This window comes from Vicugna pacos, chromosome 17 (assembly GCF_048564905.1).
Source record: "Vicugna pacos chromosome 17, VicPac4, whole genome shotgun sequence".
Classification (NCBI taxonomy): Eukaryota; Metazoa; Chordata; class Mammalia; order Artiodactyla; family Camelidae; genus Vicugna; species Vicugna pacos.
The window spans coordinates 6629952-6696219 of record NC_133003.1 but is presented as its reverse complement, the minus strand read 5'-3'; the positions used below and the strand labels follow the sequence as shown (position 1 = coordinate 6696219).

Genomic DNA, 66268 nt, shown 5'->3' with positions numbered 1-66268 from the left:
CTGGGGTGTCCGTGTTTTTCTGAATTCTATTTTCCTCTAGATATATGCCCAGGAATGGGATTAATGCATCATATGGTAGGTCTATTTCTAGTGTTTTGAGGAATCTCCATACTGTTTTCCACAGTGGCTGCACCAAACCAAATTCCCACCCTCAGAGAAGGAGCATTCCCTTTTCTCCACACCCTCTCCAGCATTTGTCATTTGTGAACTTTTGAACGATGGCCATTCTGACCAGTCGAGGTGATACCTCATCTTTGTTTTGATTTGCATTTCTCTAACAATTGGTGATGCTGAGCATCTTTTCATGTGCTTGTCGGCCATCTGGATGTCTCCTCCAGTCGGTTTTGCCAGATGTTGGCAGTGTTCTTAATCACTTGCTTCCAGTTTCCTGCCTCCCCATCTGACTCTGTGTCCAGCTGCCTCAGCCTGTGCTCTCTGCAGGTGCCTCCTCACGATCTGTCTGCATTCACCCCACAGCCCCAGCCCCATTCAGACTGTTACATATATATTGCATCCAGAGTGATCCTTTTGAAACAGAATGTGGTCACGTCTCTCTCTCTCTCTCTCTCTGTCTCACACACACACATGCACACACACAGACACACACAAACACACACACACTGTTCATGGGTGTAAGTTTAAAATGCCAAAATTCTCACCACGATGTTCATGTCCTGTTTGGTCCAAGCCTGGACCCCTCTCCCCGCCCTCACCTTTTACCGCTCTCGCCCTTTGCTGTCTCTTCCCTGTCCACAGTGCCCACCTACCATGCTGCTTCCTCCCCAGCATGCACATGCTCTTTCCTCTGCCTGTGATGTTCTGCCCACTCCATCCTTTACTCACTCTTGCTCATTATTCTGTCTCTCATCAGAAGTATTATTTCAGGAAAGCCTTCCCTGTCTCAGTTAGGTCTATCTGTGACCTCCTAGAATCACTGGCCTGGCCTTCAGTGCATTCAGCTCATTTGCAATTTTACATATATCCAGGTGAGTATTTCACAGACACATTTTTCCCTAATTATGCAGTCATCTCCATGAATACGGTTTTTGGCCACCATTGGTTGTTTTTGTTGCTTGGATCTGTGCATGGAACACAAGAGTTGGTTTAAAAAATACTCCCTTAATGAATGAACAGCACTTGCCTTCCTCTCTTCAGCCTAAATCCCCATGCTTCTAGAACATTGGGTTAATGTCCTAGCCCTGTATCGCTCTGTCCCTAATGTGCAACCCCCATTCTCTGCCCTCGAAGTCCTCTTTCCTGGAACATCAACTTGGCTTCCTTGTGTCCAACCAATTCCAGCCTTTGAGGTTCAGCTCCAGTGTCCCCTCTGCCGAGCTTCTGAAATCCATGTTGGTAAAAAGGGGGTGAGAGGGGGTAAATTGGGAGTTGGAAATTTGCCCCTCTCAGGGAGTGATGGAAATCCCAGGTGGTGATGGTTTCCTCAGTGTATCCATCTACCAAATTCATCAAATTTTACATCTGAAATATGTGTAGTTTACTGTACAGTAATTATAACACAATAAAGTTATTTTAAAAAATAATTTAAAAAACCACGTTGGTCTTCATAACTTCAGCACCTTTCTGTATGCAATTTTAGATCTCAGCACCTCATTTCAAAATTCCTTATTTAATGAACAGAGGATATGAATCCAAGGTAACTACTGTGGCATAGTCTTCGTTGTTCCTTTTGCTTCTGGTTTGTTAATATAAATCAACATTTTTAAAGTATATTATATTACACAGGCACAAAACTTGGCCAGCCCAAGTGCTGCTTAAAATGAAATTTGGAAGGAAGTTGAAAATTTCATTAAAAATTTCAACTATATAGAGGGAAATTAAATGATTAGAACTTTAATAAGTTCTGGCTTTTAGTGAATTACTCTTTCCTTATCAGTATTGAGAATTAATGTGTGGAGATTAAAATTAATTAATGGTGATTGAGAAAGATGTATTAAAAAACTTGTTTGCCTTGGGCAGACAAGAAGGCATTTTCAAAGCAGATACATGGAAAAGTATAGATTTGGGCTATACATAATATTCTGTTGAATAATTGGAGTTTATCCCTCCCATGCCTGGTAAAATAACATTTTGGCATTCCACACCCCATGCCATTATTATTTTATCCATTTTAATTTTGTTCTCATAAGACTGTTAAGTATAGTATGTATGTGTGTGTGTGTGTGTGTGTGTGTGTGTGTGTGTGTTTCAACTGATCAGGGAGCTGTCTGCTTGCTTTCACTGTAATTTAATTTGCCTGTGTCTAATTTATAAGTCCTTTTTTTCTGGATGGTGGGGAGGGTGGTTGGGGGAGGTATTTCGGTTTATTTACTTACTTATTCTTAGAGGAGTTACTGGGGCTTGAACCCAGGATCTCATTCATGTTAAGCATGTGCTCTAAAATTTTAGCTACACCCTCCCCCATTATAAGTCCTTTTGAAAGGAAGAAGATGGGTCTTTATCTGTGTCATAGGGATTGACAGCCGAAAAGCCCCGGTCCCTCTTGCGGAGACACTCACTGAGGTCTCATGTCACTTGACTCTGAATGTGAAATAAGATGCAGTTTTACTTTTTCTGTTTCAGTTATCTCAGGGATCTCAGGAACCAATTGAGCCCAGCTTTTTCACAGCAGATTACCATTTATTGCATCATTCATCAGGGGAAAACATCTGTCCCCAAATAACTCAACAGATAATGGTCTTCAACACAGGAATCTGGCTTTCATGAAGAAACAGAGTGTTTGGTATTTTTCTTTCTCTTTCTGGCTTACTTCACTTAGAATGACATTCTCTAGTGACATCCATGTTGCTGCAAATGGCATTATGTTGTTTTATGGGTGAGTAGTATTCCATTTTATATAACACAGGGAAATACATTCAAGACCTTGTAGTAGCTTACAGTGAAAAAGAATATGAAAAGAAATAATATATGTATATTCATGTATGACTGAAGAATTGTGCTGCACACCAGAAACTGACACAACATTGTAAACTGACAATAACTCAATTAAAAAAAATGAAAGAAAATAAACAGTTTGGATCAACAGCTTTCCTCAAAAGATTATTTTCAGTTTAAATAAAAATAGATCTTATATTTATTATCTATGTTGGTAGTTGAGAGGGACCTGCAGTAGGAATCTGGCAATTCCCTGAGATTTACTTTACCCACTTGGGACAGCTTCCATGATCATTAATTAATACCAGAAGCAAACAGAATCCATGTGGTTAAATTGTATTTCCTTTTATTTCTTCTTATCTGGTGATGGCAAATCAAATGCCCAAAAGCATCCAGGCAGATAAAAAGCAGAAAGGGAAGAGTTTGAATAAAACAGAAAATTTGAAACATACCTTAAGAATCACATCAAACGTATTTAATGTTTTTTTCTTTTTTGGAGAAATTTCACATAGGGAGGCAATGTAACTTAGGGATTAAATGTGCACACTCTGTGAACCTAGAAGCCTAGGTTCAAATCTCAGCTCAGTCACATAGTAGCTGACCTTGAGAAAACCATTTGATCTCGCTGAACCCCAGTTTCCTTGCCTGTAACATGGAGATAAAAATGTTACGTGCATTTTAGGATTATTGCAATGGTAAGTGTAAATACATAACAAACGCTTAGCAAGTATGCCTACGGGCTGAGCATAGTATAACTCTCCTTGTTACGTGTGACTCTCAGAAGAGATCTTCAGGCTACTCTGAGGCTGTAGAATTCCTGCATAATTTTTGAATCCCTGTAAACTACAGTTAGGTCCCTCAGTGGAGCACAAACAGATGTGAACCTTTAGGGTTAAGTCAAACCCTGCCCTTTCCTCAGCCAAGAACATCGCTCATTGCTGGTGTGCTTTTGCTGGTGCCTACCTTAGGCAAATCATCTCATATAATAATTAACAGACTTTCCCCAAGACTTGGATTCCTGGGATAAAGCTAACCTGGGCAGGTAGAATTTCATTTAAAATAGCCCTTGAGAAATGAGTAAGATCAGATAAACTGTTGTCTAAAGTTATTTGCTTTCATTTATTTTTTAATTGGAGTATCATTGATTTGCAATATTGTGTTAGTTTCAGGTGTACAGCAAAGTGATCCAGATATATATATATATCTGAATATATATTTTATATTCCTTTTCAAATTCTTTTCCTTTTATAGGTTTACAAGATATTGACTATAGTTCCCGATGTTGTACGGTAAATCCTTGTTGTTTATTTTATATACAGCAGTGTGTATCTGTTAACCCCACACTCCTAATTTATCCCTCCCCCCAGGCTTTCCCCTTTGGTAACCATATGTTTGTTTTCTGAGTCTCTGAGTCTGTTTCTGTTTTGTAAATATTTGTATAATTTTTTAGATTCCACATATAAGTGGTATCATACAACATTCGTCTTTCTCTGACTGACTTCACTTAATTTAATGTGGCATATATACACAACAGAATACTACTCAGCTATAAAAATTTTTAAATAATGCCATTTGTCGCATCATTAATGGACCTAGAGATTGTCATAGTAAGTGAAGTAAGTCAGACAGAGAAAGACAAATATCCCATGACATCACTTGAATGTGGAATCTAAAAAGAAAATGAGACAGCTGAACTTATTTACAAAACAAAAACAGACTCAGAATGGAAAAAGTCACTTGCTTTTAAAGGTATCATCTAGGGCAGGTCAGTCAGTCACAGGCCAGACTTCTGACAGCAGCAGCTCCGATCAGGGAAGAGCTCTGGTTGAAATCTCTCAATGGTCAGAGAGGGACTTGACAGGCTTTCCCAGAAGCTGGATACCCCACCCCAGAGCAGACTGGGTGTGTCCCTTGTCACAGCAGGCTGGGCAAAAAGGAAGACAGCAGAACTATGAAGCACTGTGGGATTTAATCCAGGCTTAAAAAGCACACTGCCAGGATTCACATCCTCATGCTTCCCCTCAGCCTTCAACCCGTTCTCTTCTCTCTCCTGAGTGTCAGGGGAGCTCCTGGCCTCCACGTGTTGATTGATTTGAGTGGAAGATGGTCAACACTGCTTTGGGTGGCACCAGAGTAAGTTAAGTGCTGGCACTCAGACTAAACAACTAAAGAAATATTGTCTTCTAGTTTTAAATGCATTTTATTTCCCTCCTGGCAGCCAAGGGAAGGAGTCAGATCTTTGTTGTCGTTCACTGGCTATTACTTCCTCCACTAAGAATTTATCCTTGCTAGTACATTTCCACTCTTTTTGTCTTGTGGATGAGGGAGAGTTTCTTAATCTTTTCTTTGCCTTTCAGGTATTGTGTTTAGAGTCACTCCTATCCTCTTCATAAGACACACACACCCACACACACACACAGACACACAAACACACACACAAAACTTAATTGGCCAGTTTATCCGACGCCTTTAAATCTTGAGTATTATTTTTTGAAGGCCACCCCAAAAGAGGAAAGCTATTAAAGGAAGAGAAACAAAGCATCTGAGTATTCAAAGCCAAGATAATTTGGATGTGTTTCTAAGTACTCGTCTTCATCATTAAGAAATTGACCATTTTCACTGCCCGCTTATAATTGCCAATAAAACCCAACTAAAAAAACATGAACCAAGTGCCAGATGAAATAATTTGTCTATTTCAGATCTACCCTCCATCTTTGATCTGGAGGAGGGCATCACGTATGAACAGATGCAGGTGAGGTTTCTGCAGCGCCTCTGAATGATTCTATTTTGTTTCTTTTAATTCAGTACTAACCTGATTTGTTTTTCAATTTTAGACTGTGATTGAAGAAGTCCTAGAGGAAAGTTTACAATTACAATTTTACTTCTAACAGGTGAGATCCAGGGTTTGCTTTCAAATATTAAAGTTCAGTTTAGAACTTAGAATTCATCCCCACCAACCTTAAGAGAAAACTGACAGCCAGTGCTGGGCAGGGGACAGATGGACAGAATCCCCAGGATGAACATTTCCAACAACTGCTGGGACTTTCCTGAGAATCCCCTTCTGGCCAGCTTGCCATAGGTGGCTGGCTCTTCACACTCGATCCTGTGTGTTGCCACCACCAGAAGCTACAACCCAGAAAGCCCAGAGGACCCTGATCACCGAGAGAGTGCAGCCCCATGTTGGGCGTCAAAATGTGTTAACAAACTCAGGTACAGCACCTCGCTTCTCAAAAATTAATACTCAAGAGTGACAAATGGCTGGTAGAAAGGACAGTTGCCTTTTATCCGAATGCTGGCAGTCTGGGGCGATGGTGGACTTAGTGTCTATAAAAAACAACTCCAAAGAGTCTGCTCAATCATGAATGTTCTCAAGGGAGAAAGAAAGTGACCTCAGTTAAATCATTGAGATGGGGGTCAGAGTCATTTCTCTCCCCTCCCCCCCGAATATGCAGGCTTGTGGACCTCTTTTGATTTTTCTTTAGACACCATCTTGTTCACATAGTTTGTTCATAAGATGACTGAAGGGGAAGCTAGGAAAGAGGTCTTGTCATCTGTTGATTACTTAGTCTCCATTTCTACTTCTTTGATCTAGGAAGCAACCAACCTGTTAGACAAGGTATTGTGTGATCAAAAGATTTGAAAGGTGCTCTAGGGCAGGGGTTGAGCAGGGCATGGGGGTGCCTGATTTAAGGTTACTGACCAGACAAAGAGACCTCCTACAGAAAGCCCTTTCCTTCCAAAAGCTGCTTTTACATTAGTCTATTTGAGAGGCAATCCCAGAAAACTCTGGTAGGTATTGAAAAACTCAATGAAGATTTCATTTTCAAGCAAATAGCCATTGTGGTAATTGAACCACAATTGAACTTGATCCCACTGGGAATCTGGGTGCTCCAGGACTGAGGGAGCTGGGATCCTGATCTCTGATTCCCATCAGCCCTTGTTGGAGGCCTCTTTCCCCAGGGGACATTAGTTTCCTGGCATTTCTGGCCTTCTCTAAGAGTGGACAAAGCAGATTCTAGAGGCCAGAGAAATCCTCAGGAAAAGGAATGGAGATGCTGGCGGTTGGAAGTCAGGCCAGCATATTTTGAAGGGGTTGAATGAGGGGATATGCACCCTGCCAGTGTCTACTATAAATGAATTGTCTCTGGGCTTTGTCGAGGAGCCCACTGGTAACTGAGTCATCAGATTGACGGTGAGCCACCACTTACACATCCTGTATGGCTAAAGTTGCTTTTGGAGGCCTGTAGAGTCTGCTGTCCCAAAGTGGCCTTTTCTGCCTGGACATACAACCTTTCTGTCCAGCTGATGAAGCTATCTGGTGACCACTATTTAAATTATTCTCAAAGACTTTCCCGGAGAAAGTGGTCTTAAAAACAACCTGTTATGGTCATTATATGGAAATTAGATTCTCTTTTTGGACATTAGTTCAGTCTCCAGCCTTTTTTCCCTTATATTTCAACAAGTTATTCATATGAATCACACATAAGATTATTCAACTGCTTGCTCTTTTGGCTTGACAGTATATTTCCAAAATTCTACCTTTGTAAATTTAGTTCTGCTGTGATTTGTAACTTCAGAGATATGCAGGCATGTTTTTAAAAGAAATCACCCTCTCCGTCATCATTCTACTCCCACCATCCTGGAGGGATTTGGATCTTCCTTTTTCTATTCTCGATCTGAATACATCCAGCCTTCCACGGATGGTGTGAATGTCTCTGTTCTTGACGTTTGGCAACTTCTTATTTCAAGTGCCCTTGCTTGTGGAGGGGCGAAAATCATACTTACCACTGTTACATCTGCATTTTCTCAGAGATTCAGGATCATGGGCTATGACTGTCTTCAAATTTTTGCAGAGAATCAACTAAGTATCAGTGTAAGGAACTTAGGGAGGCTCTTACAAGAGGTCTCATTTTTCCTTTTTTAGAAATAATAATTTCAGTCTTTCTTTGAAATGTATGGTTATCCTTTTGAATTCTATGATTACTGAGATTTTAAAAAATCAAATACTACTACTACTTTCCAAAACATATTCCTGTATTAAAAGACATTTCAGGTTTTCTTATTATGGTAAATAGACAATAAGATGCTGAGTAATGAAGGTGAAATTATTTAGTTATATACAGAATTGTGAATACAATATGAAGACATGATTTATATGATCAAGTTAAAGCAATATATGATGTTTATGACATGAAATTTTCTTAAAATGCTCCAAGTTAAAATGAATAATCCATTTAAAGAGCCACATGGCCATGACATTCCCTCTTCAGTTTCTAATAGCAATGATAGAATATATGACTGGGAGTGAGTTTTCATGGTTCACTAGTAAAAATAACCCATGTTTGTGCTTAAAGCCATTACTTGTTCACTGGTGTTCCCAATTAATTTCCAAGAAGTAAATCAGGCTCCACATAGGCACCTAACACTTCCTAAGATGAAAACACACATAAATCCAAATATGAATCAGATCAGCTGTGACAGTTATCATTTATCCATAGTCAAAGGATACAGGATGCTAAACATCACAGGACATACAGAAGTATTTATAAATAGTACTTAGAATCAGTAGAGTGTATTTTCCCAAATTGGTTTTGTATATAGCCAATATCCTCAAAGATGTTAATAGATGCTCCCTGAAAAATAAAGTTCTGTAAGCAAATATATTTGGGAAACTCTTGAGTGTGTGTTATTCCATATTTGGAGAATGTTAACAGATATTAATATACTAAATACTTTGAGGTGCACTGTAGGAAAGTAATCTGCTGACCTTGTTCACCCCTGTAATTCTTCATCCTTTACTTGGAACACAAAATGAGAATACCTGCCAAGAAATAACGGTTAGAAATAGGAAGCATTGTTTAGCTCCTGCACCAGTATTTATTCAGATCTTCGACTTTTCCCATCATCCTCTTAATCATCATTGTCACCATTGCAAAATATTATACAATAAACTTGGTTCATCACCATGGCCAGAGAATTACATGCTAATTCCTGCATAACTCAAGTTTACAATTTAAGACTGTCCGTTCAAACTTAGACACATGTGTACAAAGCATTGAGGCAACAGCTAAAGCATTAAGCGAAGATATGGTGCATTTTCAGCTTAGATCGTGAAGTTTATGTTTAGTTAGGGATAGAGAGATGAGATTCTCAAACTGAGGCTCAAGACAAGGGCATTATCTAGCTATTAGCTGTCTTAGGGAAGTTACTGAGAACATTTAAATAATGGTAAGATGGCTTGAGCAGATGTAGGAGAATGTCTCAAGCACAAACTGCTGCATTTGTTAAAGAAAATGGTAGCAGAAACAGAAACAGCAGTGAGGGACCCTAGCCAGAATGAGGGCTTTGGGAAGAGGGGGTAGTATGGAGTTGAACTGAAGACAGCTGTGTAAGAAAATGAAACAGGGTTCAAACAAGCTGGGCCAGCCCAAGGAGGGCTCTATTCCTGATCATTTGCAGGCTTGTCTCATTAATTACATCTGTAACACACATAACAGTTCGCTTCCTTAGCGGAAGGTTACAGTCTGGCACGCCTGAATTCGATCAGCGTTGTTTGTGAGAGTAAAAGCGTTGTGTTTTGTAAGTGAAGAGATGACCAGCATATCATCCTTGTATACTTAGGAGTATGCATTAACATTTTATTTTGTGACAATGAAATATGTGTTGAGATTTTATAAAAAGTACATTGAATCATCTTGCATTGCTTTTCCTTCCAGTTAACTGTTGAACATGTGAAATAGGAATTTAAGATACAGGCTACTCTGGAGAGGTGATTTTTCCCCTGTAAAAGGTTATTAGTTCCCACTGAGTTTATAGTTTTAGAAACACAGTGTTAGCAGTGAAATTCAGCAAAAGGCAGCTTTCTGACAATCTCCCCATTCTGTCCTGTTAAGAATCACATTTTGTTTCCATGTGATTTGTTTGCTTATATACCTGAGCTGCTGCTTTTAAAATTGAATGTGTGAATTTAAACATTTGAGGCTGTAGCTAACTCTTTCCACTTCTGACTCTTCCAGGGATCACTCCGATCTCTGGGGCAATAAGAATCACCCAACCAACAGATGAAAATGCTGCATTTTGAAATGGATGTGGTTTTCCCAGTCAAGTTCATGTTCTGGAAGTGAGGCACTGCTGCAAGATGCCCAGGGATGGGGAGCTGCTAGAGGAGTGTGGAAGAGAGAAGACCAGCCTGCCTCGGTGGCAGTACAGTCCCATCCTAGAGGCTCATCCTGGGGGTTTGGTAGATGCAGAATGATGGAGCTGTCAGCGTGCTCCTGGGGGAAGATGCTGCAAAATTCATCTGTGAGAAGGAAACCCACTCCTTGCCGAACTGTTCTCCAACTTCAAAACAAAACAGAACAAAACTTGTCCTATTTTTCAAAGGAATATTTTATAGTTTTAGAATTGCTGAAACTATTTATGTAAAGGCATCTAGCATTCCATGTATAAAAAATAGTTTTAAATAAAATTATAGGACCCAGAACAGTTAATATATTGGGTGATTCACTGAGCCCTCAATTATTCTGCTCTTAAAAGAAATTCAGATTTTATGACTTTGTAGCTTTTTCTTTACTTTAATTAAACGATTGATTTTCTCTTAACCACTCGGGTGCTAGTGGTCTTGAACTCTAAGACAGCGTAGATGGTATATGCAACCTTGCACAGCCTCTGAGAACAATTGTCAAATTTAAGTTGGACCGATAGAAGATACTGATCTACAGTATGTGTATACGTATATACATATTTAAGGGGAGGAGGGAGGTTTCCATTAGGCTAATGCTTTGCTGCTAATCAAGCTCATAGTGTTTTTAGAGCACTTTCAAGAGTCCCAGTCTATGAAAGAGATGTGATATTCTGTATTCTGAGTCCTTTGTAGCTAACATTGCCTACATTGGTGTTAAGTTTTTGTTGTATAAGAACTTGAAATGAAAATAAGTTATATAATAAAAATATAAATTTCTTCTTTATTCACTGAGACGTCTCTAGAAAAGAGAACTCAGAATGCCAAAACAGTGCACATTCCTGTGTAGGGTCAATTTAAGATGAAAATTCTCTAGATTCTTGTTGGGCTAAAATCTCTCTAATTGGCTTCTTATAACTAGGGTAATATCAAGAAATTACTGTGAAGTCAGAATACTTCTAGCTATTTTAAGAACATTTTAATTCTATGTAAGTCATCTGAAAGCTGAAATTATGCTTTTTATTTACTTCTCACTAAATTCTTTATTTACACAGTTGAACGATGATCATGTAGTATTTTTTTTTATTATGATCAAATAGAATTTAGTTCAATATAGTTACAGTGCTTGAAATACAACATTTTGTATAGGATGGGAAAATCTCAGTGTGAATTCATACTATTTTTACAATGAGTATGTCTAATACCTAAATTATATATCCAAATTCCCTTGGACTAATGCCTTTGAAAACTGCCAGTGAATCTTTGTCTTTAAACCAAATTAATAATTACAAATACACTGTAATTTAAAGTAACAGATGAGAATATAGAAATGAAAATTTCAGTTTGGGCCTTCAACCAAATACATTCTTGTAAAATTTACATGTGTAATGGTAAGTCTGTGATGCTGTTGATTAAAGCAAGGAAAAATTTGGTTTCTGTTCTGGCTTCATTTGAACCTGCAGAGTTATTTTTTTATCTCTTTTTCACGTGTGGAATGGCCACATATTTACTTGTACACAGGCCTAGGGTCACACATTTTCATTGTGCGGAACCAATACTTAAGAATAAATCAAAGTTTAGGTTGAAAAGCTTGAACCATCTCAAATGGTGTAGAAAAGAATAGTATTCAGAGGTCACACCTTGGTAAGAAAAGAGAAATTATTTATTTGAAGGTATTTTTAAATGTGTACAGTTAAACCTATTGACCAAAAAGGGATCAAAATTTTTTAACCCTTTTAGACCATACAAATGGCATTTATTATGCTAGAAGTTAGGAAGAACTAATAGAAATTAGCAAATGAATGTCTTTTTCAACAGCAACTGTAGGCCCAACAACTCTAAGCTGACAGATGGATTCTTTGACCAAAATTATATTTATTAAATTACCCAATCAGCAAAAACAAAAGGAAACTGCTTGTCAGTGAATCAGAACACTCCAAGTGTAAGAGCCAGCTGTTAAGATAAGACTGGGCATTGGGAAGGGAATCACTTTGTGCCTGGAGTAACGTCCTGACAGGCATGTTAACTTTTACAAAGCTCTCACTACTGAGCTTCCAGCAGGGAGCATGCCCCTCACAGTGAAGACAGAACCATCATTTTATACTCAATCTCTGAACTGTCTCAGGGCAAAGAAGTTGTTCCTTATACTCAGTCTTGTTTTGTGTTGTTTTGCTTTGTTTTGTTTTTTGGTGGTTTTATTTTTTTTGGTCTTTTCTTGACTGCATTTAAATTCTCTTTCTTTTGTATACTTTTTAAATTATTTTTTGAAAGAATATCTAGGCAAGATGAGAGAAAGGGAGACAGGTACATCAACAGCAAGATCTTCCATGTCACCTTGCAACCCCCATGCCAGCACCCCTGGTCTGACAGGCTCTCGGCAAAAACACTGCCTTCAGCTAGGCCTTGACCCGGGGTGATGTGACCTTTGCCGGTCCCCAGGTCCTTGCAAAATGAGGGGCAAAGTCAGGGCCACACTGGAAGCCTGGCTTCCATGAGAGATCCCTCGCCGACTGGCGAGAATGTCGGGACCCCTCCCAGGCTGTCCGGCACCTCCTTTGCCCCGTCCCCTTCAGGAAATGGATGCCTTCATGTCAGGCATCTGAGTGAATGCCTATGGGGAAACTTACCCACCCCATCCCTTTCCCCAAACCCCCAATGACCCACAAACACAGTGAAAACCATCTGAAGTGCCTACATATATCCAGCACAAGCGCGGGAGTAAAACGGCCCTCCCGCCTTGGGACAGACCGTCTTCCACCTGCTGAGACATTACCTAGATCCAAGGTTCGGGAAGTCCCGATTGACGAGCCAATTATCCCTGGTGGCAATGCCAGGAAAGCGGTCCCTCTCAAAGGCTTGCACGAGGATCCTTGTTTGAGAGGGTGAGATGAATGTGCACTTTGTCAGGGCCTCCTTTGGGCGGCGATCTAAAGGAGCGCAAAAAAGAAGAGAGGATATTGAAGCCCACTTCATATTCAGTGCACACAAAATCTGCCGTATGTAGCAAATGGCAAATCAGATAGATAGGTAGGTAGATAGAGAGACAGAGGGATAGATAGATAGATAGATACATAGATAGTTAGATAAATAGATGATAGGTATAGAGAGAGAGAGATAGATTGAGAGATAGGTAGGTATAGATTTACATAGATGATTGATCGATAGAATATAAATAGAGAGATAGATAGATTATCTATACACATATATTTTTATGTACATATAACTATCTAGATGTCTACAGTGTATTATCATGTGTATGTATAAGTATACACAGGCACAATGCATTCCCCCACCCACACAGACACATCCACACAGACACACCCACACAGGCACACCCACAAACACACTCACGGTTCCCATTTTTTATTTTAATTATTCACTTTTAAAAATTTATTTATTGCATGAATGTTTGTTTGCTTGTTTCTCTAGTTTGCTGTTTGGTTGCTTTCCCAGCATGTTTTCTGGAGTGTTCTGAAGCCCTGATGGGCCAATGCTGGAACAAAGCTTGTTAAAGGAGCAAAGGAGATGGAGGAACATTTTTGTGAGTTGATAAGAGAAGGGAATTCTGCACTTCGGACAGTTTCAGGACCAGAGGATTTAAAGCCTTCCTGGCCATGCAAGACCCCACCCTCCACACAGGGCCACGATGCTCATGGTCTGAGCACCAGCAGTGCAAGGGCCAGGAAGGCTCGTTTCCTCTCCTAAGGCTTCTCTGCTGACTCCTTGTCACCCACGTTCAGAGATGAATCTGTCTCCAGGAACCCTACTGGGAAAAGGCCTTTGGAAAACCAGGGACTCACCTTGAGTCAGAGCCTGAGGCTCGTGCTCATGATGCGATTGCCTGTCTGGTAAGATGTTCTCTGATGGCGGTCGGCTCTGACTTAGGCTACTTCTTCATTGGTTTTGGAACCAAACCTAAGTAGAAGGACAAAAACCCTTGTCACTCAAAAGCTTAGGGATAGATCTCAAGAGCTATCACAGTGATTCACAAGAGAACAAACAGACAAGCCAAGGAATGGACAAACTGTAGACTCCATGTGCCCCCAGGGGAAGGATTTAGCCCCCAAAGGGACTGAACTTGCCACAGATTATGGCTTTCACCTCGGAAGAACTGCACAGGATTCCAGAAAACACAATCCGCACGGAAGAAAATCAGCATTTCCCCTGCCATCCTCCCTCTGGAATCCAAAGACTAAAACCCTTGAGGCAGGAGACAATGTTTCCTTTCCCAAAGTCAGTCTGAAGGAGCTTGCTAATATTCTCACTCTCTCTCCTCCTCTCACTTTCCCTCATTTCCTCCCCCGACCCACTCTCCCTGATCATCTCTCTCTCTCTCTCCGTTTCTTTCTCCCTCTGGTTAGCTCTCTGTCTCTCTTGACATTTTCCATTCTTGTCAAACCTGCCACGGTCCCTGTTGGCCTGGTAGTCTCACTTTCCTATTCTGTCCGTCTACCTGTTTCTGCCTGTTGCTCTTTTCCTTTCTCTCAGTCCCTGTCTCTGTCCCTGTGTCCATTTCTCTCTCTTGTTTCTCTCACTTGCTCCCTCTGAGTCTTTGTGCCTCCTTTTTGGTCATGCTCATTGCCTGAGGAATGTTCCTCTGTTCTCCCTTCTAGCCCCAAGGACAGCACCCTTTCCTAACACAGCACGGATAATTGAGAGCTTTTGTCCAAAATTCACTGAATGCGGGCGACCTCCTGAAAACCCCATGCTGCCCGGAAATGACTCCTTGACAGGGAGCTCTCAGGAATGTAAGTTCCTGCTGCTTCCATGTCTAGAGGTTCTTAGGTACCCGATCCCCACCTTTGAAATCGGTGTCACTGTCTTCAACTGTGAAGCCACATGTTGCCTTCCTCGTTCCCCAAGAAACAAATGCAGAGTTAGGTGTGGATGGAGTGGAGTGGAGTGCAGTGACGTGGAGAAGTGTAAGGCGCAGCAAAGTGAGGTCGGGTGTCGTCGGGTGAGGATTAGGGGAGGGCCGGGTGTTGGGGTGGTGGGGTTGGGGTTGGTAAAGGTGTGGCCATCGGGGTAGGTATGGGTGTCGGTGAGGGTGTGGGCATGTGTGTGTGCATTTGTAGGCATCTCTGATGGGGCTGGTTGGGCAGGATGTTGAACCTGCCAGTCAGTTGTGTAAGGGAAGCCTGCGCATTTTAGTGCCCCTTGAAAGTTCGCAGGCAATGTGATCCTACTCCTGCGGTTCTCCCCTTTCAGGACTCTTCTCCCAGCTGACCAGACAGGACGCCTTGGGCAGCGGTAGTGCCTCGGGGGTGAGGAACAAAGGACCGAACTCCTGGCACAAGCCGCCTCACGCACCCTCATTCCCTGGGCTTGGATTCCTGACCACCCGTTGGCATAGGACCCAGGGCCACTCAGCTCCCCCTGGCCCTGTTCTCCCAAGGGACAGCCATTCCTTCTCGGGAGTGGAGTCCTGGCTTGCCTCAAGCACTCAGGCCAGGAGCACCAAGGGGAGGAGACAGGTCCTCTCCCTAGTGTGACCTCCACCACCAAGTGTCTGTAGCCAATTGCATATTGATCTCGGAAGCCATGTACAAACCCTTTAGCACAGATGCTCTTTAGAGGACCCCCATTTCCCAGATGCTGGCTGGCTTATCTTCGGGTCCCTCCCAACGCACGAGAGACGAAGCCAGGCTAAGACTTGGCCGCCAGCTTCCCGACCTGGAATTGGGACTCCACACAGCTTTGACTTGGGGGCATCTGGACACGGACCTCAAGAGACGAGGATTCCAGAGATGGAGGTTTACCTGAATTCTGCTTTCGGGATTGCCCAGGTCTCGGGCAAGGCTTTCTCGGGCCTTGATATCAGGGTAGGGGTTCTGTTGAAAGAGGGCTTGCAGAGCTTCCATTTGACTGAGCTTCAGAACCAGCCTCCTTCTCCGCTGTCCACTTGGGCGTAGGCCTGCCAAAGACAAGAGGGGGAAACTTCTGAGAGGGAATCTGTTCAGCTGCACCAACGGCGGTGCCGGGTGGTGATGGGACGGGCTACGGCAGCCTGCCTTTTGTGTACGGGAGGCCGGGGGGGAGAAGACCCAAGTGCACAGATGAACATCCCTTTCTATCTAAAGGAAGCACACGCAAAGACCTGCTGAATGGGAGACCCTGGGCCTTCTATCTAGGCCAAGTAGCAAAGATGAAATGGTTCAAGCTCTTGGGATCTAACCCCACTCAGCGGCAGCCCACAGAGCTACGAAGCAACCAGCTGGGAAGGCCTAGGACAAAAGGCTCACGTTCCAAATAGGTGGAAGATGTTCCCACCCAGGGGACGCGGCCGCCAGCTGCCAGCCGTGGAATGTCTGGATGGCCCCTGGCAGGATGGACCTCGAACTTTAGGCCAGCTAGAAGAGCCCGCCTTGTGGCTCCTCACACATCCATGGCACACCTGCTTGAACTACCTGAAAATCAAGCCAAGCACGGCCACTTGTGGGTAGGTGGTGTCGGATACCCACATTGCGGCCCTCGTGCCCCGACCCTGATTCTGACGGTGCCCAGGCTGGGACACCACAGAGGAGGAGCACCCCATCCTGGACGTCAACGTGTCATGTGGACTGGCTGCGTACATGCAATTCTTTCTCTGTGGAAAGCTTGGAGTGATGGAGCCCTGTCCTAGTGGACACTTGTTCTTTGTGATGCAGAGGAATAGGACTGTGCTTGTTTCACACATTCTGTGGAAAGCCCGACGTGGTATCGGGCACGTCCCGGGCTTCGGGACGACTTGGACTTCCTGAAGTGGATTCAAACACTAGAACATCAGCCCTCCTGAGAAAGGAATTCCCCGCTAGCCACTGTCAGGTGCCAAACTAGGGTGTCAAGGCGTCTGCCTGGAAGGACGCAAGGCATGGCTTGTGCACCCCAAGTGACGCTTCCTTCACAAGCACCCTTTCTGCTTGCCAGCTCCAGTGAGATTTTTTCGGACAGAAGTCATGGAGCACACGGTAGCCTGGCCTTGGGGGTTTTCCCTTCAGAAAGCCCCACCCCCACATGTGCCCCCAGGCGCCCGTGCCCCCAGGCCCCACTCCCTACTTTGGAGTCGAGTGGGAGGCAATTCAAGGGCTTCTGGGATCAGTGCCTCCCGAGCCCTAGTGTGGAGTTTGGTGGCAAGGGAACCTATGCTCCTGCCGTGCTTCTTGGGAATTCTGCGTGTGGACTATTTCCTGGGACAGCAGGGAAATGGACCCTTTCCCATGGAACTCAAGCCAAGACAGAACTGCTTAACCACCATGAGAAAGAACCAACGACACCAACTCAAATGTCCAAACGTGGTCCACTAGAAATGCGCTTCCTGCAGTCGGAAGCCTTGGACAACGGATGCAGCTTTCTGTGCAGTTGCACATCAGGATTTCTGAGAGAGGAGCTGTGGGTGGGCCACAGGGCTACCGCTCCCATGTCCATTTCAACGGGGCCAAAGAAGTCAATGAAAGGAAAAACAAAACTACCCAAGCCACCCTCAATCATTTGGCCCAATGGCTTCCTTTAACACAGCCCAGCCAAAGCCTTCCCTGTAGTCTCAGGGGGCCATTTCTCCCCTCGTCCACACCCCTGAGAGGGTAGGAAAGCATTTCAGATGAGCTAGCAGGAGAGCCCAGGTGCTGATGTCTACTTACCGTTGGACGTGCGTGAGTCATCCATGGCCGGAGAGACACCCGTCCGGCACAGAGGCTGCTGGCCAAATGCTGAGTTCCTGGGAACACGGGCCTTATCAAGGGATCGGGCACACCCCGCCCCTATTTATGGAAAACGCTGCCTAGGGATCCCAGCCCCCCACTTCCACCTTGAGAACCTTGAAGTCTTCCCATTTCCCATGTTTCCATGTTAGGGGACTTGGACTAAAAGGCAAATCCAGAGGCCAGCAAGGACCTTTATTTGGAAGCCTGGCATCCTCCATTCCCCGGGCTGAATGGACTCCAGGGCTCTCTGGTTTTCACACGTTTTCCCGTTCCACAGAGTGTTTGCTCTCCCTGGCGTTCCCCGGCCCTGGGTTCGTGGTGACAAGGCTTGGCCCCACTGTTCTTTCCAGTGTGCAGGGCCTAGCTTCCTGGTATGTACTTCCCACTTCCCTCGGCATCTCCTGGACCTCATTGCATTCCAGGCCTGAGGCATTTCCTTAACTGGAGGCTGAGGTCCCGCTCATTCCAATAGAAAGGCTGAATGCGACGACGGACACAGGATTCGACACACGGGTCATGCTGTTTGGTCACAAACTTTGGAAACTTTTCCAGCTGTCATGTGAAGCCCGCCCCCTTCCTCACGGGCCAGGGAGTGCCAGAAGAAAGGGGCAGACCCCACTACCACACTAGGTGGGCCACATGAGGCTGCTTCGACGTGCGAGGCTTGTCCTGGGCGAATCCAACATGGCTAGTTGCCCCTCCTGTCTGCCAGCATCTTCAAAGCCTTTCCAGGGAGGCCTGATGAGGGTCCGGTCCCCTAATGTCCATCCAGGCCAAAACATGGCAGCTACACCCAGCTACGTCCAAGCAATTCTCTTGGCAAGCCTGTCTCCCAGGGAAGCCAGCCCCAGTGCAACTTCCAATGGTGGGTGGGTGAGGGGAGAAGAGGGAGAGTGGTTGGGGAAGAGCGGGAGGGGGAGGGGAGCGGGGAGCAGCCCTCAGTCGCCTGGGGCCATCTCCCAGGTCAACCCAGGTCAGAAGCTCTCCAGCAGCCCCAAAGACGCATGCCCAAAGGCATCGGGTGCTCCGCCATCGGGAATCCGGTCCACGGAAACGGACGGAATGCATTCCTAAGCGAACTTCCCAGCCAGCAAAGCCGCCAAAAGGGAAGCAAGGCAAAATCGTTTGATGGTGAAAAGACATGGAACCAAGCTATCTGTAGACAATTATTCCTTCTCTGGACAGCGCGAGTCCGGGAAAGTCAGGCAAGAAACCAGAGCTGAAAAGGAGGGCCCGGCACCAGCACTTGGGAGAAGAGACAAACAACTCAAATCACGTTGGGGAGTGCAATGGTAGCCCTGCCTCAGCCATGATGGACCCAGTAGAATAGAGATGGGAAGCGAGGGTGTGTTTTCAACAATCGAATACCTGGACAGGAGGAGAGGGAAGGGATGTGGATGGGGGAGGGGGATGAGAGGGGTGGGGGAATCAAGGACAAGCAGTAAGAGGAGGAAGAAGAGAAGGAGAAGGGGAATTCCAAAGCTTCCTAGGGAATGGTGGCAGAGCTGTGCTAGGAAGGAATTTTTGGCTGGAACATACAAACCCAACTGACATTTGAACTGAGTCTAAGCCCTAGACCCTTGAAACATGGAAACGCAAAACACATAATGGGCCGTCTTTAGTGTACTCTTTTGCCACCCTTGTTCATGAGACTCAGCCATGTGCACTGAGATGGAGACTGCGAGCTTCTTCAGCAACAATTGGGGATGAGTCTAATTTTACCAGCACTTGGTTCAAACGATGCTTGTGTGTTTGTGTGGGTATGTGCGCTGTAAGTGTTTGTGGCCAAGAGACCATAAGAAAGGGAGAGAGAGAGAGAGAGAACAAGTGAGAGGCAGAAGGAGACACATAATAGAGGGAGGTAGTGATGGAGGGTGTGAGAGAGGGAGAGAGATTGATTGCCTGCCTGATATCCCCAGCACCTTGGTTAATTGGAGCCCTGCTGAGAATAATCTGGCTATAATCTGGGAACCAAGAAAAGTGCTAGGAGTGTTGTGTAACGGTGCTCCCCTGTACTGGCCCTAATGGAAGCTCTCTTTCTCCTAGAATCCCAGTAATTGTGGTTCATTGTTGTAGGGATTCCAAGAGAATCTAGTTTGCAAGTAGAAGCTGGATTCTTATCAAGGGCCCCCGACCCCCTTCCCATTCATTCCCAGGCAACGGGGGACATGGTGAATCTCTGAGGAGTGGCATGCATGCTGGGGCCCAGACTACAAAGGGACCAAAACAGAGCCAAAGACTTTGCGTTGAGTTCAAAGCCAGGTTTATTGGATCAAGGAAATGTCAGAGAGAATCCGCAAATTGACCTCTAATGCAAGAGGACTTGGGCCATCCTCTTGATGTTTGGCATGCTAGCATCCCTTCTGACATCAGGGAGGATGCCCCTGCTAGTGCCCGTGCATCTCGAGAGTGCCCTGCGTACACGGCATGGCTGAGGGAGGTCACGCAGTGGTGCAGGCAGTCTGGGCGCCTTGCCCTTGCTGCCGAGCCCTAGGAGTGTGGCTGGTTCCTTGTCCTTTGTTCTCAGCCGTGGCTCGGCACCCCAGGGAAGGAGGGCTGAATTGGGCTCGACCAAAGGCTTTCCTGAGGCCCTGTTGAGCCTGGCAGCATGTCCAGGAGGGCTTGGAATTCGTCATCACTGAGGGGTTCTTCCAGGGTTGGCCGAAGTGCGTCTTCCCGTGTGCCGTCGCTCAGGATAGGTCGTGCCTTTTCCAGAAGGCTGGCGTCTGACAAGAGTTCATCTAAGAGGCTCCCTGAGCTTCTGGCGCCTGAGAGCTGGGCCTGCGGCTGGAGCGGAGGAGATGTGAGTTGATCTGTTTGTGCCTGCTGCTGCCATATTTGTGTCTTGGTCTGTTTGGGCTGCAAAATATCCGCGTGAGAGCTGCATGGCTGAGTCAGATGCTGCCCGGTCTGTGGAGGACTGCTGCAGGGGACAGGCTGAGGGAGTGCTGCCACGCCAAGTTTCAGGCTGTTGTGTGCGGGGAAGCCCCTCCGTGGGCAGAGGGCATGAGTGCTGCATGAATGGGTGCGAGACCCCCTTCTACACTCACCCTGCTTTGTTACTGCTGGGGTCTGTTCCCAGAGGTGGAGAGTTCTCAACTCCCTGGAAATCCAGGGTGGACTGGACCACCAAGAGCATCATTGTTTGCACACCTAGCCACCAGAGTGAGCACAAGGCACAAAGAAGCTGGGGGACAGAGGAGGGGCTACAGCAGCAAGGGACCGGAAGCTGTCCAGTGGATAACATGAAGGCAAGTTATCAGTGCTCTTGTGAATGTTGGGGAGGGCCCTTTTGTCTGATGGGACATTCAGGGCCGGTCTGGCATCGGGGTCTTCTGCCCAAGCCTTGGCAGATCCCTTCTGCTCTGCTCCGGGTGCTAAGCTGTATGGTTCTGAAACCATATCTAAGGAAGATGAGAGAAACGGAGACAGGTACATTAGAAGTGAGACATTCCAGGTCGATTTTTAACCCCCTTGCCACCACCCCTGCTGTGACAGGCTCCAGGCTAATCACTGCCTTTGGCTAGGCCTCGACCCAGGGTGATGTGACCTTTCCCGGTCCCCATGTCCTTACAAAATGAGGGGCAATGTCAGGGCCACACTGGAAGCCTGGCTTCCATGAAAGATCCCTCGCTGACTCGCTAGACTTTCGGGACACCTCACAGGCTGTCCGGCACCTCCTCTGCCCCGTTCCCTTCAGGAAATGGATACTTTCATGTCAGGCACCTGAGTGAAATCGTATAGTGAAATTTAAATACCCACATTCCTCACCCCGAACCCCTCAATGACCCACTCGCCCAACCGAAACCTTTATAAGTGCCTGGGAATCTGAACTCCGAAACTGGGAAATGCATAATGTCCAGGGGGGAAGCAGGGTTAACAGCCAAGCAATGTCCAAGAAAGATCAGAGTATGTGATTTGGGGAGAGATGGAAAGGTTGGAGAGGTGGGCAGCACATGCTATGATGAAGGCTAGGCAGATTGGTGGGGAAGGGGGTTTCTGGGACACAGCAGTGGTCTGCTTCCCTGCTGGGCTCCTGTCCCTCAATGATGGCTCATCTGAACTATATGAGCCGGTCAGTTCCCCTGCTCTGACACCGTGGGCTCTAGGCCAGCATCCAAGTTGGGAGACTGAAGCATCCACACCCATCAGCCTGGATACCGGCTCCTACCCACTCCAGGGGAACACAGACATCTCATCCAATGCTGTCGCTGCTGGGCGAGCTGTTCTTGTGAATACTGCTCAAGTTTGTCAGGAAGAACTCTTAGGGGAGAATGCAAATCAGAATGGATACCAGTTCACACAGGTGTCTTGCCCCTGAGAGTGCAGCCCCGCCCCCTGGCCGAAGGAGCCACTCCCCGTGCACGCAGCCCGGCCCCGCCCCCGTGCCCTCCTCGGCCACGACCCTGCCCCGGCCGCCGGCCCGCCCCTTCATCAGGCAGGCAGGCAGGAGGCAGTCGTTCCCAGCGGCCCGGGGCTCTTCTGAGCGCCGCTGTCCCTCCTCAGCCTGCCAGCGGCGGCGGCTGCACAGGCAGCGGCGCGGTCACTTTAGGAGGCGCAGCTTGAGCCGAGCGGCGGCCGCGGAGGGGCCAGCCCAGAGCGTTGGCGGCGCCGGTGGCGTCCGCGTCGGTTTCCATGGAGGCGGCAGCGGCGGTTGCGGTGGTGGCGGCAGCGGCGGCGGCGAAGGCGACGGAGATGGCGGCGGAGGGGTACACGGTCACCGACATGGTCCGCGGGCAGGCGTGCGACGTGGGGCCGCACTAAAGCAACCTCCGGTACATCGGGGAAGGATCCTGAGGCGTGATGTGGTGATTGTCCGCACCCCGTGTGCCGGCCTTGCACCCCCGCGCAGCTTCACACCCGACCTATGCGTTCGCAGCCGCGGCCTTGGCCTAGGACCCTCGACCCTGATTCCAGCGCAGACCCCGACCCCCGCCAAACCGCCCCGTCTTCTGCGTGCCAGGAACTGGGGCAGGGCCTGGCCGCTCTTGCTGGGGCTTTGTTCCCGCAGCTTCCAGGTCGGGCCTCGCTCAGCGCGGGGAGTCGGGTAGGGGCTCAGGGCGTGGGGGCCGTGCCCCGGTGGGGCCCTTCGTGACCCCCAGGCCGGGAACTTGAGCCCCGCCCAAGGGTGCACCCCTCGCAGCCTTCCCTTGACGACCCCATTGAAGCCGCCAATTCCTTCAGATATTCAAGGCGGTTGCGGCCATCGTCAGGAAATTGGTTGTCAGAGGCGTGTGTGCAGAAAGTCGGGATCATCGTCTCGTTTTGGCCCCTCGCTTGTGTTTTCCGCTTATGGCTTAGCTTCAGCACCTTCCGAGGTTCCAGTGGTGCTCTCCTGTGTAAGCTTTCTACAAAGCGTGGAGTGGCAGCAGTGTTGGTGTTTAAAGGTTCAAACCTGAAGTTCCTTAATGGATTCTGCTGTGGTAGTGTTCGAGGTTCAGGAAGGGTAAGTCAGCATCGCTGTCTTGATTTCTTCCAGAGTCATTTGGTTTTCGACCTCAGTTGACGCCCCCCCCCCCCGCCACCGCCCCACTTTGAGCCCTACTGAGCTTTCCTACTAGCAGATAGGCATCTAGATGTCTTAGCACAATGACTGCGGGGTTTTCCTTCTAAGGCTTGAGCGCCCAGTGTGTATGCAGCCCAGATGGACTTCTTGGAGAAGCAAGTGCAGGCTCCCGTGGCTAGCTTCAGATCTTTCAGAAGCATACTTGGAATCAGGGTGAGGGTGTTGTTATTGATTTGTTGTTTTAAGTAGAACCAAGCACCTGTCGTCCTTTGTGCTGACGGAGACTTGTGGACTTGGAGGCTCCCGTCCACCTCAGCCTTCATGGGAGTGTGTCTCTTGTGTTGAATGAAGGAAGCAAACCATTTGTGAACACTGCATGTCAGATACTGTGCTTGGTACGTTATCTCACGTTACCTGAACTGCCACTTGTAGAGAGGGAAGGGCCAGAGACAGTTGTCTTTCAGACGTGAAGCTGTTTGGAGGTGAAGCCAGTACTTAGAGTCGCCCAAATAGTCAGACATGAGATTGGAGCTTGAATCCTCTTTCGGTTGCAGTAGCCCTTTGATTGCTCCCTGTTTTCCTTAATTAGTGTTGGCAACAATTTTGGACTTTTAGCCTATTTTACCCTTACAAGCAAATTAATTTCAGGAATGTATTCAAATTTGAATGTTCAAAATTTTAGGAATGCATAGTGGTAATGTTTTACCATGTTTGCTAGATAAGTACGAAGAGAATATATAATGTGTAAGAAAAATGTTTTGAATATTTCCTTCCAGTTTGTGTAACCTTTGTTAATGAATATCTGGACTTGAAAACCATTCTAAGTGAAAGAAGACAAACATTGATAATCACATATTCTATGAATCCATTGAATTGGATGTCAAGAATATGCAAATCTCAATTTCATAGACATGAAATCCATCCCAGTTCACAGGTTAGTGGCTGTCCGTTTTCTCTCAGTCCTATTTTTGCGTACAAAATCTTCTTCATATGAATATGAACTTCATACTGGTCATATTGCTTAATATGCCATGCATTTATTCTTTATGTATGGCCTGTAATAGTGTATCAGAAACTATTTATCCCTTCTTATAATAATAGACATTTGGGTTAGTACATTTTCCGTTAGTATGAATTCACATTTTGAACATTTATACATGCATATTTTTTTGTAATAATCTGTTGTTTCAACATGTGTGAAGAATATTTTCGAGTAGTGATACTGGGTCATTGTGTCTTAAATACACCTTAACTGCCTTTTGAGTATTTCCTTTTTTATTACCTTGGCTTCTCTTTGGTTTTTGTGAGTCCATTGTATGCGTTTGGTCTGTGGTTCTCAAATACATTAACCCATTTCTCTCTCTGTTGTCTTTAAACGGATAATTATATAATCTCAAACACATCCTGAAAAGAATGGAAACAAATCTCTATATCCTGGCTTCCCTCTCCCATCTTTAATGATTTTGATGATGTGTTTTACAACTTTACGTTTATTCTTTCACAAATTCTTGCCGTTATTGCCTTTCCAATGATGGTTTTCTCATTTCTAGGTCATCACTTCTTTTCTCATTAGGGTCTTAAATTCTCAATCTTTCTTGCAGGGTAAGTTTCTTATTGCAAGTTTCTTTCCGTGTTTGCGTGTCTGTGAAACTTTTGATCTCTCCGGTTATTCTAAAGTACTGTCTTGTGGCATAGGTTATGCTAGATTGCACGTTCTTCTCATTCAGGGATTTGTCTCTCTCTGTGAACTCCCTTCTTGGCCTTCAACGTTTGTGTTGAGAATTCTGCTGAAAGCCTGATGGAGGTTCTCTTGTGATTGACTTGTTATTGTTTTGGTGAACTTAGAATCATTTCTTTGTCATGAAATGAGGTCCTTTTCATGACAACATATCTTGTTGTAGGTCATCCTCTTTTTAAGCTCTGCCCACTATGAAAGGGCTTTGTCCATGGTGGTCTTAGTCCATTTGTGCTGCCATACTAAAAATACAATAAGATGATGTGTTTAGAAACAGCTTAAACTTATTGCTAACGATTCTGGAAACTGGAAGCCCAAGATCACAGTGCCAGCATGGTCGGGTCTGGCATGGACACGCTTCTTGTTTGCAGACTGCTGACATTTTGTGTGTCCTTACATGGGAGGGGAGGCAAGGGAGCTCCCCTAGACCTCTTTTTATGAGTATTTTTAAAAATAGGAACACTTATATAAGGACTTTATCCTTCTGGCCCAATTTGCCTCCCAAAGTTCCAACCTCTGAAAACCGTCACCTCAGGGGTTAGGTTTCAGCATACATCTTCGAGGGGGACACAAAGATTCAGACTGTAGCATCGCTTGAGATAGTAAATCAAGGGTATGCCTTTGCCTCTAATTTTCTCACCTTCATTTCTGAAGCCATCAGTCTCAGAAGAGTAATAGAAATTTCTTTCAATATTATTGATGTTTTCCTAAAAAATGTTATTAAATATCTCTGTGTGTATCTATATATACATTTAATATATAATATATGTAATTTAATATCTCATACACACACACACACACAAACAACATATTAGACAGTTCTAGTCCAATCTTTATTAGGATATTCTTCAACAAACCCCTGAGTTGAGCTTTGCAACTTTGAACAAGTCAGCTAACATCTGAGGGCATGATTTTTCTCAGCTATGAGGTTGGAATGAACCATTTCTAAGGTTGTTTCCATAATCGATGTTCTGCAATCTCCTAGACTGTGGGTGCTGGTAGATATTTCTATTTTTAAATAAGGAAACTAACTCACTGGCATGTTAAATCAACCAGGAAGAAGGAAAATTGCTTATCTCTGGTTAGCACAACTTGGTGATAGAAGTCCCTTTGTCCTGTTTGACAGCTGTAGGGACACATGATTATCTTTGCTTTCAACCTGGCTGAGAGGCAGATTCAGTTACCCTCTGTAGGGTGCTCTGCCCCCTTGTCTGATAATTTAAGCTCATGGTGGTTCATGCCCTTATGAAACCCTACAATCAGGGAGGCAGGCCTTGCCTCCTGTGAGCTAAAGAAAGCTTCCACTTGGCGTATTTACCAGTTCCTCCACTGAAACTTTGTTTCCGCATCAAGAATTAATCTCCCCTTTCTCTATATGTTTTCACTCTTACTGTTGTTTTAAGTAGCTCACCATTCAGACTTGCATTACCATTTAGCCAAAGGCAGTGAATGTGTCTTCTTCATCTTTGATTTCCCAGGGTCGTACCCAGTGCCTGGTAGGTGCCTGATGGTTAATATTGTTGAGTATCAAATAGATTCTAGGTTGGTGCAATTGCATGCTCTCTAACATGGCCTATGCTGGTTCTATTCTTTATTGAGATGTAAGTATTGATACATTTGTATACTTCTCCATGAGCAGAAAGTAGCCACCTTTTCCCTAGTCTGAAACCTAAATAGGTGTTTTTGACCTGTTTTTCCCCTTTGTGATGTAATCTTTAGCAATGGGTTTTGTTCAGAAATGGCTTTTTCTTCCACTGTGCCATCACAGAGGAGGGGCCCTTTAGCCTTTGAATGCCACAACCATCCCACAACATAGATGTGAAGCAGTGGTGACAATACACGAAGTGCACTCAGTTTCCCCCTCCCCCTCTGAACTCCCCCTGAAATCCAGGGAATCTGCACCTGCATTTTGAAGGTGTTTTCATGGGATGAATGTGCCTTACTTATGAACTGCCTGAGACCAAGTGTATACAGATGAGCCAAAACATGGGCGAGCCCTTTTCTGAAAAATGAAGCTCTTTATTTTTTTACTCACCTGAGGTATCTTCCATCCAGCCTGCTCAACCTTGGCTAGAATTGCAAGACAAATAAAGCATCTGAGTAACTGGATAGGTGTCTCTGAAGACCAGGATTTTCAACAAAGGAGAGAAAAGCAACAGAGACAAAATAGAAGGTATTAATTCAAATTAGAATTAGAAAGATCAGTATGAATGAGTATGGATTCATGATAAATCTTATCTTTAAAAAAATTCATATTTCCAAAAATTTCACTAAGTTTGTTTAGAAACTAAGCAAGCAGCAGTGTGCTCCCTCTGCATCCACGGCTTTGGAAATACAGCCATTGGCATCTCTTGAGCAGAAACTGAACAAGACTAGGCTGGAATATCTTGACATCACAGGGTGCAGGGCGGGGATGCTGTCCAGGGCTCCCGAGGGTGTATCAGATGACTCAGGAGCCCACTGCTCTCTGTTGGATAATTAGAGAATTGAAGAGAATGATAACCACAGTGGATCAAGGGCACCAACTAATGTTTAACTCCAAGGCTTCATGATAGTGGAAAAAAAAGAATATCCCTTACTGGTTACCTTTGGAAGACAGTGAGTGACCAACAGCTTATTTCAAAAATTGTTTACAGAAGGAAAGAATTAAATATTTATTCTGCCTTTCCCTTGTGAATTCTGTCTCAGGGTAACTAAATCGATGAAAGTAAATTCTCTCATTACAGAACTCACTCAGATAATAAGTAACGAATGTGTAAAAGCACTGTCATCTTGCAGCCCCTTTAAAGAAATGATGGGTCTAGACATGACCATTCTTGGCCACTGACATCACGAAAGAGGGACAGCTGGACATTCCATGCTTCCTCATGGGCGTGCGTAGCACCATCTGTGAAGTTTACTGTGAAGTAAATCCTTGAACCTGCATCTAATCAGCCTCTAAGATTTAAGTATATGAAAATAGTCAGTGTAAATACTGATGTTTGTGTTAACAAAGTGGCCTCAAAAGCCTAATAAATCCTAATAGAAAAGAGCTATAGGTGAGAAGAAACGAAAAAAAACAAGGTAATACTTTGTGACTTAACATGTTACATGATTCAGTGAAAGAGGACAAGGAAAACCTAAAGGAAAACAGATCTGAGGCCTGGCGAGTGAAGTGTGATGAGAAAAGTGCTGAAACTTTTCTCACTTCTGATACCTAATCTCATTCATTTGGGCTTAATTTCCTTCTGAGTCCTTCCTCAGTTGATTAGCTTCGAAGTCATTTATGTAGTTGTCCCACAGCAAACATAAACTTATTTTATGATATGAAAAGAAGATACAGTTTGGGGAATTTAATGAGGATTACATTTGTAGTTTCTCTTTGTTTTCTTCTATTTAGTCTTTTGCCCAGAAAGTAACTGTGTTCTCAGTTAACCAATAAGGTGGTAAAATTGTTCAATATTTGCTCAACATCAGTGTGTTTGGGGAGGAGGAGAATAGTGGCAGTGATAGAGCCTTTTCTCTTTAATAGTGACTTGTTTAGTTCAATAGTACACACAACCATTTGACCTTTGGAATGGTAGGTGTTTGTTCAGAGCAGAAGAGCCCTTTTATATCAGTTCAGAAGGAGGATTGTACACGTTCTTCCAAGCAGAGCATAATGCTAAAGACGGGAGGTGCCCCTCAGCTCAATATTCACGAGCCAAGAGAGGGCCCCACGATGCTGGTCTGGGACTGCAGACCCACCTCGTGGCCTCAGCCGGCTAGAGAGGCCACTGCTTAGAAAGCTTCTGTGTATCAGACAGATTTCTACTTGCCGGTCGAACATTTACTTGCCATCTGGTATGTCCAGGCTTGAACTCACCATCTTCCTCCTTTCTTTGCATCAAATATCATTGGCAGCATCTGTTTTCCTTCTGCTCGATCTTCAAACCATGTGTTCACCTCCAGATGTTCCACTTTATCTCTTGCATCTCCTACCTCATTAACACCTGGGGGTCCTCATCGTGCAGGTGGTTTTGCTTGGCCTTTGATATTATAGCCCTGGTCCTGCCACTTAGGAGTGAATTACTCTATATCCCAGATTCCTCATCTGTAAAGTGGACATAATGCCTTCCTTACAGGGTAGTTGTAAGAACCAAATAGAACATCAAATCTATCTGGAATGCAGTAAGCACTAACTAGTGGCCATAGGTGCTACTGTTATTAATTAAGTATATTTGATCTTCAGTAGCCATCCTTCCTTCTGGTTATCAACTAGTCTGAGGTTTTTGCATCCTTCTCATGTTGATATCCTTTTATTTTAAAGCAATTTTTATTGTGGTATGGTTCCTATACAGTAAACTACACACATTTCACATGTACCCTTTGATGAATTTTGATAGAAGTCTACACCCATGAAACTACTGCCACACTCATGAAAGTTAACATTTCCAGCACTCCCCAAGGGCTGCAATTTTCAAAGTCCCAATTTATCCCTTCCCACTCCCTTTAATCCCTGGTAACTGTAAGTTTGTTCTCTATGTCTGTGACTCTGTTTCTGTTTTGTAGATAAGTTCATTCATGTGCTTTTTTTTTTTTAGATTCTACAAATAAGTGATATCATGTAGCATTTTTCTTTTTCTTTCTGGCCTCACTTAGAATGACATTCTCCAGGTCCATCTATGTTGCTGCAAATGGAATTATTTTTCTTTTTATGGCTGCATGGTATTTTGTTGTTGAAACATACCACGTCTTCTTTATCCAGTCATCTGTCGATGGATATTCATGTTTTTTCCATGTCTTGGCTATTGTAAATAATGGTGCTGTGAAAATTGGAGTGCACGTGTATTTTTGAATTCTATCTTCCTCCAGATATATGCCCAGGAGTGGCATTAATGCATTATATGGTAGGTCTACTCCTAGTCTTTTGAGGAATCTCCATACTGTTTTCCACAGTGGCTGCACCAAACCACATTCCCACCCTCAGTGAAGGAGCATTCCCTTTTCTCCTCACCCTCTCCAGCATTTATCATTTGTGAAATTTTCAACGATGGCCATTCTGACCCGTGTGAGGTGATACCTCATCTTTGTTTTGATTTGCATTTCTCTAACAATTGGTGATGCTGAGCATCTTTTCATGTGCTTGTCGGCCATCTGGATGTCTTCTCCAGTCTGTTTTGCCAGACTTTGGTAGTGTTCCTAATCACTTACTTACAGTTTCCTGCCTCCCCATCTGACTCCGTGTCCAGCTTCCTTGGCCTCTGCCCTCTGCAGGTGCCTACTCATGATCTGTCTGCATTCACCATATGACCCCAGCCCAAATCAGACTATTATGTGTATATTGCATCCAGAGTGATCCTTTTAAAACAGAATGTGGTAATGTCTTTCTCTGTCTCTGTCTCTCTCTCTCTCTCTTTCTCTATCTCACACACACACACACACACACACACACACACACTGTTCATGGGTCTGAGTATAAAATGCCAAAATTCTCACCACGATGTTCATGTCCTGTTTGGTCCAAGCCTGGACCCCTCTCCCCACCCTCACCTTGTACCGCTCTCGCCCTTTGCTGTCTCCTCACCGGCCACAGGGCCCACCTACCATGCTGCTTCCTCCCCAGCATGCACATGCTCTTTCCTCTGCCTGTGATGTTCTGCCCACTCCATCCTTTACTCACTCTTGCTCATTATCCTGTCTCTCAGCAGAAGCATTATTTCAGGAAAGCCTTCCCTGTCTCAGTTAGTTCTATCTGTGACCTCCTTGAACCACTGGCCTGGCCTTCAGTGCATTCAGCTCAGTTGCAATTTTACATATATCCAGGTGGGTATTTCACAGACACATTTTTCCCTAATTAGACAGTCAGCTCCAAGAATACGGTTTTTGGCCAACATTGGTTGTTTTTGTTGCTTGGAGCTGTGCATGGAACACAAAAGTTTGTTTAAAAAATACTCCCTGAGTGAATGAACAGCACTTGCCTTCCTCTCTTCAGCCTAAATCCCCATGCCTCTAGATCACTGGGTTAATGTCCTAGCCCTGTATCGCCATGCGCCTTTTGTGCAATGCTCAGCCTCTGCCCTCGATGTCCTCTCACCTGGAATGTCCACTTGGCTTCCTTCTGTCCACCCAAATCCAGCCTTTGAGGTTCAGCTCCAGTGTCCCCTCTGCAGAGCTTCTGAAAACCTTGTTGATAAAGGGGGTGAGAAGGGATAAATTGGGAGTTAGAAGTTTGCCCCTCTTAGGGAGTGATGGAAATGTTAGGTGGTGATGGTTTTCTCAGTGTATCCGTCTATCAAAATTCATCAAATTGTACAGCTGAAATATGTGTAGTTTACTGTACAGAAATTATACCACAATAAAGTTATTATAAAATTAATTTATAAAAACCACATTGGTCTTCATAGCTTTAGCATCCTTCTCTGTGCAAGTTTCGATCTCAGTACCTCATTTCAAAATTCCTAATTTAATGAACAGAGGATATGAATCCAAGGTAACTACTGTGGCATAGTCTACGTTGTTCCTTTTGTTTCTAGTTTATTAATATGAATCGACATTTTTAAAGCATATTGTATTACACAGGCACAAAACTTGCCCAAACCAAGTGCTGGTTAAAATGAAAGTTGAAAGGAAGTTGAAAATTTCATTTAAAAAATTCATCTTTATAGAAGGGAATTAAATGATTGGATCTTTAATAAATTCTGGCTTTTATTGAATTACTCTTTCCTTTGCAGTGTTGAGAATTAATGTGTGGAGATAAAAATTAATTAATGGTGATTGAGAAAGATGTATTAAAAAACTTGTTTGCCTTGGCCAAACAAGAAGGCATTTTCACAGCAGATACATGAAAAAGTATGGATTAGGGCTATACATAATGTTCTGTTGAATAATTGGAGTTTATTCCTCTCACACCTGGTAAAAATAACATTTTGGTATTCCAGACCCTACACCATTATTTTTCTGTCCATTTAAATTTTGTTCTCATAAGATTGTAAAGTATAGTGTGTGTGTGTGTGTGTGTGTTTCACCTGACCAGGGAACTGTTTGCTTGCTTTCACTGTAATTTGCCTGCCTCACTTTTTTTTCTCAGGGGTGTTGGTTGGGGGAGACAGTTCAGTTTATATACTTACTTATTCTTAGAGAAGGTACTGGGGATTGGAGGTACCGGGGCTTGAACCCAGGACCTCATGCATGCTAAGCATGTGCTCAACCACTTGAGCTACAGCCTCCCCTTGTATAAGTCCTTATGAAAGGACAAAGATGGGTCTTTCTCTGTGTCAGAGGGATTGACAGCCAAAGAGCTCCGGTCCCTCTTGCAAAGACACGCACGGAGGTCTCATGTCACTTGACTCTGAATGTGAAATAAGACACGGTTTTACTTTTTCTGCTTCAGTTATCTCAGGGGTCTCTAGAACCAATTGAACACAGCTTTTTCACAGCATATTACCATTTATTGCATCATTCATCAAGTGAAATCAGCCTGTCCACAAATAACTCAACAGGTAACGGTCTTCAACACAGGAGTCTGGCTTTCATGAAGAAACAGACTGGTATTTTTCTTTCTCTTTCTGGCTTACTTCACTTAGGATGACATTCTCTAGGGACATCCATGTTGCTGCAAATGGCATTATGTTGTCATTTTATGGCTGAGTAGTATTTCATTGTATATAACACAGGGAAATATATTTAAGATGTTGTACTAGCTTATGGTGAAAAACAATGTGAAAATTAATATATGTATATTCAATTATGACAAGAAGTGTGCTGTACACCAGAAACCGACACAACATTGTAAACTGACTGTAACTCAATTAAAAAAAGAAAAACAGAACAGATTGTTTGGATCAACAGCTATCCTCAAAAGATTATCTTCAATTTAAAAAGAAAATAGATCTTATATTTATTATCTGCGATAGTAGTTGAGAGGGACGTGCAGTAGGAATCTGGAAATTCCCTGAGGTTTACTTTACCCACTTGGGACAGCTTCCTTGATTATTAATTAATACCAGAAGCGAAGAGAATCCATGTGGTTAAATTGTATTTCCTTTTATTTCTTTTTATCTGATGATCAGAAACCAAATTCCAAAAAGCATCCGGGGAGATAAAAAGCAGAAAGGGAAGAGTTTGAATAAAGCAGAAAATTTGAAACTTACCTAAAGAATCACATCAAACATATTTAATTTGTTTTTTCTTTTCTGGAAAAGCTTCATATAGGGAGGCAAAGTAACTTAGGGATTAAAGGTGCACACTGAGTCACTGAGTAGCTGACCTTGAGCAAACTATTTGACCTTGCTGAACCCCAGTTTCCTTGCCTGTAACATGGGGATAATAATGTTATGTGCATTTTAGGATTATTGCAACGATCAGTGTAAATACATAACAAATGCTTAGCCAGTATGCCTGCAGGCTGAGTGTAATGTAACACTCCTTGTGACGTATGATTCTCAGAAGAGATCTTCAGGCAATTCTGAGGCTGTAGAATTACTGCAAAATTTTTGAATCCTTGTAAACTACAGTTACATCCCTCAGTGAGGCAGAAACATATGTGAACCTTTTAGGGTTAAATGAAAACCTGCCATTTCCTTAGCCAAGAACATCGCTGTTTGCTGGTGTGCTTTTGTTGTTGACTACTTTAGGCAAATCATTTCATGTAATAATTATCAGACTTTCCCTAAGACTTGGATTCCTGGGATAAAGCTAACCTGGGTAGGCAGAATTTCATTTAAAATAGCCCCTGAGAAATGTATAAGATCCAGATAAACTGTTCTCTAAAGTCATTAACTTTCTTTATTTTTTAAATGAAGTATCATTGATTTGCAATATTGTGTTAGTTTCAGGTACACAGGAAATTGATTCAGATAAATATATATATATATATTCCTTTTCTGATTTTTTTCCCTTTCCATTATAGGTTTACAAGATATTTACTATAGTTCCTGCTGTTGTACAGTAAATCCTTTTTGTTTATTTTATATACAGAATTGTGTATCTGTTAATCCAATAATCCTAAATTATCTCTCCTCCCAACCTTTCCCCTTTGGTAACCATAAGTTTGTTTTCTGTGTCTGTGAGTCTATTTCTCTTATGTAAATATTTGTATAAATTTTTAAATTCCACATATAAATGTTATACAACATTCATCTTTCTCTGAGTGACTTCACTGAATTTAATGTGGCATATATACACAATGGAATACTACTCAGCCATAAAAAAGATTTTAAAATAATGCCAGTTGTAGCATCATTGATGGACATAGAGATTGTCATAATAAGTGAAGTAAGTCAGAGAGAGAAAGACAAGTATCACATGACATCACTTGTATGTGGAATCTAAAAAGAAAACAAGACAGCTGAACTTATTTACAAAACAGAAACAGACTCAGAATTGAAAAAGCCACTTGCTTTTAAAAATATCTCCCAGGGCAGGTCAGTCAGTCACAGGACAGAATTTTGACAGCAGCAGCTCCGTTAAGGGAAGAGCTCTGACTGAATTCTCTCAGTGGTCAGAGAGGGACTTGACAGGATTTCCCAGAAGCTGGACACACCATCCCAGAGGAGACTGGGTGTGTCCCTTGTCACAGCAGGCTGGGCAATAGGGAAGACAGCAGAACCATAAAGCACTTTGGGCTTTAAGCCAGGATTCACATCCTCATGCCTCCCCTCAGCCTTCAACCCATTCTCTTCTCTCTCCTGAGTGTCAGGGGATCTCGTGACCTCTACGTGTTGATTGATTTGAGTGGAAGATGATCAACACTGCTTTGGGTGACACCGGAGTAGGTTAACTGCTGGCAATCAGACTAAACAGCAGAAGAAATATTGCCTTCAAGCTTTAAATATATTTTATTTTTCTCCTGGCAGCCAATGGAAGGGGTCACATCTTTGTTGGGGTTCACTGGCTATTACTTCCTCCACTAAGAATTTATCCTTCCACTCTTTTTGTCTTGTGGATGAGGGAGAGTTTCTTAACCTTTTCTTTACTTTCCAGGTAGTTTGTCTTTAGAGTCACTACTTTCCTGTTCATAAGACACACACACACGGACCCACATGCACACACAAACACACACACAACTTAATTGACCAGTTTATCTGATGCCTTTAAATCTTGAGTATTATTTTTTGATGGCCACTCCAAAAGTGGAAAGCTATTAAAGGAAGAGAAACGAAGCATGAGTTTTCAAAGCCAAGATAGTTTGGAATGTTCTTCTAAGTACTCATCTTCATCATTAAGAAATTGATCTTTTTCACTGCCCGCTTATAATTGCCAATAAAATCCAACTAAAAAAAACATGAACCAAGTGCCAGACACAATAATTTGTCTACTTCAGGTGTACCCACCAGCTTTGATCTGGAGAAGGGCATCACATATGAACAGATGCAGGTGAGGTTTCTGCAGCGCCTCTGAATGATTATATTTTGTTGCTTTTAATTCAGTACTAACCTGATTTCTTTTTCCATTTTAGACTGTGATTGAAGAAGTCCTACAGGAAAGTGGGTATTACAATTTTAATTCTAACAGATGAGATCCAGGGTTTGCTTTCAAATATTAAAGATCAGTTTAGAACTTAGAATTCATCCCCACCAACCTTAAGTGAAAACTGGCAGACAGTGCTGGGCAGGGAACATATGGACAGAATCCCAAGGACGAATAGTTCCAGCAACTGCTGGGACTTTCCTGAGAACCCCCTTCTGGCCAGCTTGCCACAGGCAGCTGGCTCTTCACACTCAACCCTGTGTGTTGCCACAGCCGGCAGCTGCAGCACAGGAAGCCCAGGGGATTCTCACCAGCGAGAGGGTGCAGCCCCATCTTGGGCATCAAAATCTGTTACCAAACTCAGGTCCAGCAGCTCACCACTCAAAAATCAATACTCGAGAGGGACAAATTTTGGTAGAAGGGACAGTTGCCTTTTGTTCAAATGCTGGCAGTCTGGGGAGGTGGTGGACTTAGTGTCTACAAAAAACAACTCCAAACAGTCTGCTCAATCATGAATGTTTTAAAGGGAAAAAGGAAGTGACTTCAGGTAAGTCATTGAGATGGGGGTCAGAGTCATTTCTCTCCCCACTCCTTCATGTGCAGGCTTGTAATCCTCTTGTGATTTTTCTTTAGATGCCATCATGTTCACACAGTTTGTTCATGGGATGACTGAAGGGGAAGCTAGGAAAGTGATCTGGTCATCTGTAAATTACTTAGTCTCCATTTCTACTTCTTTGATCTAGGAATGAACCAACATGTTAAGCAAGGTGTAGTGTGATCAAAATATTTGAAAGGTGTGCTAGACCTGGAGTTAAGAAGGGCATGGGGGTGCCTGATTTAAAGTCAGTGACCAGACAAAGGGACTTCATGCAGAGAGCTCTTCCTGTCAAAATGTGCTTACATTAGTTTATTTGAGAGGCAATCCCAGAAAACTCTGGTAGGGTATTGAAATCAATGAAGCAAGTTACCATTGTGGCGGATGGAACTTGAACCCACTGGGACTCTGAGTGCTCCAGGGCTCAGGTATCTGGGATACTGATTTCTGATTCCCATCAGTCCTTGTTGGAGGCATTTTTCTTCTCGAGACATTAGTTCCTTGGCATTTCTGGCCTCCTCTAAGAGTGGGCAAAGCAGATTTTAGAGGCCAGAGAAATCCTCAGGAAAAAGAATGCAGATGCTAGTGGTTGGAAGTCATGCCAGCACATTTTGAAGGGGTTTGAATGAGGGGATATGGGCGCTGCCAGTGTTTACTATAAATGAAATGTCTCTGGGCTTTGTCGAGGAGCCCACTGGTAACTGAATTATCAGATCAACCGTGAGCCACCACTTACACATCCTGTATGGCTAAAGTTTCTTTAGGAGGCCAGTAGAGTCTGCTGTCCCAAAGTGGCCTTTTCTGCCTGGAGATACAGCCTTTCTGTCAAGCTGATGAAGCTGTCAGGTGACCGCTATTTAAATTATTCTCAAAGTCTTTCCCAAAGATAACTATTAGCCTTGGAAAGAGAAAGAAGTCTTAAGAACAACCTGTTACGGTCATTATATGGAAATTAGATTCTTTTTTTGATATTAATTCATTCTCCAGCATTTTTCCCTTCTGTTTCAACAAGTTATTATTATGAATCGCACATAAGCATATTCAAATGCTTGTTCTTTTGGCTTGAGAATGTATTTCCAAAATTCAACCTTTGTAAGTTTAGTTCTGTTGTGATTTGTAACTTCAGAGAAATGAAGGCATATTGTTAACAGAAATCACCCTCTCCATCATCACTCTGTTCCCACTATCCTGGAGGGATTTGGAACGTTCATTTTCTATTCTCGATCTGAATACATTCAGCCTTCCACGGATGGTGTGAATGTCTCTATTCTTGACTTTTGGCAACTTCATATTTCAAGTGCCCTTGCTTGTGGTGGGGCAAAAATCATACTTACCACTGTTACATCTGCATTTTCTGAGACTCAGGATCATGTGCTATGACTGTCTTCAAATTTTTGCAGAGAATCCACTAAGTACCAGTGTAAGGAACTTAGGGAGACTCTTACAAGAGGTCTTATATTTCCTTTTTTAGAAATAATAATTTCAGTCTTACTTTCAAATGTATGGTTACCCTTTCAATTCTATGATTATTGAGTTTTTTGAAAAATCAAATACTATATTTTCCAAGACATATTCCTGTATTAAAAGACATTGCAGATTTTCTTATTATGGTAAATAGACAATAAGATGCTTAATAATGAAGGTGAAATTGTTTAGTTATATTCAGAATTGTGAATACAATATGAAGACATGAATTTAATGATCAATTTAAAGCAAAATATGATAGTAATGACATGAAGTTTTCTTAAAATGCTCCAAGTTAAAATGAATAATCCATTTAAAGAGCCACATGGCCGTGACATTCCTTCTTCAGTTTCTAATAGCAATGATAAAATATATCACTGGGAGAGTTTTCATTGCTTACATGTAAAAAGAACCCATGGTAGTGCTTAAAGCCATTACTTGTTTACTGGTGTCCCCAATTAATTTCCAAGAGAAAATCAGGCTCCACATAGACACCTAATACTTCACAAGCTGAAAACACACATAATTCCAAATACGAATCAGATCAAATGTGACAGTCATGATTTACCCATAGTCCAAGGATAGAGGATGCAAAACATCGCAGGACATATAGAGGTATTTATAATTAGTACTTAGAATCAGTAGAGTGTATTTTCCCAAATAGGATTTGTAAATAGCCAATATCCTCAAAGATGTTAATAGATGCTCCCTGAAAAATAAAATTCCTTGACCAAATATATTTGGGAAATTCTGATTGTATGTTTTTCCATTTTTGGAGAATGTTAACATGTATTAATATATTAAGGACTTTGAGGTGCACTGTAGGAAAGAAGTCTGCTGACCTTGTTCACCCCAATGAATCTTCATCTTTTACTTGGAACACAAACTGAGAATACCTGCCCTAGAAATATGGTTAGAAATAAGAAGCGTTGTTTTAACTCCTCCACCAGTATTTGTCCAGATCTACTGTTCCCATCATCCTTTTAATCATCATTGTCATCACTGCAAAATAGTATTCAATGATCTTGGTTCATCACCATGCACAGAGAATTACGTGCTAAGTCCTGTATAACTCAAGTTTACAATTTAAGACTGTCCGTTCAAATTAAGACACATGTGTACAAAGCATCCAGACAACAGCTAAAGCATTAAGCCAAGATATGGCACATTTTCAGCTTAGATCGTGGAGTTTATGTGTAGTTAGGGATAGAGAGATGCAGTTCTCAAACAGAATCTCAGGACAAGGCCATTATCTAGCTATTAGCTGTCTTCGGGGAAGTTACCGAGAACTGTTTAAATAATAGTAAGATGGCTTGGGCAGTCAGGAGGGAGATTTTCTCAGGCACAAAATGCTGCATTAGTTAAAGAAAATGGTAGCAGGAACAGAAACAGTAGTGAGGGACCCTAGCCAGAATGAGGGCTTTGGGAAGTGGGGGTAGTATGGAGTTGAACTGAAGACAGCTGTGTAAGTAAATGAAACAGGGTTCAAACAAGCTGGGCCAGACCCAGAAGGGCTCTACTCCTGATCATTTGCAGGCTTGTCTCATTAATTACATCTGTTACACACATAACAGTTCGCTTCCTAACCAGAAGGTTACAGCCTGGCACGCCTGAATTTGATCAGCGTTGTTTATGAGAGTAAAAGCGTTGTGTTTTTTAAGTGAAGAGATTACCAACATATCATCCTTGTATACTTAGGGGTATGCATTAACATTTTATTTTGTGACAATGTAATATGTGTTGAGATTTTTTTTAAAAAGTACATTGAATCAGCTTGCATTATTTTTCCTGCAATTAACTGTTGAATATGTGAAATAGTCATTTAAGATACAGGCTACTCTGGAGTGGTGATTTTTCCACTCTAGAAGGTTATTAGTTCCCACTGAGTTTATAGTTTGAGAAACACAGTGTTAGCAGTGAACTTCAGCAAAAGGCAGCTTTCTGACATTCTCCCTATTCTGTCATGTTTAGAATCACATTTTGATTCCATGTGATTTGTTTACTTATATACCTGGGCTGCTGCTTTTGGAATTGAATGTGTGAACTAAAACATCTGAGGCTGTAACTAACTCTTTCCACTTCTGACTCTTCCAGGTATCACTCCTATCCCTGGGGCATCAAGAATCACCCGACAAACAGATGAAAATGCTGCATTTTGAAATGGATGTGGTTTCCCAGTCAAGTTCCAGTTCTGGACTTGAGACACTGCTGCAAAATGCCCAGGGATGGGGAGCTGCTAGAGGAGTGTGCAAGAGAGAAGACCAGCCTACAATGATGCCAGTAGGGTCCTTTCCTAGAGGCTCATCCCGGAGGTGTGTTAGATGCAGGATGATGGAGCTGTCAGCGTGCTCCTGGGGGAAGGATGCTGCAAAATTCATCTGTGAGAAGAAAACCCACCCCTCACTGAACTGTTCTCCAAGTTCAAAACAAAAGAAAACAAAACTTGTCCTATTTTTCAAAGGAATATTTTATATTTTTAGAATTTCTGAAACTATTTATGTAAAGGCATCAAGCCTTCCACTTATAAAAAATAGTTTTAGATAAAATTATAGGACCCAGAACAATTAATATATTGGTTGATTCACTGAGCCCTCCATTTTTCTGCTCTTAAAAGAAATTCAAACTATATGGCTTTGTAGACATTTGTTTGCTTTAATGCAATGTTTGGTTTGCTCTTAAACACTTGAGTGCTAGTGGTCTTGAACTGTAAGACAGCGTAGACAGTATTTGCAACCTTGCACAGCCTCTGAGAATAATTGTCGCATTTAAGTTGGACCGATAGAAGATATTGACCTATAGTATTTGTATACGTACATACACATGTAAGGGGAGGAGGGAGGTTTCCATCAGGCTAATGCTTTGCAGCTAATCAAACTCATAGTGTTTTTAGAGCACTTTCAGGAGTCACAGTCTATGAAAGAGATGGATATTCTTTATTCTGAGTCCCTTGTAACTAACTTTGCCTACATTGGTGTTAAGTTTTTCTTGTTTAAGAACTTTAAATGAAAATAAGTTATATAATAAAAATATAAATTTCTTCTTTATTCCTTGAGACGTCTCTAGAAAAGAGAACTCATAATGCCAAAACACTGCCCATTCCTGTGTAGCGACAATTTATGATGAAAATACTCTAGATCCTTGTTGGGCTAAAATCTCTCTAATTGGCTTCTTATAACTGGTGTAATATCAAGAAATGATTGTGAAATCAGACTACTTCTAGCTATTTTAAGAACATTTTAATTCTATGTAAGTCATCTGAAAGCAGAAATTATGCTTTTTATTTACTTCTCAATAAATTCTTTATTTACACAGTTGAACGATGATCATGTAGTATTTTTTTTTATTATGATCAAATAGAATTTAGTTCAATATAGTTACAGTGCTTGAAATACAACATTTTGTATAGGATGGGAAAATATCAGTGTGAATTAATACTATTTTTACAATGAGTATGTTTAATAAATAAATTATATATCCAAATTCCCTTGGATTAATGCCTTTGAAAACTGCCAGTGAAACTTTGCCTTTAAGCCAAATTAATAATTACAAATACACTGTAATTTAAAGTAACAGATGAGAACAAAGAAATGAAAATTTCAGTTTGGGCCTTCAACCAAATACATTCTTGTAAAATTTACATGTGTAATGGTAAGGCTGTGATGCTGTTGATTTAAGCCAGGAAAAATTTGGTTTCTGTTCTGGCTTCATTTGAACCTGCAGAGTTATAATTTTATCTCTTTTTCACGTGTGGAATGGCCACGTCTTTACTTGTACACAGGCCTAGGATCACACATTTTCATTGTTACAGAAGCCAATACCAAGGAATAAACCAAGGTTTAGGGTGAAAAGCTTGAACCATCTCAAATGGTGTAGAAAAGAATAGTATTCAGAGGTCACATCTTGGTTAGAAAAGAGAAATTATTTATTTGAAGGTATTTTTAAATGTGTACAGTTAACCCTATTAACCAAAAATGGAGCAAAAATTTTTAACCCTTTTAGAACTTACAAATGGCATTTATTATGCTAGAAGTTAGGAAGAACTAACAGAAATTAGCAAATGAATGTTTTTTTCAACAGCAGCTTTAGGCCCATCAACTCTAAACTGATAGATGCATTCTTTCACCAAAATAATATTCATTAAACTAACCAATGAGCCAAAATAAAAGTAACTTGCCAGTCAGTGAATGGGCACTCTCTCAGTGTAAGAGCTGGCATTTAAGAGAAGACTGGGCACTGGGAAGGGAAGAATGTTGTGCCTGGAGTCATGTCCCAACAGGCATGTTAACTTTCCCAAAGCGCTCACTTCTGAGCTTCCTGCAGGGAGCTGTCCCCTCACAGTGAAGCCAGAACCATTATTTTGTTCTCACTGTCTGAACTGTCTCAGAGCAAAGAATTTGTACCTTACACTGAGTCTTGTTTTGTTTTGTTTTGTTTTTTGGGTTTTTTTTTTTTTTGTCTTTTCTTGATTGCATTTAAATACTCTTTCTTGGTATACTTCTTAAATTATTTGTTGAAACCCTGTCTAGGCAAGATGAGAGAAAGGGAGACAGGTACATTAGAACCAAATCTTCCACATCCCCTTGCAACCCCCATGCCAGCACCCCTGGTCTGACAGGCTCCAGGCAAAAACACTGCCTTCGGCTAGGCCTTGACTGGGTGATTTGTCCTTTGTCGGTCCCCAGGTCCTTGCAAAATGAGGGGCAAAGTCAGGGCCACACTGGAACCCTGGCTTCCATGAGAGATGCCTCAGTGACTTACTAGACTCTACGGACCCCTCACAGGCTGTCCGGCACCTCCTCTGCCCAGTCCCCTTCAGGAAATGGATGCCTTCAGGTCAGGCACCTGAGTGAAATCCTATAGTGAATCTTAAAACCCCACATTCCTCACCCCGTAGCCCTCAGTGACCCACTCACCCAACCAAAACCTTTATAATTGCCTGGGAATCTGAACTCCGAGACTAGAAAATGCACAATGTCCAGGGGGGAAGCAGGGATAACAGCCAAGCAATGTCCAAGAAAGATCAGAGTATGTGATTTGGGGTGAGATGGAAAGGTTGGAGAGGTGGGACAGCACACCCTGTGATGAAGGTTAGGCAGGTTGGCGGGGAAGGGGAGTTCAGGGACACAGCAGTGGTCTGCTTCCCTGCTGGGCTCCTGTCCCTCAATGATGGCTCATCTGAACTATATGAGCGGGTCAGTTCCCCTGCTCTGACACCTTGGGCTCTAGGCCAGCCCCCAAGTAGAGAGACTGAAGCATCCACACCCATAAGCTTGGATACTGGATCCTACCCACTGCAGGGGAACACAGACATCTCATCCAATGATGTCGCTGCTGAGCGAGCTCTTCTTGTGAATACTGCTCAAGTTTGTCAGGAAGAAATCTTAGGGGAGAATGCAAATCAGAGGGGATACCAGTTCGCACAGGTGTCTTGGCCCTGAGAGTGCAGCCCCGACCACGCAGCCCGGCCCCGCCCCCGTGCCCTCCTCGGCCACGCCCCTGCCCCGGCCGCCGGCCCGCCCCTTCATCAGGCAGGCAGGAAGGCAAGAGGCAGTCTTTCCCAGCGGCCCGGGGCTCTTCTGAGCGCCGCTGTCCCTCCTCAGCCTGCCAGCGGGGGCGGCTGCACAGGCAGCGGCGCGGTCCCTTTAGGAGGCGCAGCTTGAGCCGAGCGGCGGCCGCGGAGGGGCCAGCCCAGAGTGTTGGCGGCGCCGGTGGCGTCCGCGTCGGTTTCCATGGAGGCGGCAGCGGCGGTTGTGGTTGCAGGGTCTGCGGAGGGGAAGGCGACGTTGATGCCCGCGGAAGGGACACGGTCTCTGACATGGTCCGCGGGCAGGACTGCTACTTGGGGCCGCCCTACAGCAAACTCTGGTACATCGGGGAAGGCTCCTGTGGCATGATGTGATTGTCCGCACCCCGTGTGCCGGCCGCGCACCCCCGCGCAGATTCCCAAACGACCTAGGCGTTCACAGCCGCGGCCTTGGCCTAGGACCCTCGACCCTGATTCCAGCGCCGACCACGACCCCCGCCAAGCTGCCCCGTCTTCTGCGCGCCAGGAACTGGGGCAGGGCCTGGCCGCTCTTGCTGGGGCTTTGCTCCCGCAGCTTCCAGGTCGGCCCTCGCTCAGCGCGGGGAGTCGGGGAGGGGCTTAGGGCGTGGGGTCCGTGGCCCGGGGGTCCTTCGTGACCCCCAGGATGGGAACTTGAGCCCCCGCCCCAGGGGGCACCCCTCGCGACCTTCCCTTGACCACCCCGAGTGAAGCCGCCAATTCCTTCAGATGTTCAAGGCGGTTGCGCCCATGTTCGGGAAGTCGGTTGGTAGTGGCGTGTGTGCAGAAACCCTGTATCAATGTCTCTCTTCAGCCTTTCACCTTTGTTTCCCGCTGAAGGCTTAGCTTCAGCACCTTCCGGGGTGCCAGTGGTTCTCTCCTGAGTAAGATTTCTTGAAAGCATGAAGTGGCAGCAGTGTTGGTGTGGAAAGTTTTTCAAACCTGAAGTTCCCAAATGGATTCTGCTGTGGTAGTGTTCGAGGTTCAGGAAGGGTAAGTCAGCATCGCTGTCTTGATTTCTTCCAGGGTCATTTGGTTTTCGACCTCAGTTGACGCCCCCCCCCCGCCACCGCCCCACTTTGAGCCCTACTGAGGTTTCCTACTAGCAGATAGGCATCTAGATGTCTTAGCACAATGACTGCGCGGTTTTCCTTCTAAGGCTTTAGCGCCCAGTGTGTATGCAGCCCAGATGGAGTTCTTGAAGAAGCAAGTGCAGGCTCCCGTGGCTGGCTTGAGATCCCTCAAAATCGTCCGTGGAATGTTGGTGATGGTGTTATTATTGATTTGTTGTTTTAAGTAGAACCAAGCACCTGTCGTCTTTTGTGCTGACGGAGACTTGTGGACTTGGAGGCTCCCTTCCACCTCAGCCTTCATGGGAGTGTGTCTCTTGTGTTGAATGAAGGAAGCAAACCATTTGTGAACACTGCATGTCAGATACTGTGCTTGGTACATTATTTCATGTTACCTGAACTGCGACCTGTAGAGAGGGAAAGGCCAGAGACAGCTGTCTTGCAGACGCGAAGCTGTCTGGAGGTGAAGCCAGTACTTATAGTCGCCCAAATAGTCAGATTTGAGATTGGAGCTTGAGATCCTCTTTCAGTTGCTGTAGCCCTTTTGATTGTTCCCTGTTTCCTAAATTAGTGTTGGCAATAATTTTGGAATTTTAGCCTATTTTACCCTTACAAGCAAATTGATTTCAGAAATGTAATCAAAATTGATTGTTCAAAATTTTAGGAATGCATAGTGGTAATGTTTTACCATGTTTGCTGGATAAGTACAAAGAGAATATATAATGTGTAAGAAAAACTTTTTGAATATTTCCTTACAGTTTGTGTAACCTTTTGTTAATAAATATCCGGACTTGAAAGCCATTCTAAGTGAAAGAAGACAAATATTGATGATCACATATTCTATGAGTCCATTGAATTGGAAGTCAAGAATAAGCAAATCTCTATTTCATAGACATGAAATCCATCCCAGTTCACAGGTTAGAGGCTGTTCGTTTTCTCTCAGTCCTATTTTTGCGTGCAACATCTTCTTTAAATGAATATGACCTTCATACTTGTCATATTGCTTAATATGCCATGCATTCATTCTTTATGTATGGCCTGAAAGAGTGTATCAGAAACTATTTATCCCTTCTTATAATAAGACATTTGGGTTATTACATTTTTCGTTAGTATGAATTCATGTTTTGAACATTTATACATGCATCTTTTTTGTAATAATCTGTTGTTTTAACATGTGTGAAGAAAATTTGCTAGCAGTGATATTGGGTCGTTGTGTCATAAATACACCTTAAATGACTTTTGAGTATTTCCTTTTTTATTACCTTGGTTTCTCTTTGGTTTTTGTGAGTCCATTGTGTGCTTTTGGTCTGTGGTCACCCTGATTCTCAAATACATTAACCCATTTCTCTCTCTGTTGTCTTTAAACACATGATTATATAATCTCAAACACATCCTGAAGAGAATGGAAACAAATCTCTATATCCTGGCTTCCCTCTCCCATCCTTAATGATTTTGATGCTTTATTTTACAACTTTATGTTTATTCTTTGGAAATTCTTGCCTTTATTGCCTTTCCAATGATGGTTTTCTCATTTCTAGATTATCCTGCTTCTTTTCTCATCAGGGTCAAAAATTCTCAATCTTTTTTGCAGGGTAAGTTTCTTTTTGCAAGATTCTTTCCGTGTTTGCGTGTCCGTGAAACTTTTGATCTCTCTGGTTGTTCTAAAGTATTGTCTTTGTGTCATAGGTTATGCTAGATTGCATGTTCTTCTCATTCAGGGATTTGTCTCTCTCTGTGAACTCCCTTCTTGGCCTGCAACATTTGTGTTGGGAAATCTGCTGAAAGCCTGATGGATTTTCTATTGTGATTCAATTGTTTTAGTTTTGTTGCAATTACAATCATTTCTTTATCATGAAATCAGGTGCTTTTCATGACAACATATCTTGTTGTAGGTCTGTTTGTGATTCTCTTGTTAGGATCCCACTGTGTTTCCTGTATTGGGAGAGCTGATTCTTTCTTCAGTTTGGGAAATGTTAGTCTGATTCCTTCAGTTCCCTTTTCCAAACCCTTTTCTCTTTCTTTTCCATCTGGGGCCCCTTTGATTCATAGAATGGCATACTTCTTATTATCTCAGGTTTGAAATACATGGCTTCCATTGGTTTCAACTTGCTTCTGTATGTCATGTTCAGATTGCGTGATTTCCCTTATCCTGTCTTTGTTTTTTTAGCCTTTTTTTATTGATTCATAATCATTTTCCAATATCTTGTCAAATTCGAGTGTAGAGCATAACTTTTCAGTTATACGTGAACATGCATATATTCATTATCACATTTGTTTTCTCTTGAGCTACCATAAGACCTTGTATATATTTCCCTGTGCTATACAGTATATAATCTTGTTTATCTATTCTACAATTCTGAAATCCCAGTCTATGTTTTCCCACCCCCACCCCCTTGGGAACCACAAGTTTATATTCTATGTCTGTGAGTGTATTTCTATTTTGTATTTATGCTTTATTTGTTTGTTTGTTTGTTTAGATTCCACATATGAGCGATCTCATATGGTATTTTTACTTCTCTTTCTGGCTTACTTCACTTAGAATGACATTCTCCAGGAGCATCCATGATGCTGGAAATGGCATTATGTTGTCGGTTTTTAAGACTGAGTAGTATTCTTTTGGATAAATATACAAGTTCTTCATCCAGTCATCTGTTGATGGACATTTTGGCCTTTTCCAAGTCTTGGCTTTTGCAAATAATGCTGTTATGAACATTGGGGTGCAGGTGTAATTCTGAAGTAGTTTTCCTTCTGGATATATGCCCAGGAGCAGGGTTCCTGGGTCATACTGTAAGTCTATTCCTAGTCTTTTGTTGATTCTACATACTGTTTTCCACAGTGGTTACACCAATCTGCATTCCCACAACCAGTGTAGGAGGGTTCCCTTTTCTCTACAGCCTCTCTAGCATTTGTCATTTGTGGACGTTTGAATGATGGCCATTCTGCATGATGTGAGGTGATATCTGATTGTAATTTTGATTCACATTTCTCTGATAATTAGTGATATTGAGCATTTTTTCATGATCATTGATCATTTATATGTCTTCCTCAGAGAATTGCTTGCTTAGGTCTTTTGCCAAGTTTTGGATTGGAGTGCTTGTTTTTTTCTTATTAATTCATATGAGTTGCTTCTATATTCTGGAGATCAAGCCTTTGTTGGTTTCATTTGCAAAAATTTTCTCCCGTTCTGTAGGTTGTCGTTTCGTTTTCCTTATGATTTCCTTTGCTGTGCAGAAGCTTGTAATTTTCATTAGGTCCCATTTGCTTATTCTTGCTTTCATTTCTGTTGCTTTAGTAGAGTGCCATAGCAGAACAATTTTGAGATGTACGTCAGATAACGTTTTCCCTATATTTTCTTCTAGGAGTTTTATTGTGTCTTGTCTTATGTTTAAGTCTTTGATCCATTTGGGTTTGTTTCTGTGTATAGTGTGAGGGACTGTTTTAGCTTCATTGATTTATAGGCTGCTGTCCAGTATTCCCAACACCATTTGCCATATAGACTGTCTTTATTCCATTGTCTATTCATGCCTCCTTTGTTGAAGATTAGTTGACCAAATGTTTGTGGGTTCATTTCTGAGCTCTTTATTCTTTTCCATTGGTCCATATGTCTGATTTTGTACCAATACCATGCTGTTTTGATGCCTGTAACTCTATAGGATTGTCTGAAGTGGGAGGGTTATTCCTCCAACCTCTTACTTTTTCTTAAGTAATGCTTTTGAAATTCTAGGTCTTCTATGGTTCCATATAAATTTGATTATTATTTGTTCTACTTCTATGAACTATGTCCTAGATAATTTGATAGGGATTGTATTAAATCTGTAGATTGCCTTGGGCAGTGTGACTATTTTATAAAAATGGAAAGACATCCCATGCTCCTGGATTGGAAGAATCAATATTTCAAAATAGTCTTCTTTAATTTCTTTAATCAGTGTTTTATAGTTCTCCATGTGTAAGTCTTTCACCTCCTTGGTTATTTTTATGACTAGGTGTTTTATTATTTTGGGTGCTATTTTAAAGGGGATTGTTTATTTACTTACTTGTCCTTTTGGTTCATCATTAGTATAAAGAAATGTAACTCATTTTTGTACGTTAATCTTGTAACCTGCTACCTTGCTGAAGTCTTCAATTATTTCTAATAGTTTTTGTGTGGACCTTTTAGATTTTTCTATTTATATTATCATGTCATCTGCATATAGTGACACTTTTACCTCTTCTTTTCCGATTTTGATCCCTTTGTTTCTCTCTCACGCCTGATTGCTGTGACTAGGTCTTCCAAGTCTATGTTGAATAGGAGTGGTGATAGTTGACAGCCTTGTATTGTCCCAGACTTTAGCGATAAGCTTTTAAGGTTTTTACTGTTGAGCATTATGCTGGCTGTCGGTTTGTAATATATAGCTTTTATAATGTTGATATATATTCCCCCTGTACCCACTTTGCTGAGAGTTTTTATCATAAATGGGTGTTGAATTTTATCAATTGCTTTTTCTGCATCTATTGAGATGACTCTGTGGTTTTTGTCCTTTCTCTTGTTGATTTCATATATTACATTGGTTTGTGTGTGTTGAACCACCCTTAGGTGTTTGAATTAGAGAGGAAGCAAATTGTGTTGGGTAACAATAGGGAATATTTAGAGCAAAAAGGTGTCTTCAGGTACTTTTCCATCCCTTCTCCACTCTTTCTTGTGACTTCCTACTCCTCAGTGTTCAAATCAATTCATTCTTGCTGGGCCCTTGTGTATATGAGTTCATTTCTCTTTCTTCCTGATAATATTAGTCCCTGCCATGTGATTTCTCTCTCCAAATATTTGCACATTCTGACGTGCACACAAGCAGGCTTCTGACGATGTGTTAATAGAGATATGGACTTCCTGGTCCATAGTATCAGGTCCTTTAGGACAAAGAACAAATTAGATCATTTAGCATGGTTCTGGGAATGATACAAGCATTCCAGCATCTCAAAGAATACATCTTTCTTTGTCAAGCCTGTTATTTGAATACTTAATTCAATTCATATGTGCAACTAATATATAATTCAGTTGTTTTATAAAAATTAATATCAATAAAATGAAAGAAAAGTAACATAAGTATAACTAGCCTTGTGAAAGAGAACAGAGTAATATATTTGTTCTGGATTGTGGAATGAACAAGTGTAAACTCAAGTCATGCTAGTTAGGGTAAAATTTTAATACTTATTTAATCCCATGCAGGGAGTACTGTGACAGACCCTCACTAATGATTACTGGGACTCAGCTATGCATTGCTACTGACTTGCTGATAACGATTTTCTCATTTTATGCAGCTTCCTCCAGCTCTGCAGCACAATTTGAAAAGAAGGGTTATAGAGAGATTCAAGAAAAACCTCTTCAGCCAGCAGATAAACACTTGCAACTTGAAATCTGAAATTAAAAATGTATGGTGTTCTACATATAGGAATTCTTCTTTGGCTACCAAACAAAAACACATCGTAGGAATTAATTTGTCTGCCTCCTGAGCTTTCATCCTCTATTTAAGCTCTGCCCACTATGAAAGGGCATTGTCCATGGTTGTCTTAGTCCATTTGGGCTGCTATAGTAAAAATACCATAAGATGATGTGTTTAGAAACAGCAGAAACTTATTGCTAACAGTTCTGGAACCTGGAAGCCCAAGATCAGGGTGCCAGCATGGTCGGGTCTGGCGTGGACCCGCTTCTGGGTTGCAGACTGCTGACATTTTGTGTGTCCTTACATGGGAGAGGAGGCAAGGGAGCTCTCCCAGGCCTCCTTTTATGGGTGTTTTTAAAAATAGGACCACTTATATAAGGACTTTATCCTTCTGGCCCAGTTTTCCTCCTAAAGGGCCCACTTCCCAAAACCATCACCTCAGGGGTTAGGTTTCAATATACAACTTCGGGAATGACACAAACATTCAGACTGTATCATTGCTTAAAATAGTAAATCAAGGCTATGCCTTTTCCTCTAATTTTCTCACCTTCATTTCTGAAGCCATCAGTCTCAGAAGAGTAATAGAAATTTCTTTAAATATGATTGCATGTTTTCCTAAAAAATGTTATTAAATATCTCTAAGTGTGTGTGTATATATATACATTTTATATATTATATATGTAATTTAATATCTCATACACAAACACACACAGACACACACACACACATATTAGACAGTTCTAGTCCAATCTTTAGTAGGATATTCTTCAACAAACCCCTGAGTTGAGCTTTGCAACTTGCAACAAGTCAGCTAACATCTGAGGCCATGATTTTTCTCAGCTATGAGGATGGAATGAACCACTTCTAAGGTTCTTTCCATAATCGACATTGTGCAGTCTCCTAGGCTGTGAGTGCTGGTAGAGATTTCTATTCTTAAATAAGGAAACTAACTCACCAGCAAGTTAAACAACCAGGCAGAAGGAAAACTGCTTAGCTCTGGTTATCACAACTTGGTGACAGAAGCCCCTTTGTCCTGTTTGACAGCTGTAGGAATACAGGATCATCTTTGCTTTCAACCTGTCTGAAAGTCAGGTTCATTTAGCTGCTGAAGGATGCTCTGCCCCCTTGGTATTTTAAGCCATGGTGGTTTATGCCCTTATGAAACCCTACAATCATGGAGGCAGGCCTCGCCTCATGTGAGCTAAAGAGAGCTTCTGCTTGACATATTAACTAGCTCCTTCACTGAAACTTTGTTTCCTCATCAAGAATTAATCTCCCCTTTCTCTATGAGTTTTCACTCTTACTGTTGTTTTAAGTAGCTCATCATTCAAACAGACTCGCTTTACTGTTTCTCCAAAGGTGGTGTATGTGTCTTGTTCATCTTTCATTCCCCAGGGTCATAACCAGTGCCTGATAGTTGCCTGATGGTTAATATTGTTGAGTATCAAATAGATTCTAGGTTGGTGCACCTGCATGCTGTCTAACATGGCCTAAGCTGGTTCTATTCTTTATTGATATGTAAGTATTTATACATTTGTATACTTCTCCATGAACAGAAATAAGCCACCTTGTCCCTAGTCTAAAACCTAAATGAGGCATTTGTGACCTGTTTTTCCCCTTTGTGATGTAATCTTTAGCTGCGGGTTTTGTTCAGAAATGTCTTTTTCCTTCACTGTGCCATCACAGAGGAGGGGCCCATTAGTCTTTGACTGCCACAGCCGTCCCACACCATGGCCATGGAAGCAGTAGTATCAATACACGAAGTGCACTCAGTTTCCCCCTCCCCCTCTGAAGCTCCCCCTGAAATCCAGTGACTCCATGCCTGCAGTCTGAAAGTATTTTCATGGGATGACTATGCCTTACTTATGAACCACCTGAGACCTGGGGTATGCAGATGAGCCAAAACATGGATGCGCCCTTTTCTGGAAAATGACACTCTTTAATTTTTGACTCACCTGAGGTATCTTCAGTCCAGCCTGCTGAAACATGGCTAGAATTGCAGGAGAAATAATGCATCTGAGTAACTGGATAGGTGTCTCTGAAGACCAGGATTTTCAAAACAGGAGAGAAATGCAGCAGAGACAAATTAGAAGGAATTAATTCAAATTAGAATTGGAAAAATCAGTATGAATGACCATGAATTCATAATAAATCTTATCTTTTAAAAAATATTCATATTTCCAAAAATTTCACTAAGATTGTTTAGAAACTACGTAATCAGCAGTGTGGTCCCTCTGCACCCACAGCTTTGGAAATACAGCCACTGGCAGCTCTACAGCAGAAACTGAATTAGACTAGGCTGAAATATTTTAACATCACAGGGTGCAGGGCAGGGATGCTGTCCAGGGCTCCCGAGGGTGTGTCAGAAGACTCAGGAGCCCACTGCTCTCTGTTGGATAATTAGAGCATCGAAGAGAATGATATCCACAGTGGATCAAAGGCACCAACTAATGTTTAATGATAGTGGGAAAAAAAAAGAAAATCCCTTACTGGTTACCTTTGGAAGACAGTGAGTGAGCAACACCTTATTTCAAAAACTGTATACAGAAGGAAAGAATCAAACATTTATTCTGTCTTTCCCTTATGAATTCTGTCAGGGTAACTTAATTGATGAAAGGAAATTCTCTCATTACAGAATTCCTTCAGCTAATAAGTACCGAAGATGTAAAAATATTGTAATTTTGCAGCCCCTTTAAAGAAGTGATGGGTATAGACATGACCCTTCTTGGCTGCTGACATCACTGAAGAGGGACAGCCGTGCATCCCATGCTTCCTCATGGGCGTGTGTAGCACCATCTGTGAAATATACTGTAAAATAAATGCCTGAACCTACATCTGATCAACCTCTAAGATTTAAGTATTAGAAAATAGTGAGTGTAAATACTGATGTTTGTGTGAACAAAGTGGCCTCAAAAGCCTAATAAAACCTAATAGAAAGGAGCTTTAGGTTAGAAAAAAATGAAAAAAAAAGGTAATACTTTGACTTAACATGTTATATATTTCAGTGAAAGAGGACAAGGAAAACCTAAAAGATAACAGATCAGAGGCCTGGCGAGTGAAGTGTGATGAGAAAAGTGCTGAAAGTTTTCTCACTTCTGACACCTAATCTCATTCATTTTGGCTTAATTTGCTTCCGAGTCCCTTAGTTGATTAGCTTTGAAGTCATTTATGTATTAATTGAATTGTATTAATTGAATTAAATGATTGGAATTTTAATAAATTCTGGCTTTTAGTGAATTACTCTTTCTTTTGCAGTGTTGAGAATTAATGGGTGGAGATAAAAATTAATTAATGGTGATTGAGAAAGATGTATTAAAAAACTTGTTTGCCTTGGCCAAACAAGAAGGCATTTTCACAGCAGATACATGAGAAAGTATAGATTTGGGCTATACATAATGTTCTGTTGAATAATTGGAGTTTATTCCTCCCACACCTGGTAAAAATTATATTTTGGTATTCCAGACCCTACACCATTATTTTTCTATCCATTTAAATTTTGTCCTCATAAGATTGTAGTGTATAAACTCTGTGTGTGTGTGTGTTTTTCACCTGATCAGGGAACTGTCTGCTTGCTTTCGCTGTAAGTTGCCTGCCTCTAATTTATAAGTCCTTTTTTTCTGGATGGTGGGGAGGGTGGTTGGGGGAGGTAGTTTGGTTTATTTACTTACTTATTCTTAGAGGAGTTACTGGGGATTGAACCCAGGACCTCATGCATACTAAGCATGTGCTCTACCACTTGAGCTACACCCTGCCCCATTATAAGTCCTTTTGAAAGGTAGAAGATGGATCTTTATCTGTGTCAGAGGGATTGACAGCCGATGAGCCCCATTACCTCTTGCAGAGACATGCACAGAGGACTCAAGTGACTTAACTCTGAATGTGAAATAAGATGTAGATTTACTTTTTCTGTTTCAGTTATCTCAGGGATCTCCAGAACTAACTGAGCCCAGTTTTTTCACAGCAGATTACCATTTATTGCATCATTCATCAAGGGAAAACTTCCTTTCCCCAGATAACTCAACATGTAATGGTCTTCAACACAGGAATCTGGCTTTCATGAAGAAACTGACTGGCATTTTTCTATCTCTTTCTTGCTTACTTCACTTAGAATGACATTCTCTAGGGACATCCATGTTGTTTCAAGTGGCATTATGTTGTCATTTTTATGGCTGAGTAGTATTCTATTGTATATAACACAGGGAAATATATTCAAGATCTTGTAGTAGCTTATGGTGAAAAACAATGTGAAAATGAATGCATGTATATTCATTTATGACTGAAGAATTGTGCTGTACACCAGAAACTGACACAACATTGAAAACTGACTATAACTTAATTAAAAAAAGAAAAAAGAAACAGATTGTTTGGATCAACAGCTATCCTCAAAAGATTATCTCCAATTTAAAAAGAAAATAGTTCATGTATTTATTATCTATGATGGTAGTTGAGAGGGACGTGCAGTAGGAATCTGGCAATTCCCTGAGATTTACTTTAGCCACTTGGGACAGCTTCCTTGAACATTGATTAATACCAGAAGCAAAGAGAATCCATGTGGTTAAATTGTATTTCCTTTTATTTCTTCTTAGGTGATGACGGGGAATCAAATCCCCAAAAGCAACCTGGGAGATAAAAGCATAAAGGAAGTGTTTGAATGAAACAGAAAATTTGAAACTTACCTGAAGAATCACATCAAACATACTTAAGTTATTTTTTCTGGGAAAACTTCACATAGGGAGGCAATGTAACTTAGGGATTAAAGGTGCACACTGAGTCACTGAGTAGCTGACCTTGAGCAAACTATTTGACCTTGCTGAACCCCAGTTTCCTTGCCAGTAACATGGGGATAAAAATGTTACATGCATTTTAGGATTATTGCAAGGATCAGTGTAAATACATAACAAATGCTTAGCCAGTATGCCTACAGGCTGAGTGTAATGTAACTCTCCCTGTTACGTGTGACTCTCAGAAGAAATCTTCAGGCTACTCTGAGGCTGTAGAATTACTGCATAATTTTTGAATCCCTGTAAACTACGGTTACATCCCTCAGTGTGGCAGAAACAGATGTGAACCTTTAAGGGTTAAATGAAAACCTGCCATTTCCTCAGCCAAAAACATCGCTCATTGCTGCTGTGCTTTTGTTAGTGCCTACCTTAGGCAAATCATTTCAGGTAATAATTATCAGACTTTCCCTAGGACTTGGATTCCTGGGAGAAAGCTCACCTGGGTAGCCAGAATTTCATTTAAAATAGCCCCTGAGGAATGTATAAGATCCAGATAAACTTTTGTTTACAGTCATTTGCTTTCTTTATTTTTTAAGTGAAGTATCATTGATTTGCAATATTGTGTTAGTTTCAGGTGTACAACAAAGTGATTCCGATACATATATATATCTGAATATATATTATATATTCCTTTTCAGAATCTTTTCCTTTTATATGTTTACAAGATATTGACTATAGTTCCCGATGTTGTACGGTAAATCCTTGTTGTTTATGTTATATACAGTACTGTGTATCTGTTAATCCCATACTCCTAATTTATCCCTCCCCCAGCCTTTCCCCTTTGGTAACCATAAGTTTGTATTCTGTGTCTGTGAGTAAGTTTCTGTTTTGTAAGTATTTGTATAATTTTTTAGATTCCATCTAAAAATTGGTATCATACAACATTCATCATCCTCTGACTGAGTTCACTTAATATAATGTGGCATATATATACAATGGAATACTATTCAGCCATAAAAAAGATTTTAAAATAATGCCATTTGTAGCATCATTGATGAAACTAGAGATTGTCATACTAAATGAAGTAAGTCAGAGAGAGGAAGACAAATATAACATGACATCAACTGTATGTGGAATCTAAAAAGAAAACAAGACAGCTGAAGTTATTTACAAAAGAGAAACAGACTCAGAATGGAAAAAGTCACTTGCTTTTAAAATTATCTCCCAGGGAAGGTCAGTCAGTCACAGGCCAGACTTCTGACAGCAGCAGCTCCGATGAGGGAAGAGCTCCAGTTGAAATCTCTCAGTGGTCAGAGAGGGACTTGACAGGCATTTCCAGAAGCTGGACACACCACCCCAGAGCGGAATGGTTGTGTTCATTGTCACAGCTGGCTGGGCAAAAGGGAAGACAGCAGAACCATGAAGCACTTTGGGGTTTAAGCCATGCTCAAAAAACATGCTGCCAGGATTCACATCCTTACGCCTCCCCTCAGCCTTCAACCCGTTCTCTTCTCTCTCCTGAATGTCAGGGGAGCTCCTGGCCTCTATGTGTTGATTGATTTGAGTGGAAAATGGTCAACACTGCTTTGGGTGGCACCAGAGTAGGTTAAGCGCTGGCACTCAGAATAAACAGCAAAAGAAATATTGTCTTCTAGCTTTAAGTGCATTTTATTTCCCCCCTGGCAGCCAAGGGAAATGGTCAGATCTTTATTGTCGTTCACTGGCTATTACTTCCTCCACTAAGAATTTATCCTTGCTTATACATTTCCACTCTTTTTGTCTTGTGGATGTGGGAGAGTTTCTTAACCTTTTCTTTGCCTTTCAGGTAGTTTGTGTTTAGAGTCACTCCTTTCCTGTTCATAAGACACACACACACCCATACACACACGCACACATACACACACACACACACACAACTTAATTGACCAGTTTATCCAATGCCTTTAAATGTTGAGTATTATTTTTGATGGCCACCCCAAAAGTGGAAAGCTATTAAAGGAAGAGAAATGAAGCATCTGAGTATGCAAAGTGAAGATAATTTGGAATGTGTTTCTAAGTACTCATCTTCATCATTAAAAAATTGACATTTTTCACTGCATAGTTATGATTGCCAATAAAATCCACCTGAGAAAACATGAACCTTGTGCCAGACTTGCAATAATTTCTCTATTTCAGGTCTTCCCACCAACTTTGATCTGGAGGAGGGCATCATGTATGAACAGATGCAGGTGAGGTGTCTGCAGTGCCTCTGAATGATTCTATTTTGTTGCTTTTAATTCAGTACTAACCTGATTTCTTTTTCCATTTTAGACTGTGATTGAAGAAGTCCTAGAGGAAAGTGGGTATTACAATTTTACTTCTAACAGGTGAGATCCAGGGTTTGCTTTCAAATATTAAAGTTCCGTTTAGAACTTAGAATTCATCCCCACCAACCTTAAGTGAAAACTGGCAGCCAGTGCTGGGCAGGGGACACATGGACAGAATCCCCAGGATGAACCTTTGCAGCAACTGCTGGGACTTTCCTGAGAACCCCCTTCTGGCCAGCTTGCCACAGGCGGCTGGGTCTTCACACTTGACCCTGTGTTTTCCCACTGCCAGAAGCTGCAAGAAGGAAGCCCAGAGGTCCCTGATGGCCAGGAGAGTGCAGCTCCACATTGGGCATCAAAATTTCTTACCAAACTCAGGTCCAGCAGCTAGCCGCTCAAAAATCAGTACTCAGGAGTGACAAATGTTGGTAGAAAGGACAGTTGCCTTTTATTCGAATGCTGGCAGTCTGGGGAGATTGTGGACTTAGTGTGTACCAAAAACAACTCCAAAGGGTCTGCTCGATCATGAAAGTTTTAAAGGGAAAAAGGAAGTGACCTCAGTTAAATCGTGGAGATGGGGGTCAGAGTCATTTCTTCCCCCGGCATGTGCAAGCTTGACGATTTCTTGTGATTTTTCTTTAGACGCCGTCTTGTTCACATAGTTTGTTAACGGGATGACTGAAGGGGAATCTAGGAAAGAGATCTGGTCATCTGATAATTACTTAGTCTCCATTTCTACTTCTTTGATCTAGGAAGCAACCAACATATTAGGCAAGGTATTGTGTGATCAAAAGATTTGAAAGGTGCTGTAGGGCTGGGGTTGAGCAGGGCATGTGGGTGCCTGATTTAATTTTAGTGACCAGACAAAGGGACCTTCTGCAGAGGGCTCTTTCCTGAAAAAAGCTGCTTTTCATTAATCTATTTGAGAGGCAATCCCAGAAAACTCTGATAGGGTATTGAAATCAATGAAGCAAGTTACCATTGTGGTGTCTGGAACTTGACCCCATTGGGACTCTGAACACTGTAGGGCTCAGGTAGCTGGAATACTGATCTCTGATTCCTATCAGTCCTTGCTGGAGTCCTTTTTCCTCTCGGGACATTATTTCCTTGGCATTCCTGGCCTCCTCTAAGAGTGGGCAAAGCAGATTTTAGAGGCCAGATATATCCTCAGGAAAAGGAATGCAGATGCTGGCGGTTGGAAGTAAGACCAGTACATTTTGAAGGTGTTTGAATGAGGGAATATGGGCGCTGCCCAGTGTCTACTATAAATGAATTCTCTCTGGGATTTGTCGAGGAGCCCACTGGTAACTGTATCATCAGATCGACCGTGAGCCACCACTTACAAATCCTGTATGGCTAAAGTTGCTTTAGGAGGCCTGTAGAGTCTGCTGTCCCAAAGTGGCCTTCTCTGCCTGGAGATACAGCCTTTCAGTCAAGCTGATGTAGCTGTCAGGTGACCGCTATTTAAATTATTCTCAAAGTCTTTCCCAAAGATAACTATTAGCCTTGGAAAGAGAAAGAAGTCTTAAGAACAACTTGTTACTTTCATTATATGGAAATTAGATTCTTCTTTTGACATTAATTCAGTCTGCAGCCTTTTTTTCTCTTCTGTTACAACAAGTTATTCTTATGAATCACACATAAGCATATTCAACAGCTTGTTCTTTTGGCTTCACAATATATTTCCAAAATTCTACCTTTGTAAGTTTAGTTCTGCTGTGATTTGTAACTTCAGAGAAATGCAGGCATATTGTTAATAGAAATCACCCACTCCATCATCACTCTGCTCCCACCATCCTGGAGGGACTTGGATCGTTCATTTTCTACTTTCGATCTGAATACTTCCAGCCTTCCATGGATGGTGTGAATGTCTCTGTCCTTGACTTTTGACAACTTCTTATTTCAAGTGCCCTTGCTTGTGGTGGGGCAAAAATCATACTTACCACTGTTGCATCTGCATTTTCTCAGAGACTCAGGATCATGGGCTATCACTGTCTTCAAATTTTTGCAGAGAATAAACTAAGTAACTGTGCAAGGAACTTTGGGAGGACCTTACAAGAGGTCTTATTTTTCCTTTTTTAGAAATAATAATTTCAGTCTTACTTTCAAATATATGGTTATCCTTTCAATTCTATGATTATTGAGTTTTTAAAAAATCAAATACTACTCTATTTTCCAAGACATATTCCTGTATTAAAAGACATTTCAGATTTACTTGTTATGGTAAATAGACAAGATGATGCTTAATAATGAAGGTGAAATTGTTTAGTTATATTCAGAGTTGTGAATACAACATGAAGACATGATTTAAATGATCAAGTTAAAGCAATATATGATGGTTATGATGTGAGCTTTTCTTAAAATGCTCCAAGTTAAAATGAATAATCCATTTACAGAGCCAAATGGCTGTGACATTCCCTCTTCAGTTTCTAATAGCAATGATAGAATATATCACTAGGAGTGAGTTTTCATGGTTTACTAGTAAAAATAACCCATGTTAGTGCTAATGACATTACTTGTTTACTGGTGTCCCCAATTAATTTCCAAGAAGTAAATCAGGCTCCACATAGACACCTAATACTTCACAAGCTGAAAACACACATAATTCCAAATACAAATCAGATCAGCTGTGACAGTCATTATTTATCCATAGTCAAAGGATAGAGGAAGCTAAATATCACAGGACATTCAGAGGTAGTTAGAATTAGTACTTAGATTCAGTAGAGTGTATTTTCCCAAATAGGTTTTGTAAATAGCCAATATCCTCAAAGATGTTAATAGATGCTCCCTGAAAAATAAAATTCCATGAACAAATGTATTTGAGAAATTCTAAGTGTATGTTTTTCCATTTTTGGAGAAAGTTAACAGGGATTAATACATTAAGTACTTTGAAGTGCACTGTAGGAAAGAAGTCTGCTGACCTTGTTTACCCCAATGAATCTTCATCTTTTACTTGGAACACAACCTGAGAACACCTGCCCAAGAAATACGGTTAGAAATAGGAAGCGTTGTTTTAACACCTCCACCAGAATTAATCCAAATCTGCTACTGTTCCCATCATCCTCTTAATCATCATTGTCATCACTGCAAAATAGTATTCAATGGTCTTGGTTCATCACCATGGACAGAGAATTACGTGCCAAGTCCTGTATAACTCAAGTTTACAATTTAAGTCTGTCCGTTCAATCTTAGACACATGTGTACAAAGCATCCAGACAACAGCTAAAGCATTAAGCCAAGATATGGCACATTTCAGCTTAGATCATGGAGTTTATGTGTAGTTAGGGATAGAGAGATGTGATTCTCAAACTGAATCTCAGGACAAGGCCATTATCTAGCTATAAGCTGTCTTCGGGGAAGTTACCGAGAACTGTTTAAATAATGGTAAGATGGCTTGGGCAGTCAGGAGGGAGACTGTCTCAGGCACAAAATGCTGCATTAGTTAAAGAAAATGTTAGCAGAAACAGAAACATCAGTGAGGGACCCTTCCCACAATGAGGACTTTGGGAAGTGGGGGTAGTATGGAGTTGAACTGAAGATAGCTGTGTAAGAAAATGAAACAGGGCTCAAACAAGATGGGCCAGCCCCAGAAGGGCTCTACTCCTGATCATTTGCAGGCTTGTCTCATTAATTACATCTGATACACACATAACTTCCTTACCAGAAGTTTACTGCCTGGCACGCCTGAATTGATCAGCGTTGTTTGTGAGAGTAAAAGCGTTGTGTTTTGTAAGTGAAGAGATGACCAGCATATCATCCTTGTATACTTAGGAGTATGCATTAACATTTTATTTGTGACAATGTAATATGTGTTGAGATTTTTTAAAAAGTACATTGAATCAGCTTGCATTGCTTTTCCTTCCAGTTAACTGTTGAAAATATGAAATAGGCATTTAATATACAGGCTACTGTGGAGAGGTGATTTTTCCACTCTAAAAGGTTACTAGTTCCCACTGAGTTTATAGTTTGAGAAACACAGTGTTAGCAGTGAACTTCAGCAAAATGCAGCTTTCCGACAATCTCCCCTTTCTGTCCTGTTTAGAATCACATTTTGATTCCATGTGACTTGTGTACTTATATACCTGAGCTGCTGCTTTTGAAATTGAATGTGTGAACTAAAACATCTGAGGCTGTAACTAACTCTTTCCGCTTCTGACTCTTCCAGGTATCACTCCTATCCCTGGGGCAATAAGAATCACCCAACCAACAGATGAAAATGCTGCATTTTAAATTGATGTGGTTTTCCCAGTCAAGTTCAAGTTCTGGACGTGAGGCACTACTGCAAGATGCCCAGGGATGGGGAGCTGCTAGAGGAGTGTGGAAGAGAGAAAACCAGCCTGCCTCGGTGGCAGTACGGTCCCTTCCTAGTGGCTCATCCCGGGGGTGTGTTAGATGCAGGATGATGGAGCTGTCAGCATGCTCCTGGGGGAAGTTGCTGCAAAATTCATCTGTGAGAAGGAAACCCACTCCTCGCCGAACTGTTCTCCAAGTTCAAAACAAAACAAAACAAAAAAAACTTGTCCTATTTTTCAAAGGAATATTTTATATTTTTAGAATTGCTGAAACTATTTATGTAAAGGCGTTTAGATTTCCATGTATAAAAAATAGTTTTAGATAAAATTATAGGACCCAGAACAGTTAATATATTGGGTGATTCACTGAGCCCTCCATTTTTCTGCTCTTAAAGGAAATTCAGACTATATAACTTTGTAGCTTTTTGTTTGCTTTAATGAAGCGATTGGTTTTCTCTTAACCACTCAGGTGCTAGTGGTCTTGAACTCTAAGACAGCGTAGACAGTATTTGCATCCTTGCACAGCCTCTGAGAACAATTGTCAGATTTACGTTGGACCAATAGATGATACTGACCTATAGTATGTGTATACGTGTATACATATTTAAGGGGAGGAAGGAGGTTTCCTTTAGGCTAATGCTTTGCTGCTAATCAAACTCATAGTGTTTTTAGAGCACTTTCAAGAGTCACAGTCTATGAAAGAGATGCGGTATTCTTTATCCTGAGTCCCTTGTAACTAACATTGCCTACATTGGTGTTAAGTTTTTCTTGTTTAAGAACTTTAAATGAAAATAAGTTATATAATAAAAATATAAATTTCTTCTTTATTCATTGAGACGTCTCTAGAAAAGAGAACTCGTAATGCCAAAACAGTGCACATTCCTGTGTAGGGTCAATTTATGATGAAAATTCTCTAGATTCTTGTTAGGCTAAAATCTCTCTAATTGGCTTCTTATAACTGGGGTAATATCAAGAAATTGTTGTGAAGTCAGACTACTTCTAGCTATTTTAAGAACATTTTAATTCTATGTAAGTCATCTGAAAGCTGAAATTATGCTTTTTATTTACTTCTCACTAAATTCTGTATTTACACTGATGTACGATGATCAAGTAGTTTTGTTATAGTATGATCAAATAGAATATTGTTCAATATGTTTACAGTGCTTGAAACACAACACTTTGTATAGGATGGGAAAATCTCAGTGTGAATTCATACTATTTTTACAATGAGTATGTTTAATAAATAAATTATATATCCAAATTCCCTTGGACTAATGCCTTTGAAAACTGCCAGTGAATCTTTGTCTTTAAGCCAAATTAATAATTACAAATACACTGTAATTTAAAGTAACAGATGAGAATATAGAAATGAAAATTTCAGTTTGGGCCTTCAACCAAATACATTCGTGTAAAATGTACATGTGAAATCGTAAGGCTGTGATGCTGTTGATTTAAGCCAGTTAAAATTTGGTTTCTGTTCCGGCTTCATTTGAACCTGCAGAGTTATATTTTTATCTCTTTTTCACGTGTGGAATGGCCACGTCTTTACTTGTACACAAGCCTAGGGTCACACATTTTCATTGTGACAGAACCAATACCTAGGAATAAACCAAACTTTAAGTTGAAAAGCTTGAACCATCTCAAATGGTGTAGAAAAGGATAGTATTCAGAGGTCACACCTTGGTTAGAAAAGAGAAATTATTTATTTGAAGGTATTTTTAAATGTGTACAGTTAACCCTATTGACCAAAAAGGGAGCAAATTTTTTAACCCTTTTAGACCATACTAATGGCACTTATTATGCTAGAAGTTAGTAAGAACTAATAGAAATTAGCAAATGAATGTCTTTTTCAACAGCAACATATAGCCCATCAACTCTAAGCTGACAGATGCATCCTTTGACCAAAATTATATCTATTAAATTACCCAATCAGCAAAAACAAAAGGAAACTGCTAGTCAGTGTATCAGCTGTCTCCCAGTGTAAGAGCCGGCTGTTAAGAGAAGACTGGCATTGGGAAGGGAATCACTTTGTGCCTGGAGTCACGTCCTAACAGACATGTTAACTTTTCCAAAGTGCTCACTTCTGAGCTTCCAGCAGGGAGCGCTCCCCTCACAGTGTAGCCAGAACCATCATTTTGTTCTCACTCTCTGAACTGTCTCAGGGCAAAGAAGTTGTTCCTTACACTCAGTGTTGTTTTGTTTTGTTTTTAGGTGGTTTTTTTTGGGGGGTCTATTCTTGATTTCATTTAAATTCTCTTTCTTTTGTATACTATTTAAATTATTTATTGAAATCATATCTAGGCAAGATGAGAGAAAGGGAGATAGGTACATGAAAAGCAAGATCTTCCATGTCGACTTGCAACCCCCCTGCCAGCACCCCTGGTCTGACAGGCTCCTGGAAAAAACACTGCCTTCGGCTAGGCCTTGACCCAGGTTTATGGGACCATTGGCGGTCCCCAGGTCCTTGCAAAATGAGGGGCATAATCAGGGCCACACTGGAACACTGGCTTCCATGAGAGATCCCTCGCAGACTGTCTAAAATGTCGGGACCCCTCCCAGGCTGTCCGTCACCTCCAGGCTGTCCGTCATCACTGAGGGGTTCTTCCAGGGTTGGCCAAAGCCCCTCTTCCGGGGTGCCGTCGCTCAGGAAAGGTTGTGCCTTTTCCAGAAGGCTGGCTTCTGACAAGAGATCATCTAAGAGGCTCCCTGAGCCTGTGGCGCCTGAGGGCTCGGGCTGCGGGTGGAGCGGAGGAGACATGAGTTGATCCGATGGGGCCTGCTGCTGCCACAGGTGTGTCTCGGCCTGTTCGGGCGGCAGAATTGCCGCGTGGGGGCTGCGTGGCTGAGCCAGATGCTGCCCGGTCTGTGGAGGACCGCTGCGGGGGACAGGCTGAGGGGGTGCTGCCGCACCAGGGTGCAGGCTGTCGTGCGGGCAGGGCCCTCCGTGGGCAGAGGGCGTGAGTGCCTCGTGTACGGGTGCGAGACCCCCTCCTGGACTCGGCCCTGCTGTGGTGCCGCTGGGGTCTGTTCCCAGATGTGGAGGGTTCTCAACTCCCTGCGAAGCCGGGGTGGGCTGGAGCACCAGGAGCATCAGTGGCTGGCCCACCCAGCCACCAGGGGGAGCACAAGGCACAAAGAAGCTGGGGGACAGAGGAGGGGCTGCCGCGGCAAGGGACCAGAAGCTGTCCAGTGGATCAGTTGGAGGCAATTGATGAGCGCCGTGGTGGATGTTGGGCGGGGGCCTTTGGTCCGATGGGACAGTCGGGGCTGGTCTGGCATCGGGGTCTTCTGCCCGGGCCTTGGCAGGCGCCCCTCTGCTCTGCTCCGGGTGCTGAGCTCTCCGGTTCTGAAACCATACCTAGGCAAGATGAGAGAAAGTGAGACAGGTACATCAGAAGCAAAATCTTACACGTCGCCTTGCAAACCCCATGCCAGCACCCCTGGTGTAACATTCTCTGGATAGTCATTGCCATTGTCTAGGATTTGACCTATGATGATGTGAGCTTTGACGTTCCCTCGGTCCTTGAGAAATTTGGGGCAAATCAGGGCCACCCAGGACCACTGGTGTCCAAGAGAGATTCATCGTTGACTGGGTAGAGTGTTGGGTCCCCTCACTGGCTGTCCGCACATTCTCTACCTCGTCCCCTTCATGAAATGTATGCCTTCAGCTTATGCACCTGATTGAATTCGTATAGTGAAACTTAAACGCACCATTCCTCACCGCAATCCGCTCAATGACACACTCACAAAACGAAAACTTTCATAAGTGCCTGAAAATGTGAACTCCGAAAAGGCGCACTGTCCAGGGGGGAAGCAGGGGTGAGAGCCAGGCCATGTCCACGAAGGATCCGAGCATATGAGGTGGGGTGAACAGGAAAGGCTGAATAGGTGGGCCAGAACTCGCTGTGATTGAGATAAGGTAGTTTGGGACGGGGACAGGGGGATTGTGGGACACAGAAATGGTCGGCTTCTCTCCTGGGCTCCTGTCCCTCATCGATGGCTCATCTGAACCTTACGAGCCGGTCAGGTCCCCTGCTCGGCCACCGTGGGGTCTCGGCCAGCCCCCATCGAGGGTGACTGAGGCGTACACACTCCTCAGCCTGGAACCCGGCTCTACCCAGTTCTGGGGAACACGGACGTCTCAGCCCATGCTGTCCCTGCTGGGCGAGCTGTTGTTCTGAAAACTGGTCATGTTCGGAAGGAAGAACTCTTTAAGGCGAGAATACAAATCTGGGTGGATGACAGTTCACACACTTGTCTTGGCCCTGAGCGCGCAGCCCCGCCCCCTGGCCAAAGGAGCCAACCGGAATGCACGCAGCCCGGCCCCGCCCAGGTGCCCCCTCGGCCACGCCCCTGCACCCGGCGCAGGCCCGCCTCTTGATCAGGCAGGCAGGCAGGATGCAGTTGTTCCTAGCGACCCGGGGCTTTTAAAGCGCCGCTGTCTCTCCTAAGCCTGCCAGCGGCGGCGGCTGCACAGGCAGCGACACGGTCCTTTTCGGAGGCGCAGCTTGAGCCGAGCGGCAGCTGCGGAGTGGCCAGCCCAGATCGTTGGCTGCGCCGGTGGCGTCCGCGTCGGTTTCCATGGAGGCGGCAGCGGCGGTTCCCGCGGTGGCGGCGGCTTCGGCGAAGTGGGCGCGGCCGCGGCGGAGGCTGCGGACAAGGGCTCCAAGATGGCCCGCGGGCAGGCGTGCGACGTGGGGCCGCCCTACAGTAAGCTCTGGTACATCGGAGAAGGATCCTGAGGCATGATGTGGTGATTGTCCGCACCCCGTTTGCCGGCCGCACACCCCCGCTCAGCATCCCGTCCGACCTATGCGTTCGCAGCCGCAGCCTTGGCCTAGGACCCTCGACCCTGATTCCAGCGCAGACCCCGACCCCCGCCAAACCGCCTCGTCTTCTGCGCGCCAGGAGTCCGGGGCAAGGCCTGGCCGCTCTTGCTGGGGCTTTGCTCCCGCAGCTTCCAGGTCGGCCCTCGCTCAGCGCGGGGAGTCTGGGGGTGGCTAAGAGCATGGAGGCCGCGCCCCGCTGAGGCCTTTCGTGACCCCCAGGACGGGAAGTTGAGTCCCCGCCCCAGGGTGCAACCCTCGCGGCCTTCCCTTGACCACCCCCAGTGAAGCCGCCAATTCCTTCACGTGTTCAAGCCGGTTGCGGTCATGGTCTACAATGCGTTTGCAGAGGCGTGTGTGCACAAACCCGGGATCAACGTCTCGTTTTGGCCCCTCCCCTTGTTTCCCGCTGAAGGCTTGTCTTCAGCACCTTCCGCGGTGCCAGTGGTGCTCTCCTGAGTAAGCTTTCTTAAAAGCATGAAATGGGAGCAGTGTTGGTGTGGAAAGTTTCAAACCTGAAATTCCTAAATGGATTCTGCTATGGTACTGTTCGCGGTTCAGGAAGGATAAGTCAGCGTCGCTGTCTTGATTTCTTCAAGAGTCATTTGGTTTTCG

General features: G+C 42.9%; 1 protein-coding gene and 1 long non-coding RNA gene across 3 annotated transcripts; one reads left to right on the top strand and one right to left on the bottom strand.

Moving 5' to 3' along the window:
• Positions 1-20070: 20070 nt before the first annotated feature.
• On the bottom strand, positions 20071-21404 carry LOC140686683 (uncharacterized). The gene is made up of 3 exons (XR_012060482.1): positions 21326-21404; positions 20802-21155; positions 20071-20610 (listed from the first exon to the last, which is right to left on the bottom strand). It is a non-coding gene; the product is annotated as an uncharacterized lncRNA (long non-coding RNA).
• A 292-nt stretch (positions 21405-21696) lies between these two features.
• On the top strand, positions 21697-40791 carry LOC140686679 (uncharacterized). Of its 2 annotated transcripts, none has more exons than XR_012060479.1 (2): positions 21697-23197; positions 39574-40791. XR_012060479.1 is itself a non-coding variant. In XM_072940889.1 (2 exons), the coding sequence occupies exons 1-2, from the start codon at positions 22026-22028 to the stop codon at positions 40021-40023; spliced, it is 951 nt and encodes a 316-aa protein (XP_072796990.1). In that variant the 5' UTR covers positions 21697-22025; the 3' UTR covers positions 40024-40791. The 2 variants fall into 2 exon arrangements, 1 of the variants encoding a protein (XP_072796990.1); XM_072940889.1 differs by having other exon boundaries at positions 21697-22526.
• Positions 40792-66268: the final 25477 nt, after the last annotated feature.

What these genes read in the sequence shown, in the direction of transcription:
- LOC140686679 (XM_072940889.1), top strand. Translation starts at nt 22,026, where the DNA reads ATGCAAATCAGAATGGATACCAGTTCACACAGGTGTCTTGCCCCTGAG. An exon ending in CCGCACTAAAGCAACCTCCG is followed by an intron (nt 22,527 to 39,573) that starts GTACATCGGGGA and finishes TGACTCTTCCAG; the next exon opens with GTATCACTCCTATCCCTGGG.